The sequence below is a fragment of the Peromyscus californicus genome, unplaced genomic scaffold (assembly GCF_007827085.1).
Source record: "Peromyscus californicus insignis strain IS unplaced genomic scaffold, ASM782708v3 Scaffold_18__1_contigs__length_77618521, whole genome shotgun sequence".
NCBI lineage: Eukaryota > Metazoa > Chordata > Mammalia > Rodentia > Cricetidae > Peromyscus > Peromyscus californicus.
This window is the reverse complement of record NW_026294480.1, coordinates 23,530,475-23,602,563: the sequence shown is the minus strand read 5'-3', so window position 1 is coordinate 23,602,563 and position 72,089 is coordinate 23,530,475.

The window sequence follows — 72,089 nt, the reverse complement described above, 5'->3', positions numbered from 1 at the left end:
GCTTCTCTCAGACCCTAACAAGAATAACAAGGAACTATCTTTACATGTGTTATCTGATGTGACTAAACACTTGGGTTAACTGAAGGTCTGTATTCCAGTTGTTTTAATTCAGACTCTCAAATGAAATAATTCAGAAAAAAATGGAGATTAAGTTAGAAATGAAATTTCTTCTCATGAGTGTTACATTGGGGGAATACTGTCAGTAGATTTGCCCCTTTGATGACTCTGATGGTGATATGTTCAGTGAAATAATCTAGACAAAGAATGATTAATAGTTCATGATCTTGCTTTTTTGTGAAATCTAAACCTAACAAGTGCAATGTACCTTCTGACACCTGCCTAGAGCAGTTTGCTCTGGAAAGACGGAAAGAAGCCACAGGCCATGGTCAGGCACCACTATGGTGAACAAATGTATGGTGGAGTATGGGTGGAAGAGAGAGGCTCATGTCTTATAGAGAAAGATGGATCTGAACAGGTAAAGGCTCTGAGGAATAAGCTAATGTTGGAGGCTTGCTTGCCAACTGGGGACATGGTATCATCTGGTCTTGTGCTGCTGCTAAGGGCCAAAACTGGGTCCATGGCCCTACCACCACCATGATTCTTGTCGATGTCCATGGCCCCATTACTACTGTGAGCGGTAAGGACACCTGATGTCAGGGCAGCCACATGTGACCACACAGGTGCCCTAGGCCATGCCACTGCAGGGACCATCCTGATCAGAATGGCCTGGGCTGCTGCCTGGGGTTATAGAGTCATCCAGGCTTGAACTGTGACCAGGGATCTTGTCTGGATCTGTTGCCCTACCACAGCCAGGATCTGTGCTGATACACATGATTCTTGTAACTGTTGGAGATCCTGTGGCTGCCCAAGGTCTAAACCTCACTGGAGCTGTGTTGGGAAAGGAGGGCCACTTTACAGCCAGGATGATGCCTATCTGAGCGGCCTGAACTCCGACCCATGGCAACATCTTGCTCCACGGTGCTGCCGCTGCCAATGACCTCATCTAGGTCAATGGTCCTACAGCAGCTGGGGTCTGCATGGATGTCCACTTCCCGAATTACTTCAGGGGCCCATGCAAACCATATATTGAACCATGCGTTGAAGTATGAGGGCCCTGCTGAGCTGATCCTGAACCCCCCTAGCTATGGGACAACGGACCCCAGAGACTCTGCATGAGAAAGCTGTCCCTGACCCTAATACAAGAGCTACTCCTTCACACTTAGGGAAAGCTCACCCTACCCTTCACCATGGGCCTAGGAGAGCTGGTTCATCCCCGCCCCGCCTCAGCTGAGAAGAATGGACTGACGAACACAGCTGCTATCCAGGCTCACATGCAGGGTTTGGAGTTGGCACACCCCAACAACTACCCCATCTATTATATGCTAGAGTGAATGAAGGGACTGACTGTGTGGAACCATAACCACAGGATCTCCATGACTCAGGGCAACAGCAGAATGTTGGAGACAAATGTTGGTGGGGGTCCAGTATTAATGATGTACCAAAGCCTTGAACCTGACCAACCAACCACTCATTACAAAATGAACATTTTCAAGGAAAGCTGGTTAGACAAAAGGGTGTACTGCACGATACACAGCAGCTCCCAATGCCACTAAGATGAATGAAGAGGCAATGGTGAGGTAGGAAAGATACAGGGGCAAAGTTTTTCTTTTCTTTTTAACACTTTTTACTATTATTTTTATCTTATTTTTATTCTTTTTTAGCCTTTCTTTGGGGGACACTATGAGAATGAGGGGTGGATATAGAGGGACTGGGAGATGAATGAAATTAGGGTGGATGATATGAAATTCTCAAAGAATTAATAACAATGAATAAAGAAAAGAAAACATTGGGAGAATGGGAAAAACTTCATAAAATGGAGTGTATTTTGCTCACGTATCATGAATCCATAAAATATAAATATTGCCCAAAGATTCTAGTAGAGTTTATCTCAAGGGTTCATGCCATCAACAAAACAATCTCTAGGCGAAAGTAAGTGATGGATATGTTACTTTGATTCCCAAACTAAGTTCAAATGGTGTAAGTATATCAAAATATCACATAGGCGTTAAGAGAACATGATTTTTATTTTTATTGAAGAGTACAACCAGGGTGTTTTTTTTTAAATTTCATGTTTGTAAATATTCTCAAGTGATTGTGACTTGGATATTTGAAGACATTAAGTACTAGCAGGTGCAAAAATAAGAACTGTAGATGATAATCAAACTCTCCAAATCATTTGGAATGTTTGGAGAGTAGCATGCCCAGTGAAAGAACAAGTTTCTAAAACCGTGTTTTGCTGTGGGATGGTCTGTATGTCAAATGTGTTGCTGATTGGTCAATAAATAAATCACTGATTGGCCCGTGGCCAGGCAGGAAGTATAGGCGGGATAAGGAGGAGAATAGAGCTGGGAAGTGGAAGGCTGAGTCAGAGAGACACTGCCAGCCACCATGATGAGAAACAGCATGTAAAGATGCCGGTAAGCCATGAGCCATGTGGCAAGGTATAGATTAATGGAAATGGACTAATTTAAGCTGTAAGAACAGTTAGCAAGAAGCCTGCCATGGCCATACAGTTTGTAACCAATATAAGTCTCTGTGTTTACTTGGTCGGGTTTGAGCAGCTTGGGACTGGCGGGTGAGAGAGATTTGTCCTGACTGTGGGTCAGTCAGGAAAACTCTAGCAACAAATGGTGCCCAACGTGGGGCAAGAGTTTCCACCTAAAGCCTGAGTAAAAAGATTCTAAAACGGAGCTAAAAACAGTTCCTAATTGTCTCTCTCAAATGAGCGGCAGCTGCTGGTTTGAGCTACTGGCGGGTTCCTGGTGTGCGGGTTCCTAGCGTGCGCGCTCGACCTACGGTATGGTGGGAATGAGGCCTCTGCAAGTGGCACATTAAGCTGCTTGGTGGATTTAGCCTTTGCTAGTACAAAACAAAAAAAAAGAGGTTTCTGGGCTACATGCTGCTTGGATAAAAGCATCGACCCACGATGGCTCCCAGAGCTGGCGGTAAGCATACCGTCGCCATGTTGGAAAGCTGAAGTGGGCCGAGCCAGCAGCCACAGCGCCATTTCAGGCTTAGAAGGCTGCAGTTTAAAGCAATAGGCTCAAGCTAATATAAAAAAATAAGCCACGTAAAGATGGCTACCACACAGAAAATCTGGATTATGTTCTCTTTGATATTTGTAACTGAAGAAAAACATTTAATTACCAAAGCTGTTGAGTTATGCCAAAATGTATATTTTAAAGGTACCTTGACTTCAAAATTTGGATGTAAGTATATGTTGCTTTGGAAAGGAGGCTCTGCTTTTGTTTCCACAGAAAGCCAGAGGCTATGGATTTGTTCCAGATTAAGATACATCAGTTTTGACCAGCCAAGACCCCCTAAAAGGTCTCTGATGACACCATGGCCCAGATGATCCAACATCCAGAACCATTTCAAGGCAACTGGCTCAGACGATACACCCTCATGGACTACTCCATAATCCTAAAATATTCTTTGTGTCCCCATAAGATACAGCTCCCCCCTCCAGCAGGAAGTAGTAAGAGAAGCTACGCCCAAATTCTCAAATATACCAAGCTGACTTTCATGATGTGTAAAGGTTAAAACCTTCCTTTTTAAGAAAAGAAAAGGGGAAGTGCTGTGGGATGGTCTGTATGTCAAATGTGTTGCTGATTGGACAATAAATAAATCACTGATTGGCCCGTGGCCAGGCAGGAAGTATAGGCGGGATAAGGAGGAGAATAGAGCTGGGAAGTGGAAGGCTGAGTCAGAGAGACACTGCCAGCCACCATGATGAGAAACAGCATGTAAAGATGCCGGTAAGCCACAAGCCATGTGGCAAGGTATAGATTAATGGAAATGAATTAATTTAAGCTGTAAGAACAGTTAGCAAGAAGCCTGCCATGGTCATACAGTTTGTAACCAATATAAGTCTCTGTGTTTACTTGGTCGGGTTTGAGTGGCTTGGGACTGGCGGGTGAGAGAGATTTGTCCTGACTGTGGGTCAGTCAGGAAAACTCTAACAACAGTATTTGTGAAAAGTAACACTGAAAATTGTATTGACAATGAAACATAATTAAAACAAACTTGATTAAAATTTTTGAACACCAATATTATAAAGGATTGGAATTATTGATACATATCCATCAAGGAAGAAGTGCTTTATGAATATATTACTCATATCCAAATATAAAAACTGAGAAAATAAATCTTTCACCTTGTTGAGTGCTTTCCTCTCCTTTGTAACTACTGTTCTACCACAGACTTCTATGATATTGAGTGAAAATGTGATAGCAGAATATTTAGGTCATTCCTGTTTCTTGTCATAGTCATTCATGATGAATCTTAATTTCACCTTGATTGACTTGAGGAATGCCTAGGAGATTGGTAAAGTGAATCTCTTCATGTGTCTGCGAATGGTCTTCCAGAGAGGATCAATACACTGAATGAAAGCAGCATTTCTACGTGTGAAAGAATTAAAAGTGAAAAAGAAGCCTGTCAACATAAGCATTCTTTCGCTCTCTCTCTCTCTCTCTCTCTCTCTCTCTCTCTCTCTCTCTCTCTCTCTCTCTCTGACATAGATGCTTGGCTCTGCAATGGCTTACATACAAGAGTAAAGTGAAATCTGTTATATGTTAGCTATGAATATTTTTATGTTTTTCCATGAGATTGCTTTTCCTTTGTGACAAAAAATGTCTACCCAAACATGGACAAAAGAAAAAAAAAGGGAGAATGAAATATTATACAGACTTTTTAAATACTGCGATAATAAACAGATTTCTGGGTGACTCTTACGTATAGCAGTTTATTTTGATATATCCTTAAATATTTAGTTAGTCATACATTCAATAGTCCTTTATGTTGTGAGGGTTTCTAATTTTTTTCAGAGTGAATATACTAATTTGTCTCCATCTCAACCATGAGCAAACATTTTCTTTTCTTCAAATTCTTAATTGCATTTTTAGTCTCTCTTTTTGGATAGCAATGTTTCTACTTTTACATCTTTAGATTAGCCTTCTGCTTTGGACTTCTTATATCATGCCTTTTATGGTGATAATGCACAGACAGAATCAGCACCACAGAGAAATTCATTACAGATGTAATTCCTAAAATATGTTTAAGAATGCCTTGAATCAACATAAAAAGGAAAACATGGCTTGCCCCAGACCCCATCCCTGGGCACCAGCCACTCCAGGGAAGACCTGCCCAACTCGGCCCCAGGTTCTGGCCACCGGACAGGTTCCCTGCTAGCCCCACCGGGAAGGATCCCCTTCTCCAAGACCCCTGGCAGACCCTGCAGTCTCCACGCCCTGCCCCCACGCCCATCCGCCTGAGCCCCAAGCCTCTTCCTGAGACTCAGAGGCCGGCCCCCAGCTCCCATCTTGCTCCGGACGTCCCTTTTGGAATACTGGTTCTGGCCACCGTGCAGGTTCCCTGCTAGCCGCACCGGGAAGGATCCCCTTCTCCAAGACCCCTGGCAGACCCTGCAGTCTCCACACCCTGCCCCCACGCCCATCCGCCTGAGCCCCAAGCCTCTTCCTGAGACTTAGAGGCCGGCCCCCAGCTCCAATCTTGCTCCAGACATCCCTTTTGGAACAATCGTGAGTACCCTTCCTTGCCCCAGACCCCATCCCTGGGCACCAGCCACTCCAGGGAAGACCTGCCCAACTCGGCCCCAGGTTCTGGCCACCGGGCAGGTTCCCTGCTAGCCCCACCGGGAAGGATCCCCTTCTCCAAGACCCCTGGCAGACCCTGCAGTCTCCACGCCCTGCCACCACGCCCATCCGCCTGAGCCCCAAGCCTCTTCCTGAGACTTAGAGGCCGGCCCCCAGCTCCCATCTTGCTCCGGACTTCCCTTTTGGAACACTGACTTCCCTTTTGGAACACTGGTCTGTCTGAACCAAGTGTGCGGATAAGGCCAAGAACGAACCACAAGGAGATGGGCAGACGTCAAGGCAGAAACATATACAACAAAATGAATAGCAATACAGCATCACCAGGCCCTAGCCCTCCTCCAACACCTAGACCTGAACATCAGAAATTGGAAGAAGCAGAAGAAAACAGCCTTATGAATGACATCATGAAGAAGCTAGAGGCTTGCGTAGAGGAAAAGACAAAAAAATGTGAAGAACGCTGTAAACAACTAGAGGAAAGGGCAAACAAATTAGAAGAAATCAATAAAGTCCTGGAAGAAAACAATAAAATACTGAGAGAAAATCAAGAAAAATCAATGAAACAAATGAAGGAAACAGTCCAAGACCTGAAAAGGGAAATAGAAAAAATGAAGAAGACACAAACAGAGGGAATGCTGGAAATAGAAAATCTGAGAAAACGATTGGGAACTTCAGATGCAAGTATAATCAACAGAATGCAAGAGATGGAAGAGAGGATCTCTAGCGTTGAAGATACAGTAGAAGAAATACATTCATCAGTCAAAGAAAACACTAAAACCAACAAAGTCATGAACCAAAATGTCCAAGAAATTTGGGACACCATGAAAAGACCAAACCTAAGAATAATAGGGGTCGAAGAAGGAGAAGAATACCAACTCAAGGGCACAGAAAATATATTCAACAAGATCATAGAAGAAAACTTTCCCAACTTAAAGAAGGAAATGCCTATGAAGATACAAGAAGCTTATAGAACACCAAACAGACTAGACCCCCAAAAAAAGTCCCCTCGCCACATAATAGTTAAACAACTAAACGTACAGAATAAAGAAAGAATATTAAGAGCAGCAAAGGAAAAAGGCCAAGTGACATATAAAGGCAAACCCATCAGAATAACACCCGATTTCTCAATGGAGACTTTGAAAGCCAGAAGAACCTGGACAGATGTAATGCAGACACTAAGAGACCATGGATGTCAACCTAGACTAATATACCCAGCAAAACTTTCAATCACCATAGATGGAGTAAACAAGACATTCCATGACAAAGCCAGATTTAAACAATACTTATCCACAAACCCAGCCCTACAGAAAGCACTAGAAGGAAAATTCCAACCTAAGGAAGTCAGATACACCCTCGAAAACACAGGCAACAGATAAAGCCACAGCAGTAAACCCCAACGTATAGAAGTACCCACACATCACCACCAAAAAATAACAGGAATGAACAATCACTGGTCATTAATTTCCCTCAATATCAATGGACTTAATTCACCTATAAAAAGACATAGGCTTACAGAATGGATACGAAAGCAGGACCCATCTTTCTGCTGCATACAAGAAACACATCTCAAATTCAAAGATAGACACTACCTAAAAATAAAAGGCTGGGAAAAGACTTTCCAATCAAACGGTCTTAAGAAACAAGCGGGTGTAGCCATCCTGATATCCAGCAAAATAGACTTCAAACTAAAATCAATCAAAAGAGATCAAGAAGGGCATTACATACTCATCACAGGAAAGATCCACCAAGATGAAGTCTCAATTCTGAATATTTATGCCCCAAACACAAGGGCACCCACATATGTAAAAGAAACATTACTAAAGCTTAAATCACATATAAAACCCCACACGTTAATAGTGGGAGACCTCAACACCCCACTTTCACCACTGGACAGATCTCCCAAATTGAAACTTAACAGAGAAATAAAGGACTTAACTGATGTCATGACTCAAATGGACTTAATCGATATCTACAGAACATTCCATCCTAACAAAAAAGAATATACCTTCTTCTCAGCACCCCATGGAACCTTCTCTAAAATTGACCACATACTTGGCCACAAAACAAATCTAAACAGATACAAAACAATTGGAATAACCTCCTGTGTTCTATCAGACCACCATGGTCTAAAGTTGGATTTCAACAACAACAAAAACTACAGAAAACCTGCAATCTCATGGAAACTGAATAATACCCAACTGAATCACCAATGGGTTAAGGAAGAAATAAAGAAAGAAATTAAAGACTTCCTAGAGATCAATGAAAATGAAGACACCACATATCCAAATTTATGGGACACTATGAAAGCAGTACTAAGAGGGAAATTCATAACACTAAATGCCCACATAAATAAGTTGGAGAAATCTCACACTAGAGACTTAACAGCATACCTGAAAGCTCTAGAACAAGAAGAAGCACAGTCTCCCAGGAAAAATAGACGCCAGGAAATTATCAAAGTGAGAGCTGAAATCAATAAAATAGAAACAAAGAGAACAATACAAAAAATTAATGAAACAAAGAGTTGGTTCTTTGAGAAAATCAACAAGATAGACAAGCCCTTATCCAAACTAACCAAAAGACAGAGAGAGAGCATCCAAATCAACAAAATCAGAAATGAAAAGGGGGACATAACAACAGACATTGAGGAAATCCAGAGAATCATCAGGTCATACTTCAAAAACCTCTATTCGACAAAACTGGAAAACCTAAAAGAAATGGATAACTTTCTGGATAGGTACCACATACCTAAGTTAAATCAAGACCAGATAAACTATTTAAATAGTCCAATAACCCCTAACGAAATAGAAACAGTCATTAAAAGTCTCCCAACCAAAAAAAGCCCAGGACCAGATGGTTTCAGCGCAGAATTCTACCAGATCTTCAAAGAAGAGTTAATACCAATACTCTCTAAATTGTTCCACACAATAGAAACAGAAGGAACATTACCAAACTCCTTCTACGAGGCTACAATTACCCTAATTCCTAAACCAAACAAGGATACAACAAAGAAAGAGAACTACAGACCGATCTCCCTCATGAACATTGATGCAAAAATACTCAATAAAATACTGGCAAACAGACTCCAAGAACACATCAAAACAATTATCCACCATGATCAAGTAGGATTCATTCCAGGGATGCAAGGGTGGTTCAACATACGAAAGTCCGTCAATGTAATACACCATATAAACAAACTCAAAGAAAAAAACCATATGATCATCTCACTGGATGCAGAAAAGGCATTTGACAAAATCCAACACCCCTTCATGATAAAGGTATTGGAGCGATCAGGAATACAGGGAACATACCTAAACATAATAAAGGCAATTTACAGCAAGCCAACAGCCAACATCAAATTAAATGGAGAGAAACTCAAAGCAATTCCACTAAAATCAGGAACGAGGCAAGGCTGTCCACTCTCCCCATACTTATTCAATATAGTACTTGAAGTTCTAACCAGAGCAATAAGACAACATAAGGAGATTAAGGGGATACAAATTGGAAAGGAAGAAGTCAAGCTTTCCCTATTTGCAGATGACATGATAGTATACTTGAGCGACCCCAAAGATTCCACCAAGGAACTGATACAGCTTATAAACACCTTCAGCAACATAGCAGGATACAAGATCAACTCAAAAAAATCAGTAGCCCTCCTATATACAATGGACAAAGAAGCGGAGAAGGAAATCAGAGATACATCACCCTTTACTATAGCCACAAGCGACATAAAATACCTTGGGGTAACACTAACCAAGCAAGTGAAGGACCTATATGACAAGAACTTTAAGTCCCTGAAAAAAGAAATTGAAGAAGATGTCAGAAAATGGAAAGATCTCCCATGCTCATGGATAGGCAGGACTAACATAGTAAAAATGGCAATCTTACCAAAAGCAATCTACAGATTCAATGCAATCCCCATCAAAATACCAACACAATTCTTCACAGACCTGGAAAAAATAATACTCAACTTCATATGGAAAAACAAAAAACCCAGGATAGCCAAAGGAATCCTGTACAATAACACAACTTCTGGAGGCATCACGATCCCTGACTTCAAGCTCTACTATAGAGCTACAGTAATAAAAACAGCTTGGTACTGGCATAAAAACCGACACGTGGACCAATGGAATCGAATTGAAGACCCTGACATTAATCCGCACACCTATGAACATATAATTTTTGACAAAGAAGCCAAAAGCGCACAATGGAAAAAAGAAAGCATCTTCAACAAATGGTGCTGGCAAAACTGGATATCAACATGTAGAAGGCTGCAAATAGATCCATATCTATCACCGTGCACAAAACTTAAGTCCAAGTGGATCAAGGACCTCAACATAAATCCAGCTACTCTGAACCTGCTAGAAGAGAAAGTAGGAAGTAGTCTTGAACGCATTGGCATAGGAGACTACTTCCTAAATAGAACACCAGTAGCACAGACTCTGAGACAAACAATCAATCAATGGGACCTCTTGAAACTGAGAAGCTTTTGTAGAGCAAAGGATACGGTCAACAAGGCAAAGCGACAGCCTACAGAATGGGAAAAGATCTTCACCAACCCCACATCTGACAGAGGACTGATATCCAGAATATATAGGGAATTCAAGAAATTAGACATCAAAATGCCCAACAGTCCAATTAAGAAATGGGCTATAGAACTAAACAGAGAATTCTCAACAGAGGAAACTCAAATGGCTGAAAGACATTTAAGGAACTGCTCAACATCCCTAATCATCAGGGAAATGCAAATCAAAACAACTCTGAGATACCACCTTACGCCTGTCAGAATGGCTAAGATCAAAAACACTGAAGACACCTTATGCTGGAGAGGATGTGGAGCTAGGGGAACTCTCCTCCACTGCTGGTGGGAATGCAAGCTTGTACAACCACTTTGGAAATCAATATGGCGCTTTCTTAGAAAATTGGGAATCAATCTCCCCCAAGATCCAGCTATACCACTCTTGGGCATATACCCAAGAAATGCTCAACCACACCATAAGAGCACTTGTTCAGTTATGTTCATATCAGCATTGTTTGTAATAGCCAGAACATGGAAACAACCCAGATGCCCTTCAACTGAAGAATGGATAAACAAAATGTGGTACATATACACAATGGAATACTACTCAGCAGAGAAAAACAATGGCATCATGAGGTTTGCAGACAAATGGATGGATCTAGAAAAAATCATCCTGAGTGAGGTAACCCAGACTCAGAAAGACAAACATGGTATGTACTCACTCGTAGCAGGATACTAGACATGAAACAAGGATGATTTGTCTGCTACTCACATCACCAGGGAGGCTACCTGGAAAACAGGACCCCAAGAAAGACACAGGGATCACCCAATGACAGAGAAATGGAATGAGATCTACATGAACAGCCTGGACATGAGTGGGGGTAATGAAAGGCGAGGGTTGAGGGAAAGAGAGCTTGGGGGAGCGGGAGATCCCAGCTGGATCAACAACAGAGAGGGAGAACAAGGAATAGGAGACCATGGTAAATGAAGACCACATGAGAATAGGAAGAAGCAAAGTGCTAGAGAGGCCCACAGAAATCCACAAAGATACCCACACAACAGACTGCTGGCAGAGGTCGAGAGACAGCCTGAACTGACCTACTCTGGTGATGGGATGGCCAAACACCCTAATTGTTGTGCTAGAAACCTCATCCAACTACTGAGGGATCTGGATGCAGAGATCCATGACTAGGCCCCGGGTGGATCTCTGGGAGTCCAATTAGCGAGAATGAGGAGGGTTTATATGAGCGAGAATTGTTGAGACCAAGGTTGGAAAAAGCACAGGGACAAATAGCCAAAAGAATGGAAACACATGAACTATGAATCAATGGCTGAGGGGTCCCCACTGGATCAGGCCCTCCGAATGGGTGAGACAGTTGATTGGCTTGATCTGTTTGGGAGGCATCCAGGCAGTGGGACCAGATCTTGTGCTCATTGCATGAGTTGGCTGTTTGAAACCTGGGGCCTATGCAGGATTGTTTGGCTCGGCCTGGGAGGAGGGGACTAGACCTACCTGGACTGAGTCTACCAGGTTGACCTCAGTCTGTGGGGAAGGCTTTGCCCTGGAGGAGATGGGAATGGGGGGGGGGGGTTGGGGGGAAGGTGAGGGGGACGGGAGGGGGGAGAACAAGGGAATCCGTGGCTGATATGTAGAACTGAATTGTATTGCAAAATAAATTAATAAAAAAAAAAAAAAAAGGAAAACATGATAACAGAAAGTACAAGTGGGGACCAACATTCTCTACACAAATCTCCAGATGAACTTTAATCGGTCTAAATTTAGAGAACTCACATCCTTGAGATATATTGGCTTGTTGTTTTAGCTTAAATGTGTTCCTCTAGACTCATGAATTGCAAACTTATATCCCAAACCTGCCATATTGGAAAAGGAAACCAAGGCAATTATGACAGTCAGGAAGTCTCTGAACTTAAGAATGGATTATACCTATGAGTCAATCATTTTTAATGAGGAGTTTGTTCTCCTCTGCCTTCTTCTATGTGTGGAATTGTGCTGTATGAAGAAGCACAGCCCATATTCTGAACATTCATGAAATTCCTTAATGAAATTTAACATTAATTTTATAAATACTGCATACCATAAAAAGGGAGAAATGTTTGTATAACTTGTCAATGAACAAGAGCAGATTCTGGATCATTCTTTCAACTCTCTCTTCCTGTAATTATGATACTGTAACTGTGGAAATGTTTGTTGGTGATAACTGACATTTCTAGCTCAACTATAAGGCAATACTATGTACATGGGAGTTAGCTATGTGTAGTCTTTACATAGCAATACGATCAATCACAAAAAATAAAAAGAAGTCTTAAACCTCCAGTTTCAGTGAAAATAAATGAATGAAAAACTCTAGAATACAAATATATTAAGCCCTAAATTTAATTAAATTGGTAGATTTTATTAACCTATTTTGGTTTCAGTTACTTTATCTATGTCCTTTATAGCTAATTGTGTTGCCTTTTTTTACATTGTTTTAGTTTCCACCTTGATGATCATAAAGTGCATTCATAAACATCATGAATTAATATATTCAAGTGTGTGTTTCACTCTAGACAATCTATGTAAAGCATTTTAATTAAATCCAATACTAAGTTGACTAAAGTTTAAATACACTGGGATGAATACAATAAAAAGATAATGACAGCACTTCTCTATGACCCTATCTGTATTTCTAATGCCATAACTGTAACTGCTCAGAAATACTATTTTCTCATTTGTTTCATGTGGTGATTCATATTCAAAGTACATCAACTATTTTTGAACATTTTCTATTCCAAATTGCCATATTTGCCATCTGTATTCTTTACTTTATATAAATTCATTAATATAACATTCATTCTGTATAAATTATAATCATGAATATTCAAGGGGTGTAAAATAGAGCCATGAATCATTGTGTATATTGGGACAGCTTACAAGACATCAGGCAGTGTTCATTGTTAGGAATAGCGTAAATGGTTGCCATCCTAGATGTGGATACCAAAAGGTAATGACTATCACCTAAAAACAGGAGATGATCTCCAAGTGTGATAAATGGAGGTATTAGTAACTTTGCATAATTCACCTTGATTCAGTTCATTGCCTGTGCCTGTCCAACTCCAGCTCTTATAGCTCCAAATAGGAAAATTGAACATTATTTTCACTCTTGTGATTTGTATCTTCAAATTTCTTAATCTGTTTCCTTTTGCTATTATATGCATAAATTTGAAACTTACAGCAGTACAAAAACTATTGAATATTCATTAATTGATAGATATTTGACATTCTTAACATCACCAATAACTTTTCCTGTGACCTATGATCTCATCCTCATTATTTAAAAAAAAAAATATGTGTTGTATATGTGAACATATATAACCTGGTAAGTTTCTGTGATATGTTGTACATGGGAACAATTTATTCTCAAATTACTTGATTAGGTAAGAAGTGGGTTGTAGTTAAGATCACTTACTGCTTTTATTGAAGACTGTAGGTTGGTGCTCAGCATCTACATTGATTCTTATTTGGGTCTAAGCTAACAACTACCTGTAATTCCTGCTCAGGGTGATCCAATATTCTCTTCTGGCATCCATGGGCATTTGCATCTACATGAGCATGGATATACATAGACACTCACACATACACAAAAGTTAAAAGAAGAGAGATAGCAAAAGAAAATGATTACATATTAAGTTAGAAGAAATGATTTTTAATTTAATCATCCCTGTATTCTTAGTGTAAGACTTAAGGATGTCTCCACTGAAGGGGATGATTTTTGTGGAATTAACTATGTATTAGACTCCAAATAGGCCTGTTACCGACTCTGTATGTTAGAAAAATAAAAGTCACAGTACTGACACATAATTTGTCCCACTTAGGTTGGGCATGTTCAGGAATATGATCCCCTTTCTATTGTGGGAGGATAAGGAACTCAATTCTTTCAATGCTTTATCAACCTGATAATATAGCTCACCAAATTATGATATGGAGCCTGCATAACTTTTGGACATTGTCATTTACAGAGTAAATGTCATTTATGATTATAAACCAAAACAAGTTTATATGTAACTAGCTTTTTAATCAAAGCATGAAAATGTACAGTAGGAAAGAACTGATATTGCCTGTCTGAAAGTAGACATTCTTTTCTTTGCTAGTGACATGAGTGGTACAAGATTTTGCTAAGTTTGTAGTTGTGCACTCCAGGATTCCTTTTGAATTTACTTACTATAATCTCGGGACTTCACTGTTTTGGAATGAAGTTAACAATGAACGCTCTTCAAGAATGGCTTAAGGTTCTCTTCAAGTTAACCTGACCTCATCTCAGCTAATTCCTCTAGGATTCATTTCTCCCTCTAAACTGTACTTAATATCATCATCCAAGGAATCATCTGTCCTTTACCTTAGGGCATTTGCTTCAGAATACTTGTAACTGACATGCTCTCTCTTTTTGATATGTGAATCTCTTAGAAACAGCTCGCAAAGTTTTGTGCCACAAAGCTATCTTTCCAGAGAACTTGGATGTCATTCTTTGACAAGTAACCATCAAGGAAATGGAAAGTGCTACATACTTGTCTGTGTTGGAGAATAAGTACCTAACACTTGTAAGTGACTGCGTTCATGCTGGAAAAGTCTCTGCTGTATCCAAGATACAAAAATGTTTAATTTTCTACTAAGTAAGGCAAATTAGTAAACTGGGGGTCCTTTGTTTTTTTTTTAATGTAAAAATCCCCTGTTCTTTGCTTTTATAGTAAGAAGCCTTGAAATATGGGAGAAATATCACTCCTCTTTTGCAATCTATTGACCTATATAACCATATCCACATACATAAATAACATACTGTATCATTAAATGTATACAATTATTAAGTAAATAAGTAGAACCACAAATTGCCTGCAGCATTTCCTGCAGGAATATACACTGAATTTCTGTCATTTAAGGTACAAGAATATGACTACTTCTAGAAACACATCTTTTTATTTTTTATTTAGATTTTTTTTTTCATTTTACATGTCAATCTGAGATTCCCCCTCTTACCTCCTTCCACCGCCCCCCACCTTCCACCCCAACCCACCCTCCATTCTTCTCCACAAGAAGACAAGGCCTCCTAGAGGGAGGCACAGCCAGTAGAGGCAAGTCCAAGCCCTTCTTCCTGCCTCAAGGCTGTATAAGGTGTCCCATCATAAGTAATGGACTCCAAAAAGCCCCCTCTTGCACCAGGGATGAATTCTGATTCTCCCACAAGCCCCACTCCACCCACAACCAAATCAAGCTACTCAATTGTCTTACCATGCAGAGGGCCTAGTCCAGTCCCATGCAGGCTCCACAGCCATTGATCCAACTTTCATGAGTTCCCACTAGTTTGGTTTGGTCATCTCTGCAGGTTTCCCCATCATGATCCTGATGCACTTGCTCATAGAATCCCTCCTCTTTCTCCAACTGGACTCCTGGAGCTCTGCCTGGTTGGTGTTTGGCTTTGGATTTCTACATCTACCTCCATCAATCACTGGAGAAAAGCTCTGTGATTACAGAGTATTCATCATTCTAATTAATGAGCAAGCCAGTTCAGTTCAGGCATCTTCTCCACTATTACTAGTAGTCTAAGCTGGGATCATGCTTGGGGATTCCTGGCAACTTCCATAGCACCAGGTTTCTGTCTATCTCCATGATAACTCCCTCCATCATGATATCTTTCTCATTGCTGTCCCACTCCATCCCTGTTCCAGCTCAACCATTCCATTCCCTTATGTTCTCATCCCCCATACCCTACCCTCCATTGCCCACCCCTCACCCCCATTTTTGCTCATGGAGATCTCATCTATTTCCCCTTCCCAGGGAGATTCACGCATCACTCTTTGGGACTTCCTTGTTAGCTAGCTTCTCTGGAGTTGTGGATTGTTTTCTGGTAAGTGGATACTAGAAGGAAATATATTTTTTACAATCTCTTTTCATTAAAATTAATCATTGAACTAAAATCAAGTACAATTAGTCCCCTTATAAGAAGAAGAAAACATGGCACTTATTTACAAAGCTTTGCCAAGACTTCAATCTTTAGCCTGCAGAACTGTGGAGAAATTAATATCTGGTACATAAATCCTTAATGTTTCTAATAATTTGCATGGCAGCATTAATTTATATACTATGGAATTTTAATAGAGTGTTCTGTTATTAAACATACTCAAATAATCAACATTTTCTTATTTCCCAAGTGTATAAAATGCTCTCATACTGTTGATCTTGGTAGATGCACTCAGCTTACAGGAGCTAAGCATTAGATGGAAGACAGAGAACAGATCGATGTATTTATAGAGGATGACAGACAGATGAAAAGTTTTATAGGTTTGTTCAACATTTATTCAAGGAAGTGCATGTGTTGAAATTTTGGGGCATTGATGATAACTGGTTTGGGCGCAGTCTTAATCTATAGATGCATGATTGACAATTGAATGGTGTTTGTGGGAAGTGTGACAAATATGATAAAGAAGTGACTGAAGTCTTTCCTTGGAAAAAGGAGAGTTCCTTGGCCTCATCTTATCTCTCCTTCCCTCTCTTTCCTAGATGCTATTATGTAAGCAATTTTCTCTGATGCATGCTCCTGTCACCATAATTTTCACCAGAGAAACATAGAGGCACAAACATTTGGCAGCAAAACCTCTGAGAGTGTATACAAAAATAAGCCTTTCTTCCATTGCTAATTACAGCTCTTTTGTCACAACTCTGAAAACAAGTGTAAGGCAAGATAAGTACATTAGATAGTATATATAGACAGATAAATATGATAATTGGTTGATAAATATGCAAAAATGTATACTTAATAATCATATATTAGAAAATCTATATAATCTAATTTTCAGTTGTCTTAGTATAATGAATTTCACGTCTCACATATAAAGTTTAGAAGCACATTTTGACAATTATTATAATCATGAAAATCAAGATCTACATCATTACATTGCAGATTTCCTAAACAATATAACAAGATTATCCAATGGCAGAGGAGATGATCCACTTAATCAATTATAGTGATTATAGGTGAATCATTAAATGTAGTTTAAGTTCTATAAAATTCCATATAGTTCATAATAAAATTAAGTCCTACATATTGCTTTTTTCTCTACCCAATTGACCACATACATATATGGGTGGGTGTGTGTGTGTGTGTGTGTGTGTGTGTGTGTGTACTTAAAACCAGTGCCCATTTCCATAAGTCTTTATCCTTCACAGTCACAATGATAAAAATACATAAAAGCTTGATTCTCTAATTTTATTATTGAAGGATATTAATAGTTCAATGTAGAAACTTACTGATGATCTACAAAGAAATTTATTTGCTGATGGTGACTGTTCTCTGTGTCAAACTATCAGATAATAAATGTAAAAATTCCTCTCATTTGTATTGTGCCCTTTTATTATGGGATCCATTCTAACTTTATATTACTAAGCATTATATATATATATATATATATATAATATAATGTTATATGAAATTAATATTAAGTAAATAAATGAACCACTACAAGTAGACTGTAGCATTTCCTGCATAGATACATAGTGAATTTCTACCCTTTAAGTTATAAGAATATGACTACTTTTGGAAATATAATTTTTACTTTTTTTCATTAAAATTAACCATTGAACTCAAACCCAGTACAACACATATATTTGTATATATTCATATGCATTTGTATGTATACACACACACACACACACACACACACACACACACACACACACACACACACACACTCCACATGCAGGTGGAGCCTAGGGGGCCACCCACACAGTACTGTGATTGTAGGTGTGTGATGCCATGCCTGGCTTTAGATGTGGGTGCAGGAAATTTAAACGCTGGTAATCATTCTTCTGTAGCAACCACTTTACTGAATAATATAATTTGCCATCTTAGTAAGGGTTCTTGTTTATAAATACTGCAAGTAGCAGCACTTGACAGTGGGTGATGACTCACACTATTGCTATATGTAGAGAGAACCATACTCAAGGTATACAGCTAGAGTCCATGTCCTAAATCTCTCCACAAGCTGGCTTATATGTAGAAGCTACAGATAACTTGTTAGAATTCATTGCCTGTCCCTCTGCCAATGTCCTCCAGACACAATTAGCTTTTTACCCTGGGAGCTATGACCAGCACTTTTTCTACCATTGCTTAAAGAGCTTAAATTTATTAGAATAGCTATTGTGACAAAAAGAATAACCTAGCATTACAGCTAAAGGTCCTTTGACCACAAATTCCTAAATCTAAATCCAGAGTGTGTTATCCTACTCACAAAAGATTTATTCCAGTGCCTGTTCTCCGTGTTTGCTTTTGCTCCGATGGTTATGGATGTAGGCAACATTTCTATAGTATTTTTTAATGTAGACAAAAATTCAGAAAGCACCATAGTTAAGAATATAAGCCTAAAGTCTATGTCACAGTGACAAAGACATCAATTACATCTAAAAATTGTTTAAAATGTGATAAAATAATAAAAGTTCCACAAATGAGTTCTATACTCATAGTATAGTCTATATCTTTTATATCAGGGGGAAATAAAAGCTGTATATACCATTTGCAAATAACATAAACCTTACTATTTGTTTAACATTTTATAATTTAAAAAAAGATGCATAAAAGCCCTCCAAATCAGCAATTCACTTTTTGAATTAAATATATTATTTTATCTTTTTATATTTGATGAAAAGAATGAAAAGGAATAAAGATGCTGTTTGAGGTTTTACTAATAATTCTATTAATGTCTCAAGCAATGTTATTTGGATTGTGAATTGCTTTCTTTGTCATCCTATAAATTACTTTCAATTGTTGAAAAGAGGGTTTAAAAAATAGTAGCTAGGGGCTGTAGAGAATCTTCAGTGGCTAAGAATTCTTGCTGTTTTTACAAAGATCATGAGTTTAATTCCAAGCACTCATGTCAGAAAATTTACAACTAACTGTAACTTCAGCACTAGAATTCTTTACCACGTTCTAAATATTATCTTTATAATTACAGATAAGTGTAGATACCATCCCTTGTCAAAAAGCCTCCTTTTGTAGTAAAAGGAAACCATCCAATAAAACTACAACTTGACACAATGTAGAATCAACAGATAATGGCAAGACCCACCCAAACAGATGCATTCACACTGCAGCTCTTGCGTCAAAATCCAAATAACATAGCAGAAGAGTAGGTAGAAAGATTTAAGAAACAGAATACCAAGAAGTCTACTATTAAACAGTATGTTCTAGAAATGGATGCATAAATATGACCATAAAATTAATAATATCAATGGACATGTTAATGTGGGAGTGGGAAATTTTGTGAAGTCCCCCCTCTGGAGAAAGAACTGTAGGAAACTAATGGCTCCTGGGAAATGAATAATTATTCTGTCCATTGATGGATCCCTGCTATTGGTTGTCCAATGCTGGGTAGTTAGTCTGGAAACCACATAAAAATCACCAACAAAATGGACTAAGCAGAATATGTGTGTATGTGTATATGTGTATATGTGTGTATGTGTGTGCATATGAGTATGTATGTGTTTGTGTGTGTGTGTGTGTGTGTGTGTGTGTGTATGTGTATGATGAGGGATATCTTTCTGTATGCTGCGAATATGCGTTGCTCTGATTGGTTGATAGATAAATCTGCATTGGCCTATGAAAAGGCAGCTTAGAGGCAGGTGGGAAATCCAAGCAGATATATGGAGAGAAAAAAGGAGAGGAGGAGCAGATATCAGCTGCCACCAGAGGAGCAGCAAGATGCCAGCATACCAGTAAGCCATGGCCGTGTGGCAATATACAGAAGAATAGAAATGGGTTGAGTTAAGAGCTAGCTAACAAGAAGCCTGAGCCATAGGCCATACAGCTTGTAAATAATATAAGCCTCTGTGTGCTTACTTAGGTCCAAGCAGCTGCAGGATGTGGGTGGAAGAGATTCATCCTGACTGCCAGGCTGGGCAGGACCGGAGAAACTTTCAGCTACATGTGCATGTATGTGTATGTGTGTATATGTGTATGTATGTGTGTGTGTGTATATATATATATATATATATATATGTGTGTGTGTGTGTGTGTGTGTGTGTGTGTGTGTATGTATGTATGCATGTGTATGTGTATATGTGTGTTCATTCACATAATAATCAAAGAAAAAGAGACTATAACCTTGAGAGTTGGAGAACATAGGAGTTTAAGGGAGTGTAGCTGGAAGGAGCTGGAGGGGAGAAAGCAAGAAAGAGTGATGACGCAAATCGATTTCAATAAAAATCATATTTAAAAAATAAAATTAAAAGGAAAGAATTTAAATGTACCCAGTCAAATGATATTACAAAACATGAAATTACAAATTTAAAAAAGGAGGCTATAATGATTAGAAAATATTACTTTGGAGTAATTACCACACTGAATGGATTTTCATTAAAATATCTTAAATTCTTTATTATATGTAAGTGATATATAAATATATATATATATATATATATATATATATATATATATATATATATATATAACTTTTGTTTTACATGCTCTAAAAATACTTACATTTACTTTTATGTGTGTCTTTTATGTGGACAGCATCTGTATGTTTTATAAAAATAAATCACTTTGTATATAATGTCCTGAATAAATAAGACGATAAAGAAAAGAATTATTGACCCAATGTGTTAAACTGGAATAATTTAAGAACAGTAGATAATATCCATAGTGCACCTTGAAGGAAGGCCTAGGCTGTAAACTTTAACGGCTGCCTGAGTTGGTAACTGGGAGCCAACTGGGATCCAGCACAGCAGCAAAGCTCCAACATGATTGAACTTAAATAGAAATAAATAATGGAAAATACTTTCAGATTCTGAATCTCTTTAGGTAATTTTGATTTCATGATACATTTTCAGAGGTGAAATTTAATCTTTGTCTTACTTTGTGCAAATTATTGCCAATAGCATTCTGTAAAAACCTATAAATTTATTATGTATGTGGTATTCTGCCAGTATGAAGACAAAGTGTTTTAGAATAAATGTTTTAGTAAATAATATGCCTAGAAGAGGGCAAAAATTTCAAGATGAAACTAATGCCATATGGAAAGTGGTTGAACAAAAATGAGACCCTCGGTCCAGGAGCAATTAAAATGTCACGTCACCATTTAGTCATATTTTAAATACTAAAATGTAAAGTAAATTTTGCAAATATTTCTTGAAATTCCAAACCTCAAAATGAATTACATAGAAGCCCATGGTTGTATGCCTATCATATAGACAGCCACTAATACTTACATTTGATATATGCTAATAAATAATATATCAATAAAACAAAACATTGCAGTATTCTCTGGGAATAAAGCATAAGCAATAAAATAGAAATCAAATAAACGTCTTGATGAGTCATGATGAAGTGAGATTACTGATGAAAGCTTCCCCCTTTTCAGTCAGAATATTGGAATGTTTCATTTCTGTATTTAGCCATGGGCCAGACTGGATTCCTTCTGTTGTTCAAACTGAACACTATATTCCTATCATTCACTTATTGCAATAGTAACAAGGAGGAATTCGTAAAGAAATAACTTAGCCACAGTGAGGAAATGAGTCTGTGGCTTAGAGATATTTCAGTACAGCAAGATATTCCCTGCAGCTTTTAGATGAACAGATGTGAACTTTGAAAGATCAGGTTCCATTCTGAATAGAACCTTTTACTAACTAGGTTATATCTTGGGAATCTCATTATTTAATTTTGTGTAGGAGTTTGGAGACTGGCTGCTGAGTGGATATATATACGCTTGCCCAAGAAGCTCATAAAAATGTGACAGCTTTGGTAGTTTATCACAGCGTGTGGGTGAGGGTTACAGTAATGGCAGGATAGCTGAAATGAAATAAAATGATCATCTCCTTCAATTAAATCTGCTAGGTAATGTTCACTTGCTACTGGGGGAATCATTAATTTATAAAGTCAATAAAAAATAAGCTTTAATACTGCATTTTGTTATCTTACCAAAACACAGCATCAGTAAAAATGGCTAAAATTTCTTTGTCTAAGCAGGATGTTTGCAAAGAGTTAACATACATTTTTCACTTCATATTACAAATTACTTTTGAAAGTAATATCCATAGTGCACCTTGAAGGAAGGCCTAGGCTGTAAACTTTAACGGCTGCCTGAGTTGGCAATCATTTCATACAGACAAGACACTGCACTCGAAATTGCCCTATAAATAAGATCCCTTACAGAAAAATTAAAATGGAATTCATATTATTGATGTTCACTAGCAGCTTTAAGAAACACAGGGGAACCAGGAAGTGGTACTTGTTTCAAATCGCTCTCTGAGGCACCTGAAGGACAGTCTCAAAGTCAGTCATGATCAATGGCAGTAACTGGCTTGTCCAGCATTTGGAGTGGACTGTAATGTATTTAAAAGCCTTGAGGAATTTACTTACTGAATAGAAATGATGCTGACATTAGAGACACACAATTCCTTTTTTTTTCCTGGCTATTAATTCATCACTCCTTCAATTTCCTGAAGAATTGAATTTCTTTATCTTTCTCTCTGATGCTCTAACTTCTGCAGCCCCACTCTCATTTGTTAATTTATGAATTCACATTTACCGTCTTCCCTCACATTTCCTTACAGGGTTCTGAACATTGGACTCCAGGAAGGGAGACCAGTATTCTACTGTTACATTCTCCATACGTAAAATTATAAAAGCTTACCCCATAAAACCAAGAAAAAAAATAGGTAATTGAATGGCAAAATCAGAAGGTGGGAGGTGAAAAGGAGAAATAACATCAAGAGTTATATGTGATAAAGTAATAAAAATTAGTAACTAAATAGGAAAGACAAAACAACTGGTAAAGGATGACATCTGGAAGTGTACAAAGAAATTATCATCTCTGAGAAAGAGAACCTGGACACTGGGAAAAGGTGATATTAAATAGGAACAGCAATATATAGAACAAATGTACCATCTGAAACTTACTTTAATTATATCAGAGAATTTGATACTTCCCTCTTCTACAACAAATAGAAAACCAATTTTAACAAAACCCAAATTAAGTGTAATAGTGTGTATACTACAGACCTCAGCATTCAGCCTACCTTTCCCTTTTAGGAACTCTTAATATCCAAAAAAGCTTGCCAATGTGAAGCAAATCTTATGGAGGAAACTCATACCTACCTCAAACACTAGGTACAAAGGCTGATTGATAAATGTTATTGACATGGAGAGGTTGAATGTTGAAGATTGAGAACCAAATCATCTTGGGCTTTCTTAAACTGTTTTTGAATAGCCAAACATGCCCACTTCCATATTTGACCTAACAATTTTGTGCCAAGCAGCTAAGATTCTTGGACTGTATGATAAGAGTCAATAATTTCCACTAATTCAAAAGCTCTAAACGTGAGTCAGTGAGTATCTGAGTTCTATAGCAAGAATTTCTCCCTGTTGCTGTAGCCTGATGATTCCACCAATGGATTTGAAAAACAGAATATTTTATGACTTTTTATGTTCTATTACTCTAAAGAAATCAAGACACTGTCTCTACTTTGGGATATAGTATTTAGGGCAATGAATATCCGTGTTCCTGGGCAAAGGGTATTCATATTTAACTCCAGAAACTATCTCCTTTCCCTTATGAGGGGAGGACCATGATTGGTTGTTGCTGTTTTTGTTCATTGTTTCCTTCTCCTTTGGCATCATGGTAAATATGCAAATTTCAGAAACTATGTGTCCATTACACAATGCAATATTTAAAGAGTAATAAAGATCAGTATTAATTTTATCAGTATTAATGATGTAATTTAAATTCTAGCAGAGTTTAATTTAAGATTCAATTCTTTTTATAAAGACAAAGATTCCAAGAGGCTGAATTTATAACAGAAATATGGTCCAATAGAGGATTAAGTTATCATAAAAATCATGTAATCTGTGATTTGTGGGGTCAATACATTATCTTTTTGGTACTCATATACTTCATCTTCAAAATTGTATTGAAACTACTCTCAGCATATGATGAAATGGATAACAGATTGTAACACATGTAAAGTTATAAGGGACTTATGTTTATCTTCCTAAAAATTCATAAATGGATACAAATTCATTTCAGGGATACTGCCAATCATGTTCATAGACTTTCACACACCTGGCAAGTACTCTACAACTGTGTTACTGCCTCAGCTCTATAAATCAGATTTTGTTTCAGGAGTCATAAAGTTTACCACTGCTGGACTATAAAAGTATGTGAAGTATAAAACAGGAACCACACTTAGTGAACAAGAGAGCTTCATAGCCTAGTTCGAGAGATCTTTTGACATCTACTTAGGCTGACATAGTTATGGAACACATTTTATTTGTCACCCAAGTCCCCTGTTTACAAGTGTGTGTGTGTGTGTGTGTGTGTGTGTGTGTGTGTGTCTGTGTCTGTGTGTTGTGTATTTATGTGTGTTTAATGTGTGGGTATATGCACCAGTCTGAATTCATTAAAAACAATCTCAGAGTCACCGGTAATGTGTTAGTGTTGCATTAAGGAAAGAAAAGAGAGCCCTTCCTCCCTGTACCGTTTCCCTGAGGGAGCACAGATTTGAATTCTCTACTTTGCTGCCCCAGTGTCTTCAATCTTCCCTATCTGTCTGTAAATAATTTTGAATCTGTGGCTGCCTGAAGGCTGTCTTGTGACTCTGTCCCTGTCTCTGTGTTTAACCCCTGTGTCTGTCTTTAAAAAGGTGTTCTACTCTCTTTTACTGACCTGCAAAGAAAACATCACATGGAGGAGAGACAAGGGATACTTCACAGAAAACTTTGGCAGAGTTTTATGAGGTTTAAAGTCACTGACTCCAACTGAACCAAATAACACATGTTACTACAAACACTACTGTTTATCAAACAATATCTGTTTGTCATATTCAGAATTCATGATGAATATTCCTTTTGTGAGTTTGCTTGAAAAAGATGTTTGCTGTCTTCAGAAAATGATTATCATAATACACATGTAAACATGCATACATTACCCCTGGGTCATGGGCATAGAATAGGACAAAATATAACCTTACAGCAAAGGTTGGAAATGTATATTACAGCTAGGGTCCTGGAGAAGTCCCACAAAGACCACCATCCATGTATGCAATCAGTAAGAGTGTTTATATTCCAATCTGCTGGGAACTGCCATCCCACACAAAAGCAAAATGGAAGATCCCAAGAAGGATATGTGGGTTCATTTTAAACACCTAAAGGGAGGTTCTAGAGCACTTACATCATCTCCAATATGATTGTCTCAAGCATGTGACAATCATATTGGTACATTCTAATTGACTAGAGTTAGTCAGAGGCTTCTTAGGGCTACAATTTTACATTTTTGGGCAGGCCTGGACAAGTCCTGGGCTTTGTCTTTGAGCTGCTGTGGAGCCTGGTAGGCCTAGTACTTACTGACTATGGGGGCTTGCTCAATGGCCCAGGCTTGGTTCGTTCTAACTCCATTGTCCCTCTTGTCAGGAGCACCAGGGATTAATTATGCTTTGTTTATGGCTCTTTCAGAAACTGCTTGTTCAGTCTCAGGAAACTGAAGTTGAGGCCTCATCTCTGAGAGAAGACTGAGAAGTCTGTTAGGGCATCTGCTCCATCCTCTCAACTACACGCAAAATGCAAGGCAAGTAAGGTTGTTAGTTATATTGTTGTCTTAAAGGCAGGGTAAGTAAACAAGTTGAGTACACAGTAGGGTAGCAGTCTTAAGTCTTGGGTGACCTCAAGATGTATTATTAATTCTGGCTTTGAGGTTCAGAAAGAGTTTTAGTCTCTTAGATTATAGTAGGCATTTTTTTTATCACAATGTGTTAGGGTCCAAGAGAAACCCCCAAGAAAGACCAACAGTCATGTATGCAGTTTAGCAAGAGGGTTTATTATTTCCAACTGGTTGGGTGGCAAATAGTGAAGGTAGGTCAAATTTAATTCCAGAAACTATCTCCTATCCCTTATGAGGGGAGGAGCATGATTAGTTGTTTTTGTTCATTGTTTCCTTCTCCTTTGGCATCATGGTTTATGATGGGAGGGAGGGCAAAGCTCATTTTAAGCAGAGTTAGGGGAATTCCAAGGAGAAGGGATTAATCTGATGCTGATTGGTAGAGGAAAGATTAGTCTGGGGGCTAATATTTGGGAAGCTGCAGTGGTTAGGGACTGTAACATTAATTGCTAAATGATCTTATTAATAAAAATCTTAGAGCCTGATATTGGGGTGAAAGCTGAAAGATCAGAGGAACAGAACAAGCCAGCCACAAGTTCTTGCCACTAGGAAATCCTCAGCCCAAGAGAGCTACTTCCTGATACTCACACCTTATATACCTTTCTGTGCTCTGCCATCTTACTTCCTCTCTCTGCCCAGCTGCATCACTTCCTCTTTCCACTGAGCTCTATCACTTCCTGTCTGTCTGTATAAACCTCCAGACCTCTATAGTTAACTGGTGCTGGGATTAAAGGCTTGTGCCACCATGCCTGGCTCTGTTCCCAGTGTGGCCTTGAATTCACAGAGATCCAAATGAATCTCTGCCTTCCAAATGCTAGTATTAAAGGTGTGTGCTACTACTGCCTGATCTCTATATTTATTATAGTGGCTGGCTTTGTCCTCTGATCCCCAGGCAAGCTTTATTTGTTAGAGCAAAAAAAAATATCACCACAAGGGATCTTTCAGCTATGGGGTAGGAAAAGCTGTCTTTAGCTAGCAGAAGACTATGGGGCACCTGTTGAGCCAGCAGAAGGCTGTGGGGCACCTGCTGATTGGTTGCTCCTGAGTTGTGGTTGTCCCTGAGAACTGCTTGCTCAGCTCCAGCCAGTTCCAGTAAAGGGAAACTAAAGTCTGGTCCCTGGCAGGGCTATTAGAAACCTGTCATGGCTCTGGTTTGACTCCCAGCCCTCTCAAATGCATTGTTAAAAGTCCCCTCCCCCTCACTCTAACTTCTGAATTGTCAAGACATTCATTTTGAAAATTTTTACCAGATACTATTTATTTAAATCAGGGAAGATGGAAAGGAGTCCTTCCCTCTCCCTTCAAGTCAACTCAGGATCCTAGCAAAGTCAATCTTCTGTCTTTGAATGACATATCTTCCATCTTATTCATTGATTTCTTGTATAGAAGATGTCTGTAATTACTGTTCATCAATTTTCAGATTTGTCTTACTCATCATACTTAGTCACAGGTGTACTGTAGCATGAAGAGTAAATGAATGAATCTTTATTTTTCCATTGTATTTCAGTAACAAATGTTTATTAAAGTTGTATATGAACTTTACATATGTTCAGTATGTAACTAAACATATGACTATTTCATATATATATATACATATGTATATATATATATATATATATGTATATATATATGAAATTAAAGAATATGAATTTGGGAGGAAGTTGTCCAGGGTAGGGAGAGTTAAATATTGAAATTGGGGTAGATATTATCAACACACATAGAAAATATATAGATGGCATATATGTTGATCCTCTACTATTGGAACAGCTTTGAGACTGGATGAGATGTGGTAAATCTTGTTGGCAATAGAGTCCTTATGATTTATTACTACATGCTGTCCTTTCATTTGGCATGGATAGAAGTTTGTTTTATACAACCCAAATGGACTTATGTTGTTGACAGATGCCTTTTACCTGCTCTATCACAAAACAAAATATCATCTTTAGCTGACTTGTACACACCACACATCCCATACTTGCATTAATGTAGATATGTGTGTTACCTTTAAAACTCTGTGTATTTTCAGAAAAAGAAAAGGACCAGACACAGTGGAGACAAGTAGCCCAGGTGATCCAGCCTCTTAGAATGCCTCGGTTGTAGTTTTCTCAAAATTCTGCATCCAGAACAACTTCAAAGCTGCTAGGTGAGATGGTCCAACCTCATGCACTACTCCATACATGAATTCCAATAAGCCCTGTACTTTCACATTACACAAACACTAGACAACAAATGTTACAGCTACTTTTCCCAGGATTTGATCGTTCTCTCAATTTTCTCAGGTTGCCCTAAAGGCATCATCACTCCCAGACACCAGGAAGTAGTTTAGAGAATACAACACCCACATTCCCAAGAGGTGAAATGGATGGGTTTTGGTCATTTAATGGATTATAGATGTTTTTCATCTCTTAGGAGGTTGGTTTCAAGTTGTTATTGGTCATGGTCAGGGAAAAAGCTGAGCAACAGAGATTAGATTCAGGGATCTCTTTCTGGAGGGAAAAAAGGATACAGTGTAGAAATGATGGTGTGAAAGGGTAGATTGTTGAGACTATTTTGAATGAAATAAAAACTACTAGTCTCAAATATTTTACATTGGAATGGATTTTATATATTGATAAAAAATTAAAGGTTTTTCTTGTTATGCTGTATATATGTTTCTACTCTTATTTAAGGCATTATACCTATGCAGCTCATTTATCAAAGTGATGTAAAGTTTTAGTCCTTGAAAGATATTATTATGGACTATTTAGGAAAATTAAGGAATGTGTAACAAAGAAACTTATAGTCATGTTAAGTATATTTTCAAGGTCAATCTAAGACTTATTTTAAATAGACAGAAGGTCTGTAGAAACTTCAGAGACCTACAAAATATGGCATTTTAATGTTTTAATAATATAGGGCTTTTCATGATAGTGAAACATGTCTGCTCCCACCAGCACCAATTTACTCCAAAAGAGGATGATGATGAGCATTGAAAAAACCTCCAAATAGAGTGTGCTTCCATTGTGGCAAAATTAGTCACTGGGCACAGAAACTGCCCTTGCATCAACTGCTGACAGTATCCTGTCCAAATTGGACAAACAGGATGCAAAAGAAGGCAACTGCTGAACTTTGCCAAACAAGGTGGGATAGTCCTGCAAAATCGTTGCTTCACAGAAAAGTCTGTTAGATATTTTAGGCCCTTGGGCCAAAGATGGATGCCACAAATTTGCAGAGGAAACTTAGGGTGACTGTACAGATAGCCAGATGTCTCTATCATTTCTTTGTTTTGGAAATTGCTAGCTCTGCATTTCCTGTTTACTCAGGGAATGCTATATCCTCCTCAGGTCCTTGGTGGGATTGAAGAATTGATAGTTGTAATTACAGTTTTCTTTAGTCATGATAGGAAGCAATTTAGGTTTTATTTTGGTTAGGAACAGGTCTAACCTAAGGCTGAGCTTTTATAATTAATAATATATCTCTGTGTCATTATTTGTAGGCTGGAATTCCAAGTGAAAAGGTACTACTACAGTTGTAAAATGGCCATGTGGACACTGGGAATCAAACTCTGGTCTTTTGAAAAAACAGTCAATACATATAACTACTCAGCTATCACTCCAGTCTCCAGATGTTAGTTTTTAGGCTTTAGGTATATGTGCATCATTTATTAGTCCTACAGAGGTTAGGTAACTAGACTAGACAAAGTCATAGAGAAGGTAGTTATCTTTCAGGGAAAGAGGGGTAGAATATAGTGTTATAAAGGAATAAAGGGGGAAATCAAATGCAATGATTAAATGGGGTAGTGCATGGAAAGGCATGGTAGAAGAATGAATATGAAAGTAACTAATGCTGATGACCATTTGCAAAATCCATGTGGTGATATTCTACTGTGAAATCTTCCTAAAATATTCACATATAAAAAGAGTTAAGAGAGTTTCCCTACAATGGAGGACAATATCCCAAATAAAATGTACTCCCAAATAAAATCTTCAGTACAAGAAATGGGTAACTTTATTTGGAATCATTGGATAGTATGAATCCATAGATCTCTGAATATTACAGTCTTTTGCCAATGTTCTTTTTTTTACTCCATGGAGAAATCTAGCTGCTACTCAACTTGAAGTTTTATCCCTACTGGCTATCTTTCATAATGTGGGAAGGTTCTGTGACTACTACAAGAGGAAAAAAGTAAACATTAATCTCACTTAGCTCTGAACTCTGAGAGCTGAAATAATGACAAGACTGTCAAGATTTACCTACTGGTACAATACAAATGCTTTGGGAGAGTACTGCTTAGTTTTTGTTTTTTGTTTTCTTTTTTTTCTTTTTTGTCAACTTGATACTAGCTAGGGTTATCTGGGTAGAGGAAATGTCAGGTGATGAATTGATTCCATCATATTGTCCTGTAGGCAAGTCAGTGGGCCAATTTCTTGATTTCTGATTGATATGGGAGTATCCAGCCCTCTGTGGACAGTTACATTCCTGTACAGAATACATAAAATTAACTGAGCAAAGTGGAGTGAGAAAGTCATTAAGCAAAATTATCTTTGATCTCTGCTTCAGTTAGTCCTCCAGGTGTCAAAATTCTCGTCTTGCTTCCCTTAGTGATATAGTATGATGGGGAAATGTAAGCCAAATAAAGTCTTTCCTCCTCAAATTAGTTTTGTTTTGTATTTGTTATCAGAGTAATAAACAGTAAAGTAGGACAGGGGGCAACCATTCACTTTCTGATGAGATTTAAAATCCACTTCTCCAGATGGAACCTATATGTTACACTATCAACAAGGCTAACTACATGTGGATTGATAGATCATCGGTCCCAGAGAAAAAACTGCTACCATTAGATGCAAAATGAATCCAGAATTAAAATGACTCCGACAGACTTACTGTTTTACCCATACAATTCGTGTATCTCTCAACTCTCATCTTGCCACAGATGGACTTAATGCGGAACACTATAACTGGTCAATATGGAGAGAATAACATTGGAGTGCTCATCTCTAACTAGGCTGTCTATGATGCATGCACCCACTCAAAGCTGAGGAATCTTTGTAGAAGAGGGAGCAGAAAGATTGTGAGAGACAATTGCTGGAGGACTTTTAGGAAACATTCTTTTCAGGGATAAACAGCGAAGTAGCATATATGAACTCACATCAGTTGTGAAAAGATGTACAAGACTTCATAAGCTCAAACCAGACAAAATCTCAGCATGGGTGAAGGGAGGTAGGCACAAACTCCCACATCTAGATGAGAAACATTAGTTAGCTTCTGGGATATCAGGAATCCATTCTCTTTAAGGATGTGATATCCTAACAGACCTCACACCCTGAAGCAGTTGAGCAATACAAACTGAATTTGATGGGCTTAAAGATGTTAGAAGAAAATGAAGTTTTGTAGGGAAGTGAGGTAGTGCTATCTGTCTTTCTGTATGCTGTGAATATATGTTGTCCTCATTGGTTAATAAATAAGTTGCTTTGGCCTATGGCAAGGCAGCTTAGAAGCAGGCAGGAAATCCAAAGAGAGAGATGGGAAAGAGAAAGGTGGAGTGGGAGAAATGCCAGACTGCCATCCTAGGAGCAGCATGTAATGGGATGCAAATAAAGCCATGGAACACGTGGTGATACATAGATTAATAGTTATAGATTGAATTAAATTATAAGAGCTAGTTAGCAAGAGGCCTGCCATAGGCCATACAGTTGAAAATTAGTATTAAGCCTCTGAATAATTATTTTATAAGTGGCTGAAGGGTTGTAGGGCCAGGCGGGACATGGGAAAACTTATGGCTACAAGGTAGGGAAGGGTTAAGGATGATTTAGGGGAGGTGGATGAATATGATCATGTTTCAGTTAATAAAATTCTCCAGGAATCAACAATCATTGTTTCTGAAAACAGTTGACAATAGAGGAAAATACCCTATATTAACCCAAAGTCTGCATATACATATGCATGCACACCCTCACACATAAACAAACACACACACACTAAAAACACAAAGTGTTCTTTAACAAATATAGCATCTATTTCACTAGAAATGTAAATATTCTCAGTTCATACTACAATATATGTAGTTATACTATATGTATTCATATCTGTGTTTCCTTTTTCCTCTAGAAGTAACATTATTTTTAAAAGCAAATTTGTTTAACCATTGATAATTTTAATTTTTGTAAGAAAAAATACTTTACAAAATATTTTTGAGAAGAGCTAATAGCAATAGATGGCAAGTTTCACTAGGACATAAAAGATAAGAAGAAATGGAGTTTAACATTATTGTCTTTGCCAAGGCAGTTTTTGGCTTCATTATTTTCCAGATAAATAGGTAAGGGATCCCAGATAATTTTGTAAATTAAAATATAATTACATTATCTTCTACCTCATTCTCCTCCAGTCAACCCATCCCATATTCACCTCACCCCCTGAAGTTCTTCATATATATTTCATTAATTATTATTGTTATATAAACACAAATGCATAGATATATAAATACAACTTGCTGAATCAGTTTATGCATGATTCAGGGATGGATAATTGGTATTGGATAAGCAATTAGGGGGCTCATGACCCTAGAAGATTATTTTTCTCTCTCTCAGTAGTTGCTAGTTGCCTGTAGTTTTCATCCAGGGATGGAGCCCCATGAGATTTCTTCCCTCCACTTGAGAGTGTCTGTTGATGTTATCATCCTTCAGATCTTGTTTAGGTGCCTGCTAATCACCAGCAGGATGATACCAGAAAGTGTGACTTTCAGAGGTGATTTAATCACAAGGCTCAAGTCTTAATTTAGGGTACCAAGGTGTTTATGAAAAAAAATGTATTTTTTCTTCTTCCATTCAAGGAAGAAGTAAGAAGTTGACATTTATTGGTCACAAAAGAGTTCCTCATGAGATTCCAGATGTGTGCCTTAATTTGTTTGTTCCTTGGTCTGTTTATATCTGAGAAATCGGTTTACTTTGTATATAATTTATAACATGATAATTTATAGTGTTTTGTTATGTGTTACATTTTTAGATATTAATGTAATATATCAACATATTAGTATGTAAAATATACATTATGTATAATTATTGAAACAGATGAGACATGAATTTACAGGAATTCATGTTAGCTTCATTCTCAGATATTTTTTCCTCTTCTAAAGTAGACACTGGAAAATATGAATCTAAGGTCTACACCTAACTCGATTTTCCACTTTTAAAAATAGGCTTCATACCTAGGAATAGGAGAATATCGATCAAATCCTATCCACATTTAAACACAAAAATATTTATGCTTTTGAAATATATACTCTTGCTAGGATTCCAATACTGTGTATTTCAAAGGTGATGCTTATTTTCCAAGTCATCAATTTTTGATGAAATTGGATTCATTTTTCCTCCCTATAGGATTTTCATCCTGCATTCTCCATTCTTATTGTTAGTTAATCAAATCTGATTTTCTTTAGAGATAGTCATCAAACTTGAATTTGCCATGGGTTTTGCATTGCTACTAAATTTATATGATTTTTCTCAGTTTCCTAAAGCCAGAATAAACCTTGCAAGTGTCAGCTGTATAGGAGACACCGAACAAGTTTGTTTACCTTCAAAACTTAATCTAGATCTTGATACTGAGTGTCACAGAAAGTAATTAAAACAAGATAAATGACATTTCTAAAGTACACACCCACACAAAATATACTGATGTGTCCTCATTTGTTGTAATTATTGATTCTCTAGCAATCATAATGTAGTAAATTAATGGACCTTTGCTGGTATATGTAATTGTCTCATTGTTAAATAATTTTGTGTTGCAGGGATGGAAGATCATTCCAAAATATTGTGTAGTACTTGAGGTCTATCAAAATAAATAAATAAATGAAACACTAATGAATTTATTATGATTATAGTTAAGACTATTTACTATTTCCATCATGTACCTAATCTCAAATTTATGAAGTACAGATCATGAGTATCATATAGCTAATGGCACAAAAGTTTCCTCAATATAAAGTTAAGTCATGCTAATGTCTCATCAGTGGAATTAGAATTCATGTTTTCCAATTTGTTTGATTAAAAGTTATCCTTCTGTTTGCCCAAAGCTTGAACCTACTGGATACCTAAGATTTAACAGGTGGTTATTTGATGGAAGCTGATCATTCTATTGAATTATTTCTGCCTTTACTTCATCCAAGGCTTTTCTAAAGCATCAATAACTTTTAATTGTAATTTAAAGTTCTTTAAAGGAGCATCTAAGGAAAAGGAGACTTTGATGTTAGGATTCTGAAGAATTATGTAAACATGTTGACTTCATTCAATTCACCTGAGCATCTCATATGACAGACCCACAATACAGGGAGGGTATGGTGAAGTAGATATTTATCCCCTTAGACTAAAGTGGATGCAGCTGAAATGTCACATGCTAAGAACACAATCCCAGAGAGGTAGTACTAGTTAGAGTACTTTGAGCATCCACCATACTATTGTCATGCCAGACAAAATGCATTGTAAATACATTTCATACTAAGAAATTGATTTTATACTTAAATAAATAGCTCTAAAGTAGAACATATTTTCAACATTATTAAATATAGGACAGTGATTTATATTGATCATCTTTAGATTTTAGAAATTAAAGAAAGAAATTTGGGTTCTGTATAGTTAACCAATGTTAATTAGATATAAGGTATTTATTTAAAACCTTTTATTTAATATTTTTGATAATGAATAATGTTCTTATAATTATTTGAAATTAACATGAAAAAATAAATGTAGTATACATTTGCAAAATAAATGATAAATATGATAATTCTGTTGAGTAGAATTTGTCTATTTAAATTGCTAAAATGAAACATTTGTAGAGTCAAAGATTGTACTTGCACAATTAGTATTAATATTTTAGTATATAAAATACTATAGATTGTTGTAGAATATTATTTTAAGATGTGTTACATTTGTTTTTGCTGTGGAACACTTGTTTAAAAATGCAAAGATGTGTTGCATTCCTTTGTGCTGCATTTGTTTAACTGTGTGAAGCTGTGTTACTGTGCCTGTCTAAAACACCTAAAGGGTCTAATAAAGAACTGAAAGGCCAAGAGCAAGGCAGGAGAAAGGATAGGTAGAGCTGTCAGATAGAGAGGATAAATAGAAGGAGAAAAAGAGAAGAAGGAGCAGGAGAACAAGGAGAGGTGGATGCTAGGGGCCAACCACACAGTCACACAGCCAGCCACAGAGTAAGAGCCCAAGTAAGATTACAGAAGTGAGAAAAGGAAAAAGGCTGGGCGCAAAAGGTAGATGGAATAATTGAAGTTAAGGAAAACTGGCAAGGAATAGGCTAAGCTAAGGCTGGTAATTTATAGGTAATAATAAGACTCCATGTTTAATTATTTGGGAGCTGTGTGGCAGGCCCCCAAAAGAGCTAACGAGCAAAAGAGTTCAAAGCAAAACAAAATACCAACAATAGAAGGTGCTCTGATCTTAGGAAAGTCATCCATTCTTGGGTTGCTGGTATATGATTTTTTTTCTGTAAATATGATCAAGCCTCGACAGGGCAAGACAGTGCAGAGGTTCTTCCATCTTGTATTCTGCCTGAGGTCCTTTTAGGTTTAACTAGAATTTGATCTCCTTGTTGGAGCAACCTGTGGAAAATTACCTAACTCTATTCTAGGAAACGGAGTTCAAGATGCCCCAGCTCGCTTATTTTAGCTTCTGCTAAACTTCCTGCTTGTGCAAACCTCCTCCTCCAGCTAAATGATTATCTTAGCTTCCGTAAAATGCTTGCGATAATAACCTCCCCCTACAACTTCCCAGTGAGATACCAGGATGTTGTTTTTCTCTTTAAAATCCCTTACTCTAAAGACTCAGTGCTATGCGTGGGTCCAACTTTTATCTGACTGATCGTCTCTGATGAGCTCCCTGTAACAAAGCAATGTCAAATTTGGTCTTTATTACACATAAATTTAGAGTAAACTAAGTTTATGGAAGTATAAATACATCCAAATGGCTTGTGGGAAGAGTCTATCTCTTATTTTTTATTACATTTTGTCTTTGAATCTGATACTTTACTTCACCAATTCCCAATTACATAGTTCAGCAATAATAGTAAGATTTTAATTTCAAAACATGACATCCTCTCCTGTTAAGCCGCAACCTCAACCTTATTTCATGCAGATTGTCCCTCCAGGAACATGAAATGGGACAAGCACCTTCAGAAAAGACTTGAATATTGTTAAAAATATAAATATTCAGTTGCACAGCTCCTTCCCACTCTGTTTCTCTGTTACTTTTATGAATTAACAATAACTCAGCAAAACTCCATGCCAAATATACTTTGATTTCCTTCCAAGAAAGAAAAGGAAAAATGAATGCATTCCATCATACCTATATAGCTACACAAAGAATGATTACTACAGATTGAAGTGTGTTTGTGTGCTTGTGTTTTCTAAGCTGTTCAGCATTTCCACAAACTCTAAATAACACACACTAAGAAAACAAAGCTCTGAGGACAACATGGCACAGAAAGGCTTAATGCCCTCTCAACAGACTCTTAAAAACACAGGTGTGTGAGCTGTGATTTAGGCTCAAGCTATATGAGGAACAGCAAATAATCTCAGAGGGAGATTTAGAGCATTCATTTCTCCAAGTCGTAGTGATTCAATTACCATTAGAGTCACGTGGAAAGGGACTTTCATTTACCTCTAGACAGTGTAATTTAAAATGTTTATCACATTTATAATATTTCAGACACTTTGTTTTCTTTAAAGACTCTCATATGACAACATTTTGGATAATATAAAAGTTTTAAAACATAAAAGTACTGTGCAACATAGTAAAGTTGAAAAAGGAAGCAACACAGAAATGCTTCCTTTATTCATTTGACTCTTTAATACATCCTCATTTCTTTCCAATTTCATTTACTCAAGTTAAACAAAAGATTTCCACTGAACTAAGTGTAAAGTTTAAAAAAAAGTTTACTTGTCTTCCTCTTCCCAAAACAAATCCTTTAGTTGGACATAAGATATAATTTCATAGAATGAAGTAAGTAAGAATGGTTTAGAAAGGAACTATATCATGGACAACTTTTTATTCTGTGTGTGTGTGTGTGTGTGTGTGTGTGTATGTGTGTGTGTGTCTACATGCACGCATGTACACACCATGTTGAAAGAATAAAGAGAAGAAGAGAGACGAATATTTCATTCTACTCAGAAACCCATATCAGTTATACCTTTTATTCCCTCTGTATGTGGTGAGTTTTCTTCATCTCACACTTCTTTTGAAATTATTTAATTTTATATTTTTCTACTGTATGCATACTCTATTTCTTGTTGAGTATTTGTGTTATAGTCACATATGAACATATCAGCACACTTATGTGCTTACACACAAGAGCACAAAGCACACAGTTCTAGTTGATTCTTTTCCTTTGACTTCTAAAATACCATATCCAGTTCATAAGATCCTGTACCAAATACTCCCATATATAAAATATTTAGTACTTACATCTGATAATATCAGGTCTATATTTACTTAAAACTAATTACTAATTTGTTTGAATCCTATTTTTCAATTACATTTTATCATTATTTAATAATTTAAAATTTATTTTTATTTGTATGTGATCTCCCACTACAAAATAAACACATGAGAACTAAGTTGGAATAGTCATATTATCATCTAAATGTTTCTCACTACATTTGTGAATAAAAAAATAAAAACATTGTAATGAGTTCTTACTTAAAACCCTTTATAGTGTATACTGGTTTATCAGGTAAGTGAGAAAAAAGGATGGCATCTCCTACCAATATTATACATTACCAATGAGAGAAACCCTTCTCCCATCACCAAGAGATGTCAATTTGATTGATTTCATAACTGAATTCATACCTCTCCTTCATATAAAAATCCCTCTTGCCTTTTAGGAACATGCTTTCTTTCCTCTCATTTCAAATCTACAAAGAAAAAAAAAGCTTTAGCCCACAAACCCAAAGTGTTCCTCAACCTCCTCTCCCTTTTTCTTGCCTGTGCTGTCCTGCAATGTCCACAGACTTCCTTGCATTCCTCCTTATCCTGTACTGAATTTGGAGAAGAGCTGTCCACTATACTGGGTAAATTAATGAAAATAAAAACTAAATTATAAGACACACACACATTTCTTTGGTGTGATTGTCCATAGAGTATGACACCAGGGTCATTCTGGTTCTATATTCTCTGGTTCTGCTCTCCTTATCATTGTACTCTTCATCTGAATGAAAATGGGATCCAATACAGGGGAATTTGATGGGAGAAAGTTGTAAAAAGCATGTACTTTACTTCTACAAACACCATCAGTCATTTTAAATCACATGGTCACGCTAAATCACAAAGGAGACTAAAAATTATACTCTAAACATCAGGATAGAAAAAATAAAATGAACAAATGATTTACTAACACTTGCCAAACAAATCTGTGATGGGTGGTCTGTCTCTGTGTATGATCAATTGAAAAGTGTATGCCATCTACCTTAAATTGAGTGGGCAAGTGTGACTCGTTGGACAAGAACGTGGAAACAACTTCCCAGTCATAACCAGGACAATACCTCCAGTTTATTTCACTAGCAAATAAACCTGGTAATATGCCTCAGCATATTTCTTAACTATTGTGAAATTAAGCCTGTGTCATGACTTCAATATGAACTTTAAAAATGTCAGTGGCTGATAAGACTACGAATGTGCCTCCTGCTTTGTTTATTCTCACCTTTAAAGCTATTTTATGCCCTTTGTTATTTCATTTGCAGCCTAAATGTACTAAAGATGCCACTGTCATAGATGAGACTGTGCATATCTGCACACTTTACTGTCTAAGATTTCTTTTACTCATTTCTCTCTAGTCTCTGTTTATAGTGTATATATATCTCACTCCAGGAGTCTCTGGTTTTTCTTTTGAGATTCTGGGTTAGATGAACTCTGTGGTTTCGGAAATTGCCTAGTGCAGATATTTCCTTCAGACTATATGGTGTTCACGAATAACTTCTTAGACCACTATAAAAATCACCAAAGATGATAAAGACAAACAAATTTATTCTCTTATAGATCTGGAAGAATAAATTCAATAGAAACATTCTGGCCGCTTCCTGAAGTCTCTGAAGGTTCTAGGCAAAAAGATCTTTCCCAGGATTCTAATCTACACTCTTGAGATTCCCTAGCCTTTATTTGAATTCTTCAGTCTCTGCTATTTTACAGCCACAGCAGATGCAGATGTTGAACTCAGCAAAATTTACTATGAATCACCCAATGAAAAATGCTTAATAATAGAATCTAATCATCACAATTGAACTTTAATTAAATTGCAAAGACTCTGTACATGGTTTCACAACTGTTCTCATCATAACTGTTGACTAGCAAACTCTCCTTGTATTCTATATTCTAATTTGATTGCATTTATCAAATACAGATCCATAGAAAATGATAACCAAACTTACACTATGACCCTTATCTTTTATTAATTATTTTAATTTCTTTTGTGAAATTATTTGAACTATAATTGAATTGAGAACACATGTTAACTGAGAAAATGACTATGCTGTTTTCCAACACTCTGTGACAAGCTAATAATATCAGTCTGTAATACACAGCACTATCATTTGACAAATCCATGTTTGTGATATCAGGAAATGTGAGCATATCAACAGAATTTGACACTCCTTGTGTAAACATATTTTAAGTCTCACATTTGTTCTTTAACCAATGGAATACAAAATAATGAAATTAACGATCACACAGTTTGAATGCCTGTAAAATTATTCCATAGTGGATTTTTCCCCTTTTGTTTCTTGTTTCTTTGGTTTTACCGAGGCTGGGTTTTACTAGGTAGGTTTTACTGTTCTGCAACTCACTATGTGACCAGGCTTCACAAGAACTCATAGATAACCAATTGCCTCTGCCTCCCAAGAGTTGGTATTAAAGATGTGAGTCACTATGCCCAGGTTCAGTTTTTTTTTTTTTTACATTTTATTATTTATTTTATTTTATGTTTTTTTTTTATTTTGCAATACAGTTCAGTTCTATATATCAGCCACAAATTCCCTTGTTCTCCCCACTCCAGCCCCCCTCACCTTCCCCTCAGCCCACCCCTGATTCCCATCTCCTCCAGGGCAAAGCCTCCCAGGCCGACTGAGATCAACCTGGTAGACTCAGTCTAGGCAGGTCCAGTCCCCTCCTCCCAGGCCGAGCCAAGGGACCCTGCATAGGCCCCAGGTTTCAAACAGCCAACTCATGCAATGAGCACAGGACCCGGTCCCACTGCCTGGGTGCCTCCCAAACAGATCAAGCCAATCAACTGTCTCACCCATTCAGAGGGCCTGATCCAGTTGGTGACCCCTCACCCATTGGTTCATAGTTCATGTATTTCCATTTGTTTGGCTATTTGTCCCTGTGCTTTATCCAACCTTGGTCTCAACAATTCTCACTCATAAAAACCCTCCTCGTTCTCACTAATTGGACTCCCAGAGCTCCACCCGGGGCCTAGCCATGGATCTCTGCATCAAGGTTCAGTTTTGTTTTTGTTTTTTTCTGTCATTGACTATTGCTGCCTGGGGCACCAGTCTCCAAGCAGCTCGGGGCTCAAAGGAAAATCCACAGCATTAACATGTACTAAGAATTTTCTATCTCGGGGGTTAGGGACAAAGACACTCATACATCCTCTTGATGATTTCCTTCAAACCTTTCTTTTATTTTTCTTTTGCATTTTCTAGTTTTTATTTTCCTGGTGATTTCCTTTTCTCATTCTTTATGTTTCCCTTTTAACTCTAATTCTTGATGTTTTCCTTCTAGCCCATTTTAACTCTCTCTAACTCTATATCTATTCTTTCCTTTATAGTTTATATATCCCAGCAGAATCTTTCAGACAATATAAAACTTACTATGTGGTTACATTCTGTTTTTCAAGTGAATGATTACAATGAATATAAAACAATCAGTAAAAAAAATCATGTTTTCCACTTCCCTTAAATGATTAAAAATTTTATGTATTATAGGTGAAAAACAAATTATCCTACGAACCCATATAATTCATACTCAAGCAACTTGTTATAGGTTCACCTTGTGGGCAAACAAGGTATTCATCTCAGTCAGGTCTTTTACTGGCAAGCTGCTTTTTGCAGTTACAAAGAAAGGGCTGATTACTTTATTACTTATCTTGAAAGATAATCTTATAAGGAATCTTAAAGGAATCACAAACCTAAACTTTTATATATGAAAAAGAATCAATTATCTCTACTTTAAATCTTTAGGGTACATACCTACTCATCAATATTTTGTTTTATATCAAGAGACTGAGGGCAAAAATGGGTATAAGAAATTAATCATCACCTTTGGTCATCAACTAATCCTAGCAAGAAAGGTCTGTCAACTAGTAATAGTTGGGCTGCTTTGTTCTTGTTCTCTGACCTTAAAGAGTTTCACATTCAACTATGTGCCTCTCTAAAACTTTAGATTATCTTCTTGGGTTTTTCACCTCAAAGCTATTTGACAAAAAACGTCTTAGTCTAATTTTAAGTTACTTTCAAAGCTTTGTTTCAGCTGTGATGCACTCCTAAGCCTGTGAACACATCCCCCAACATTAAAGTTAAAAGAATTTAAGCTAGCCTGGGTAACTGGTACTCAGTTGTTTTTCTTAATCACTAACTTCAGCCACAGTCTGTGGCTCCTCAATAGAACACTCAGGTGTTCTAGCTTTGTGACCCTTCCTTGTGTTTATTTTTATTCATGAAATCTCTGTATAAACTAGCATTATTATCAATTAGACCGTACAACCTAGGAAGAAATCATCCTCATGACAATCTACAGATAAAAAAATGCCCAGTAGACCTGGATGATTCCATGAGAGACATGACAGGCAGTAGGAATCTGCCTACACTCATTCACACCTTGTCAGATAGCAGAAAAAGATATCCACAGCAAACATGCAAAGGTACTTTAGAAGCAAAATACATTCTGGGGTCTGGGGTCTCACAGCCTTGCCTAACCAATATTGATCCATCCCACAGCTTCCTCCTAGTGGGGTGACATCTTGAACTTTAATTGCTATTTGCTGCTCCTTAGACATGGCCACCCTCAGAAAGAGACAAGCATTTTGCCCAGAGAACATACTCAAGGTCAGAATACTAGTATTAGCTCTAAATTCTTTATTTTTTTTTCCTTTTCTTGTCCCTAGACATACTGTTTTTCCACATTTCTTCCATCACTGGGTGCTTGATAGCCACACTCCACGTCATTAATAGTGGGAAGATAAAACCCTAACAAAGCCCTTCTGCCTTAGCTAGGACCATATCATTTCCCTTCCCTAGGAAACACGGATCTAGGTACACAGACATAGACAGGTTGTGCTTTGGACCCTGATTTTAATACCTTTAAATTATATTCAGTGTAACAAATAAGTCCTTAAATACCATAGACTTAAACTTCTGTAATGTGTTGAAGTGATTTTTATAAATCAGGGTTACAAATCCCATCATTTGGCAAAATCAATGCAATTTGTAAAATGTCAATAATCATGCTATTTAGGCAACATTTTGTTTTGTTTTGTTTTTTGTTTTTTTGATTTTGTTTTTCGAGACAGGGTTTCTCTGTGTAGCCTTGTGCCTTTCCTGGAACTCACTTGGTAGCCCAGGCTGCCCTCAAACTCACAGAGATCCGCCTGGCTCTGCCTCCCGAGTGCTGGAATTAAAGGCGTGCGCCACCACTGCCCGGCCGTAGGCAACCTTTTTTAATTGAAAATTTCAAGTATAGCATTACGAGAGTGACACCGGGGAAAGTCGGCATTTAAGGTTAACAAGGACAATAGGGGACTCTTTTGAGGAAAGCTAAGTAAACATTGCAATATTTTCCATGTAACCTAAACTGTCAGAGGATAAAGCGGGGCGGGGGTGGGGGGGGGGGAGGGACAGACTTGCTGTTTTTCATTAAACAGAATAAAAATATTAGCTTTTGCAAAATAGCAAAATAAAAGATTCCAAAGTGTTCTACAAACAATCAAAGACTCATATCTGCTATAAAATGAAGTTGTACACAGCACATGGCTGGCATGCTCCAATGTTTTTTATAGAAGTAAACATGAGCTGGGTGATGGTGGCACACGCCTTCAATCCTAGCCCTGGGGAGGCAAAGCCAGACGGATTTCTATGACTTCGAGGCCAGCCTGGTCTACATAGTGAGATCCAGGATAGGCACCAAAAATACACAAAAAAACCCTGTCTTGATAAACAAACAAACAAAATAGAAGTAAACATGAAAAGTGAGAAACAGTGCTCTGATTGAGACAGATTAGAAGCACCTTGGGGACAAGTGCAGGCACCATACATCATCCTCTTAGACAAAAAGCCAACGGTGGAAAGACTCTTCCAAAAATCCTGCAACTTATGTAAGACTAGTCAAGCATCTCCACAGGAAGAATAAATTGAGATGCAGATAATGTATACCAATGGAGCACGATGCATACCAACGGAGCACGATGCACACCAATGGAGAGTGCAGGCCGCAGTAAATTTTAGTCATAGTCAGTTAATATGAGGGAAGCTGAAGTTATACAGGAAAAATAAATGAGAATTACTTCGAATACTTTGAAATAAAAAATATTGGCTCTGGTAATGACAACCATGGCCTTAGTCCAAATTTGAACAGACAATTACTGAGCCTTTAGATGCCCCAAAGAAATGTTTTTTGTTTAAAGTCATGGAGACTTCTGTATCAACTGTAATTCTGGCAAGATCTCCAGTAATCAATGCAATGATTCCTCCATGCATAAGGACAGTTTCTTTAAAAAAAAAAATTTCTGCTTTACTTATTTTGAGTTATTTCCATGGTTGGCATAAGTAAATTCATTATAATTAGATATCTTTTACATTTCTGTTGTCTGTCCAGTGAATAAAGTTTTCCATCCTGAGGCCTCGCCTAGCGTCTGTCAGCACATTTCTGTGGATTCATTCAGATCCAGTATTATAATTATTGACCAGAGGAAACTCAGTTTACAATGAAGAGCATCTGCAAAGATGCAAGTGAAGTGTTTAAAAAAAGGAGCCTTAAATAAATTGTTGATGTTTAGGAAAATATAAGAAATGAAAACCAAAATCAAAAGTAAAATGCAACCCCATAAATCAATGAATTTAATGAGTTTCAAGTGAATGAGATAGAAAAACAATCAATATCAAAGTTGAAGAAAAATCATAATCTATTATAGCAAAATTGAATTTTCATGAGAACTAGAGAGTAACTACAAATTATAAATATAATTTACTTATGAGAAACAAAATTGTGATGACCAAAACTGAACAGAAATTTGTGGATGGGCTAAGTACTCATCTTAGAGAGATTAACAATTGTTAATTAATTTAGTTAGTTAGAGGACCCGTTTTTGTCTAAGCTTGCATAGTTCTTACAATTGGACATAAGTATTTATTTTTAAATGTCAAGCAGTAAAGTATACATGGCTTATTTTACAGAATGGAAATTAATGTCATCAAATCCCTGCTGCCCATGTAAAATTTACAGTTCACGGATTTCCTGAAATGTTGCTTAAACATGTATGACCTGCAAAACTGACGTTTGAAAACAAGAATTTATGCATTGGCAGGTTAAAGGCCATACTAGTTAAATGGAATACTTAGCTCAGGTTCAGGATGGGTCACTTATCATAATTATAGTGTCAATAATTTTAAATATTTCCTTATTTGAAAAGCAACATTGTCATAAATAGAAACTAATATCATAAATTCATGAATATTAAACATTTAATGTTACCATTTCAGAATGTGAAAACAGCTGATATTGTAATTTCTAATATATACATATACAATCCTAGTTTATCATAATAATTCTAGGAGTTAAGGATGAGAGCGCGGTTCCAACCTTTTCCTTGGAGAGGCTGAAATTAAATTAAGGGGATTTTTATAGAGATATAAATGAAAAAAGTTCTTTGATATTGATTAAATTTTTAGTTCTGCTCTTGTTTCTCAAATTAACAGAGACCATGAAACTTAGCAGGTGTTTAGAAGAACAGTTGTTTTGTAGCAACTCTGTCAACTATGGCTTTGCCCAGTTGACTCCTAAATATGGTTCTTGAAATCTAATTTGATCTAATCCTCTGTGTTGAACTACAGCATTTATCACAGCAGTGGTTTTCGCTGAAGCAGCTGTGAGATAAACTGATGTTTCTTTGCATATTGTTCAGGGAGAAGGGGATAACTCACCATACTTAAGCCCAATTCTGGCTAAAGATTTTTTCTCATTATGAAACTTAAAAAATGTAGGTATAGTTCTCCAGATTTCTTACCTTGGTTTGCATGTTTTTAAAATCTCATCCCAGCCTCAGGGTTCCTAATGGGATATCCTGGGTCCTGTGTAGCAATGCCTCAACAGATGTAACTACTATCAGTCTCATCTTGTATCCTTACTCCTTTACAGATAGCATTATCCCCCCCAATGAAAATGTGCATGAAATTCTCCAACTCACAATATCTTTCTGGAACACATAAGTTATTGAAAGTTTAAAGATAAAAGATAACTGAATAAATATTGATAGCAAAGGGAAGTAGCCATTCAAATTAGATTTTTGTGAACTAGACAGAGCTCTTACCCACATCCTAGTAGCATAACAGTTTCAAGAACACAATTATCAAAATGTACAAGCCAGTACAGCAGAGTAGGGACCTTTGAGCCATCTCTCTTAATATTAGATATAAGGGGGTCTGTAGAACAGGGCAGGTACAAGTGAGGCATGAAGGCACTTGAGGTAAACATCTCTGATTATTTACATCTGTACTGTGAGCTTTACTTAGCCACTAATGTATTTTGTATTCTCAAGACATGTGTCCAGTAAATCCATAGAATCTAGTTATGTTATCAATACAAAGTCCCAGATAACCAGGCAAAAACTTTAAAGAGTGTGATAAATAAAAATTCTCTGAAAGAAAAACATGATCTACAGAAATCATTTAACATTTTGTCAGAAATTCACCATTTAAGAATTTATTTAAATAATTTTGTTTACATATCAAGAAGTCAGTTTGGGAAACTCTGAAATACATACACACACACACACACACACACACACACACACACACACACACACACACACACATACGTACAGCTGTGCTTTTCCCTGGGGAAGACTATTTCTTCCACTCTCAGTATTTCTTAGTTTCCTTGAGTATTTTTATTGGTGTTATCTTTGTTCAGATTATGTTTAGGCAGTCATGTTGGTGTGACTTCATGGATATAGCTTCTCTGATGTGTCAGGAGACACAACTCACAACAAATATCCTGTTTCTGTGACTCTTACAACCTTTCTGTCCCTCTCTTTCATAATGATCCCCAAACCTTAGGTACAGGGGTTGTGTTGTAGATGCTTCAGTTGGAACTATGGTCCTTTACTCTACTTCTTAAGTTGGGTTTTTCTGGACTGATCTTCGTTTGGCAAAAGACAAATATATTCCAGAAAAACACAACTTAACATACAGAGTGTTAACAAGTTAACATGCTTAACATGCTCATCTTTTGATGAGCAGAGAGGTCTAAGCTTATCTGTGGGTAGAAGGACAAATATTTAGCATGTAGTTAGGTTTTAGTCTGGTTTAATAAAGTAGCAGTGGTGGGTTCTCCTCCAAGATTATGATTTCACTAGTCCTGGGTATATGATTATGTTTCCTGTACCAGGAATGCTTTCCTTCTCATTGAGTGCCTAAGCCACATTAGAAAGCTGTCGGTTACCTACAAGGTCTACTTGCTGTTACTGTACTCTTAGGGTTAGCTATGCATGTTGGTTGTTTTTTTTTTTTTTTTTTTCCTTCTTAGGAGTCATAGCTTGGTGCAAAGCAGAATCAATGGACATACTAGAGTATAAAGGGAAGAGGACAGGAGGAGAATCATACCGCTCCCCTGTGGATTCAGAACTTCCCTATCATTCTTTTGGAATGGGGGTAGACGCTCTAATCATATTAAACAGAAAGATTTATCTTGTATTCACCTTCATCTTTTTCATGTAGGGCACACAGCTGTCTTCAAAAACTGTGACAAGTTTGACTTGTTGAGTTTCCATTTCATTTCTAGTTCTGCCCAATGTGTTTTGTTCTAAAGTGATATTATCTTCACATGCTGTTGTTTTACAGCATCTAAAATGAAATTACAGTTCCGAGGAAACACAGTCATGGCTCTAAGAGGTATAGCAAATGATTATCAAACTACAAAAGGCACTTACTTTAAGCAGGCAATGGGAATGTTGGAACACACTGTGAGCACTCCTGTTTGTTCTGCATAGATGCAGAATCTGCTCTCATCCAGATTTCTGAATGCTAGAGAGTAAGATACTCTAAAGCTATGGTGAGCTGCTGCTGTAGGGTGTGACTTTAACAGGCTTGTTACTTAGAAAAACCTGCAAGACTTTCTAGAGAGCTTGTTTAAGGCTTCTTCATCTAAATTCTTGTGTGAAGACAGATTTCTAGTGAATGTGACTGCTTCGTGCTGTCTTCATCCAAATATCTCATGAAAATTATTTAATGCCCTTAAAACACTGGCATGGAATTTCTGCTTTAGTGAAGGCAGCTTGCTACATGTTCTAGTACTCTAGCAAGAAATTAGAACACACACACACACACACATTATTGTTTTCCCATTTCACTCACTTAACGGAACAGAGTATGTTTCTGAGCAAAGCAAAATATGTATTAATAAATGATACTGTTATTAAATTTAATTCTAAACCTTTATGCCCTTCACTGGTGATAAAAGAAAAAGTAAAAGAATTCAAGGCACTTCTGTCATAAAAATAACAGTTTAGTGCCACTGAGGGAGGAAGTCTGGATTCATACAGTGATATTTATATTCTTTAATGCTGTTGGCTTTGGTAGAGAGAAAGGCCCTTCTAGAGGTCCACATTTATTCTAGTTGCTCAGCATTCAAATGAATCATTGCATTCACTTTCCTGACCCTGAGAATAGCAGAGTCCTCTAGTCTTATTTATAAATGCTAAAGTGTAATAATCTTTTACCTGTTTTCTATGGAGGTTAATTAGATGCCCTCACTGCAGCTGTATTTGAGAAGTTTGGACTAGCTAATCATACTTAGAAAGCTTCTTCACTCATCAACTGTCTTTCTTACTGTGTCACAATCTAACATTATGAAAGTTAAATTTCTCTGAATCAGTTAGATAAGATTGAGTCAAACACATTCTCTTAAAAGACTTCTTTTTGTCATTGAAAGTATCTTAAGTTGAAGCTTTGCTAAAGTTTACATATATGTAAACAACCTTTATTTATTTATTTATTTATTTATTTATTTATTTATTTATTTATTTATTATTGTCATTATTTTTGTTATTTCAAGGCAGGTTTTTCTCTGTGTAGGCCTGGCTCTCCTGGAACTCACTCTGTAGTCCAGGCTGGCCTCAAACACACACAGGTCCACCTGCCTCTGCCTCCCTAGTGCTGGGATTAAAGGTGTGTACCACCACTGCCAGACAACCTTTATGTCTTGAACCAACATAACATTTCCAGATTTTGGCTTTAACTTTTGACGTTACTGTTATGAACACAATTCTAAGATATGTCAATACATATAATCAATATCTGTGACATTTGTTCATGCTTTAGACTTGAGAAAATATTTCAATATCAACTACTGCTTACTCTTTTCCAAATAATGAAAATCCTATCTTGTATGTAAACATTGCATGCATCTATCTCTTAACATTTTACTTGTGGTACTTGTACCAGAAGAAAATGTCGGTGGGAAAAGAAAGCCTCAAAATACTTGGAAGGAGAATTTTATAAATTTGTATAGGTGAATTTCTCTTTCTATAAGGGTGTTTCTTAGAAGAAAAGGCAAGTAAAACATTAGTTTCCTTCCTAATATGTTATAGTTTAGATGGAAAAGACTTAGATAAAGAAAACTAGAGTAAACTCGAGAGATGGCTCAGCAGTTAAGAATTCATGCTGTTTTTCCAGTGGACATAAGTTGAGTTCCCAACACCCATGTCAGGTTGCTCACAGTCAACTGTAACTACAGATTCATGTGATTTTGCACACTTCTTCAGCCTCCATGGGCACTGGCACAATGTGGCTTGTATTCAAACAGACACAGAAACGGGAACATGAAAAAAAATCTATTTTTTCCTAAAAGTCCACTTAGTATATTCTAAAACATAATATCATTATGCTTGTCATATCTATATATTGCATATATTGTATATATTTTATTATATATTGTGGTGGTTTGAGAGAAAATGGCTTCCAAAGGAAATAACACTATTAGAAGGTATGGCTTTGTTGGAGTCAGCATGGCCTTTGTGGATGAAGTGTGTTACTGTAGGGGTGAGCATATTGGTCTCCTATACTCAAGATACAGCCCAATGTGTTTGACCACTTCCTGTATGTTTGACCACTTCCTGTACCCTGCAAGATTTAGGACTCTTAGCTACTTCTTCAGCACCATGTCTGCCTGCATGCCAACATGTTCCACCATAATAATAATGGATCGAACCTCTGAACTGTAAGCGAACAACCACAATTAAATGTTTTCTTTTACAAGAGTTGTTGTGGTCATGGTGTCTCTGCACAGCATTAGAAACCCTAACTAAGATATGTTACATATATTTTACATGTATTATATACATTAAACACACACACACACACACACACACACACACACACACACACACACACACACACATATATATATATAAGCTAAAGCAACATCTTGCCAATGCTCTGGTATGGGAATTTTTATATAATACCATGAAAGAACATAAGATTTGCATGCTAATGAATTTGGTCCAAATTAAGAAGGTATAAAAGATCATAATTTTCTACATCATGTACTATTAATTATGATGTGATGCTTAGAAGTAAAATTTCTACCTTTAACTGTGATTTAATTATGCTTATAAAACTTAATATATTAACAATAAAAAATTCTAAATGAATCTATGGTTTATTTGAATCGTAACATCAAAATAACATATGGGATCTTTATTTAGTATTTAAGTCCTTTGTAAAGTTTTACAGATTATTATATTTTCAATGCCACAACTGGAGAAATTTCACAATTTCCAAACATACATCTATAGAGAGTCTTTAATGTGTCAGATCTATGTATTTGCAATGGAGTCATGTTGAATGTACTGCATCGTATAATACTTCTATACTTTTGTCTTGGTCAGGGAGATGTCTTAGCTCCACCTGAGACAAAGTATAAAAGGACAAATTACAATCACAGTTCCCTCTTCTATGATGAGGTGTATCAATGATCATTAACAATTCCAAAAGAACATGTTTGAGCATTGTGCAACTCCTAGATCCTTATTAATTAGAATAAGGTGAGTAAAATCTAAATTTATAGGTATTGAATAAAGATGATATTTTGACTTGATCTCAAAGAAATGTCAAGATTTAATTTTCTATCTATACTTGAGGAAATCAATATAATTAATATATTTTGTGGAAAACACATAAGGAAATTCCATTCTTTATATATTTACTGAAGGAAAATTAGATTTTAAAATAGAATCATGTTGGTTACTTTTTCATAATGAACTGTGATAAGTTTATACTTACCAGGGAGTTATATAACCAAGTATATTTTTTGTCCCATAATTGAATTATGGTTCACAATAGATGATCCATAATTAAAGCAGTTGAGATGGATGAATTTTTGTTCTTGTTTATATTTTCGAGACAGGGTTTCTCTGTATCATTTTGGTGTCTGTCCTGTATCTCACTCTGTAGACCAGGCTGGCCTCAAACTTACAGAGATCTATCTTGCTCTGCCTCCTGAGTGCTGGGATTAAAGGCGTGAGCCAACACCACCTGGCAGAATGGATTTTTCAGACACATCCATCGCAATAGAGAAGAAAGCAAATAGGGAACAAACTCACCCTCACCAAACTACAGGTGGGAAACTCACGTGTGGTGGAGTGAGCTGGGGAAGAGGGAAGTCAGAAAGTAGGGTCCTAGGATGGATTCCTAAGTTGTGTAAATGGTGCTTTATTTATTGGCAAAATGAACATCCCTCTTTTTACCCGATGAAGCCCTGGAGAAAGAATAAACTTGCAGCCACTTGAAGTTGTGTGCCTGTTCCCTCAGGAGTGGAGGTGGTAGAGTTTCTCCAGGAATGTGTGCGTTTTGAGAGGACACTTCACAAATCCTGTAAGCAGAGTTTGAAGAAGGTGGGTTTATATCTCAAAGAATAAAAGTTTTACATGTGAACTTTCTGGAGGAAGTTTCTAAACAGGATGTGAGGGCTCTACTTTTCATCTCCAGGTTTTGTCAAAATAAAAAATGAATCCCTAAGTAAGTAGGGGTGTGTTAATGGGCCTCAGCCCTTAGAACATAATCTTCCAATATGAACTTTGCTGTCAAAAGTCACACTAAAGTTTAATCAACCTCTTAGTGCATGGATTTGATTAGACTCAATTTCTGAAATACTATGACTAATACATGTTTAAATTTTTTGTTATTGTTAGATCCTAATGGACATTAGCTCAGAAAGGATGTGTTACTCAAAAGTTTTGAATATCTAATTGCTTTGCCACATATACATCTTGATTATATTGATACATTCAGACTCAAAGAATTTAAAGTGATATTCAATAGTAAATTTTTGGTATCAATTTTATTAGTTAATGCCTGAAAACATGTCTGAGAGCTTATTAAAACTGTGACTAAAAGAAAATAAAACAACTATGCCTTGCAACTGAAAACTTCTGCAAGGTAGATGAACTGATTAGATCTTCAGTGATTGAGAGATTGGAAAGCGGCAGGTCCACAGCCAAACTCCAACTTCTTTTGTGTTACGGTTTGGCCCCTAACTATCCAATTTGTCCACATATATGTAGAACCTACTATCTCATGATGAACAGATAAAAACATTTAGGAATGTATTCACTTGCCAGACCAATGGCTTCCCACAAACACAAAGCAAAGATTGTCATCAAATAGTAGTTGAGGCCAACAGATGAGATGTTGATGCTTTATGTCACCTATCTCTCTGATGCTTCCACCTGTGGACTTGAAAAACAACTTGATTTATAACTTTCAGTTCAGTTACTATACAAATTCATGAAACTTCTTCTGAATTATAGCACAGAATTTGGAGTATCTTTAATATGTGTTTGCTGGCCATGGGCACTCAAATTTGGTTCCAGAATGAACTGTAATTTGTGTCCTTTGAAGCGAGACTTGCATTTTTGCATAGACAAACATTCCAACAGTGAAACTCTCATAAAATTGCAAACCATGCACAAGATGATAAAATTAACTTAATAGACCCAACACACAAAGATAATTCTTGATTTATTCACATTAGAAAAGTAGATGAGCTGGGTGGTGGCTCACGCCTTTAATCTCAGCACTTGGGAGGCAGAGTCAAGCAGATCTCTGTGAGGTCAGTGCCAGACTGGTCTACAAAGTGAGAGCCAGGACAGGCACCAAAAAGATACAGAGAAAAAGTAGATGATATATAATAATATTTAAAATACCTGTGTGTGTGTGTGTGTGTGTGTGTGTGTGTGTGTGTGTGTGTGTGTGTGTGTTGAGTGTGTGTCTATGAAGGAGTTTAGGAGACCCTGGTGTCGTGTGTGTGTGTAGGTCAGAGAACAAATTTCAGGATTTTTAATTCATTCCCTCCACTCACTAACAATGAGAACCATGATGAAAGTGTGTTGTGCTAAAATAAAATTATACTTGGTTTATTTTACATTAGGAGGAATAAATACCGTCAATGTGAACAGGATTATGTTCTGCAGAAACTGTCTTATCATGCCCTTTACTTTCAGTATTTCTGTATTTTTCAATACCTAAAGCATAACAGCTATGTCACTCTAATTACTACTAATGTGACAAATAAAAATTGGATCCTTTAGACTTATGAATTCTCCTTTCCTATATCTCAGATAAGATTCATTCCACTCCCGAATTCTCACACACATTGTGCCTAACAATGTTGAATATCCAACTGTATGTCATGAAGTTTTTTTTTTTTTTCATTCTGAACAGTACACAGATAAAGCTAAAGAAAAAATATTTATTGTAAAGTATTCTTCAAAAGAGAGCTAGACACGGAAGAAACTTCATGGAGTTATGAAGTATAAGGTGAACACTGGTTATAATTCCTGAAAAACGGTAAAGACCGTTTTATGTCATCCTCACCACCTGAATACTTTACTTTCGAAATGCAGTGGGAAGAAAATAAAGCTATTCGTGTCAGTAATTTTCTCCAGTTTGGTAAGAAAAGATGGTATGATTTATTGAATTGGATTTGTGGAAATGTTTACAATGAAGATTTTGCCTCAGGACAAGGACTCACATTTGGGGACATATGAAATTTATAAAATATTTACCTGGTATTTTGCTCAAGGGAAAAATAAATAATATACTGCCTTTGTTGACTAGTTAGGTCTTATAAATTAGGTCACACACAAGAAGATACTGCTTCTGGATTGTTTTTCTATTTTGATCCCAGCTATTATGTTTGTGGCAGAAATAATAACTAGAAGAATAAACTCTTCATCCATCTTTGTCCACATCATTTATTAAGGGTGTTTTTCCCCTTAGGAAGCTTGTGGATTAGTATAGGATGTTTTCCATTCACAGGTTGGAGTACATTTGATTGGATTTAAGGTTTTCACCTAAGTGTTTTGAGCAAAAACAGAGTAATCAAGAAACAAATGTATAAGCATGCACTAGTTCACAAGGGAATGATTTCTGAGAGCATATCTAGTAGCTGATATCACAGTTGCCTAATCTAAGCACCATGTAGTGTCCAGAGTAGAGTTAATCATTTAGTTAGACTGTTTGATGCCACTAAGACACATGACAGGTAGCAAATATGTGAGGCTGTTGCCATTACAACATGATATCACCTATTACAGTTGCTTTTTAGCAGGAGACTAAAAAAATAAAGTATCTAAAAAGTATAAAATGAAAACATAATCACCATGTATACAAATTATCAACTGTTTTAAATAGGAATATGTATAAACACACACTCACACACAGATAAACATTTTATACAAGTACACATACATACTGGGGTGTGAATTAAGTTTGTGTACAACAATTTGAATCCAAACATGAAATTAATGTGCTATAGAATCACATTAAGGTTGATAGAAGGACACTAAATCCTAGGACATTTTCAGCTCATTTATGTTCTCATGGGACCACTGTTATAGACATCATCTGTCATTAGTGTTGTGTTGGAACACCATTAAGCAGATTCTCTATTAGATTTGTGGTTGCTAATTCCAATTTTTTAAATACCAATATGATTATAGTAAAGAGATATTAAGTTCTATATGTCTTTTATGCATGTTTAATAAGCATTTTAAACAAAATGCTATACAATAAATAACTTTCACGCAAGCATTTGACACTTTTGCTTTGTTTTAAATTAGACACTTTTAAAGAAAGGCATTCACTATTTAGTTAAGGTTTGTACAGGTGCTGGGATTACAGATACAGACCATCTTGCCTGCTTAATTGTGTTTTGCTTTCTACTTTTTCTGAAATTCTATTGCAATGACTTCCTTTTATTGCCAATTATCAAAAAGCTAAAACTTAAAAGTATGAGTCCCCTGGATGCTGCTTGGGTGAGGTAGGGGGGAACTGTCGGATAAAGACTGAAGAGCAGCAATATGGATCCAAACACACTAAATGTATGCATGAATATTAAATAAAGGATTTAATTTTAAAAAACTAAATTCTGGATGATGAGGTGGTTCGGTGGTTAAGAACTCTTATTGCTCTTCAGTGGTCCAGGGTTCTATTCCTAGTACCAGGATGGTGACATTCAGTCATCTATGTCTACTGTTCTAGGGGACCTCTTCCTCTCTTCTGATCTCTGTGGGCACTAAACACACAAGCAGTACACATACATACATACATACATGCATACATACATACATACATACAGGAATATCAGTCATACACATAAAATAAAATAAATGATGCTCTTAAAATCACACTTAAATTACAAAATTATTAATCAAGTATTTTTTCCTGTTAGCTTTCCCTCCCAATGCAGGTACTCTACATCTCTTTTGTAATAAAGTTCATTGTATGTAAGTGGGTTGAAAACTATATACTGGAGCAAGAATAGCTCCCCAGAGCCTGAATTGCCCAAGAAAACTGACTCCCCATCTCCCAGTAGCCATCAATCACAAACACCTTGCTGTAGCTAGAGTTTTCCTGCCTGGTCCACAGTCAGGACAAATCTCTCTCACCTGCCAGTCCCACAGCCGCTCAGACCTGACCAAGTAAACATAGAGACTTATATTGGTTACAAACTGTATGGCCATGGCAGGCTTCTTGCTAACTGTTCTTACAGCTTAAATTAATCCATTTCTATAAATCTATACCTTGCCATGTGGTTCGTGGCTTACCGGCATCTTCACACGCTGTTTCTCATCCTGGCGGCTGGCAGTGTCTCTCTATCTCAGCCTTCCACTTCCCAGCTTTATTCTCCTCCTTGTCCCGCCTACACTTCCTGCCTAGCCACTGGCCAATCAGTGTTTTATTTATTGACTAATCAGCAACACATTTGTGTAGCTAAAGTTTTCCTGCCTGGCCCAGAGTCAGGACAAATCTCTCACCTGCCTGTCAGACCCAACCAAGTAAACACAGAGACTTATATTGGTTACAAACTGTATGGCCGTGGCAGGCTTCTTGCTAACTGTTCTTACAGCTTAAATTAATCCATTTCCATTAATCAATACCTTGCCACATGGCTCGTGGCTTACCGGCATCTTCACATGCTGTTTCTCATCGTGGCGGCTGGCAGTGTCTCTCTCACCCAGCTTCCTGTTCTCTCAATTCTCCTCTCTGTTAGTCCCGCCTATACTTCTTGCCTGGGCACTGACCAATCAGTGATTTATTCATTGACCAATCAGTAACACATTTGCCATACAGAACATCCCACAGCACCTTGCCAGATAGGAAATGGCCTACATGATCTTCTCTCCCATAAATCCTGAGATTTTGACTGGCTTGATCTTATGCAAGTCTTATGCATTTAGCACCAGCTGTTGTGATTTCTTGTGTGCACATGAGCTCTCATGTCCAGCAAATACTATTCCACTACAGACATCTACTCCCTCTGTCTTTTTACAATACCCCCACCTCAGTCAATTAATATGATTTAGTCAATTCATTACATGCTTATTGAGAATCTTAGCTTCCAGCTCTACATTCACCATCACAGCCTGTTGTCCTTGAGTTGCACACTGTGTTCACTTCCTGACTGTGCACACAGTCTTGGTGATCTCCCTCTAATGGGCTGTTCTTCAAATGCTTTTCTACTGGAGAAGAGCGCATGTCCCAGCAGCTACTACTTATGTTCACCTCTTGTTAGCACCATGATTCAGTTGGAAACCAGCTCATCTTCTGCTTTAAAAAACGAAAAATCAAAACAAACAAACAAACAATCATCTAAACTTAGGTTTTTCTTTTCTTCCAATCTTCATACAATGTAAAAAGATTCTATTATTTTTAATTCCAAATTTAGTCTTCAAATACAGTTGTGCCATGGTAGTTATGAAACACAAACTTATCAGGAAATCGGAGTATTTTATTCATTCAGCTGTCATCAGGCAGTAAGGTTGATTGCATACCTTAGCTACTATAAAACCTGTACAATAACCATGACATGCAGGTCATGTCTTATACTGATTTTATTACCATTGGAGGTTTACCTAACAAGAGCATAAGTGAATGTTATGGAAGTTCTAATTATAGGTATCTGAAAAACTGCCATTGTGTTTGTGGTGGCTATAAGCATTTACTTTAACACAAATATAGCAGAGGTCTTCTTTTTATTCACATCTCCAATAGCACATGGCATGTGTTTTATGGTAATTAGTCATTTCATCTAGGGAAATAAGGTCGTTCAAATTATTTTGGTTTGCACATAACTGAAATTCATCATCATCGGTATGTCCCATGTTTATTGGGCAATTCTACGTTTTTTGTCTTTTGATGAGTGTTTTGCTCTATCAGTTACCCTTTATTAGAATTGTTGTGTTTGGTGTTTCTTCTATGGAATTATTTTACCCTCCTGTTATTAACTCACTATGAACCCAATGCAAACACTTACCCACGCTTGAGGATACTTCCTCTGTCTATGATTGTTTCACCTATTATGCAAAAGCTTTTAAATTTAATGTAAAAAAAATTTGCCATGTTTTATAGTTTATTGTTTTCTGAGAATTCAGTATTTTAAGAAGTGTGTGAGTAACATTTTAAATTAATTTGTCTGCTTTCCTTTAGAGAATTAAAAATTCAGGGCTTACACTAGGTTTTGGGTCGATTCTGCATGTATTTCAGAGTAAGAGACAAAAAAATGGGTCACAATACTCTAAATGTAACCATTAAATAATACATTATATAAACATCTCTAAGAAAGCTAAACATTTGATATTAATTTTCCTACTTAGCTTACATTTTAATTTATAATATATAACACAACTACCACACTTCAACTGTTAAATAAACTAACAGCTTTAGAAAGACATAAAAATCATCCAAGTATATGGCTGCTTTCTGTGATCCTAGCACTTAGGGGAATCAGGTAGGAAGATTTACCTGAGGTCAGATTGGACTTTGGATGCATGATGAGTATATTTATAGCAAGAACATTCCTCACTATTAAAAAAAAGACAGCTAATCAAAACACAGGATTGTGAAGCCCAGTCACAATAAGTGCATATGCAAAACAACTAAAAATTCTAAGGTTCAGGGAACATTTTGGAAGATGGGGCAAAAAGATTGGGAGATCAAGGAGTTTGTTGTGGGACTGTTTATTCTAGCAGCATGAGAATATTCACCAACATGCCTAATGAAACATGAGCTGTATAATAGACATGCCACAGAGGCTGAGGGAAATATTACAACTTCTCAACCATAAAAAGAGAACTACAACCAACACATGCTGAGGGAGTGAGAAACAGTCGTACTCAGGGAAGAGCACACCGATTGGTTACACAATACCAAATGATCAGCTCTGACATCATAAATGCAAGTAACATTACACAGATTAAACAGGTTACATTTAGGAATAAATTTATGTTTATAGAGACATATAAACATCTACACATGTTATGTGCATGGGTTCAGAAGGAGGAAAGGGAAGGTGTAACTTCAAACATAAAAGTATTTTTACAAAGAACATGTTTCAGTGAAGTTTCACACAGTCAAAAATGAAGTAAAATTTTATTTGAATTTTCAAAATGACAGCTAAAAATCCTCAGACAACATTAAATTATAATCCTAATAATGTTAGCATTTATCTTTCCTTGGAACATACACAAACCTTACTTCCTTGAAATATTTATTGAAAGCTTTTAGTTTCATTTGAAAGCATTTTGGGTGCCAAAAGAATGAATTATTTAAAATGTGCGAAGCATAAATGTAAGCACGAAACTTGGCCATCGGGGTAAAGAAATCATGATAGCTAAATAAATTGCAAACACATCTTTGATTTGATTCCTTCCTTGTACATCACCATGCCTATTTGTACATGTGCTGTGGTCGTGTAGAAATTTTTCACAGTTGTCACCGATGGCAGCTGTCACAAGTCTTACATCATTTGCGAGTTTTCATTCTGACAGCTGTCAAACCTCACCAACTAGCCTTCCTTTCTCTGCCCAGTGTCTGGAAAATAATAATAAATCTCTGTATGCAATAGAAACAATTTAGGCAAGCAACCTGTGGCAAGTGGAAGAGATTTTCAATTAATCTCTTCCAAGTTCAGACCTGCAAAATATCTGCAAAGCTGCAATTCTCTTCTTGATATCTCAAGTAAATTTTGTAACTGCTTGAGAAATACTGCCAGTCTTCCACAAAAGGCTCATTAGTGTATTATAAATGTTATTATCCCCATAATGATGGTATGACATCACAATTTAATATATTAAATAAATTATTTTGAGAATTCTTGTTTTTGTGCACTGACAGTTCTTATTGGTTTGAGATTTTATTCTTAAGGTAAGAATTAACCATATTTAATTCATAAAACAATGTTACTAATGAAGGTTGAATTCATGTATAATTCTCAGTATAGAAATTACCATAATATTTGAGAAAATGTTTGCTGGCTACTTGAGAATTATTGTCAAATACTGTGAAAAAGTAACAAGTGTGTAAGATCTGAAATATCTTTTGTTATTTTATTTTGCCATATTGCTTAATTTAAATGTAAATGATAGTATGAAATAACATCCATTATGAAAATGTATACAGATTTATAATTGTCAAGTACTTAATAAAATCTTACAAGTTATCAAAAAAGTTTAAAGTACCCTTCAAAGTTACATGTGTGTTTAATGAGAGAATTCTGTTTCCTGTGATTTCTTTTTATAGAGGAACTCATTTCTTCCCTGTTTCTAGGAGGCCTACCCCCCAGATTACTTTTATGGAGCAGATGAAAATCATGGCAATTTTTTTTTTTACCAATTATGTAACTATGAGTAAGTCTAATAGCCTCCTATGCACAGTTCCAAATTCATGGTGTCACAGATAGCCCTCATTAAACATATTGGGTCTTAGAACAAAGCATAAACATATAAATACAGAAAATAGCTTTTAGAAAGGAAATTGTTGATAGAAATGGGAGGGATATAAAGGAGGACAGAAAGTAAGAATAAACAGAAATCACGATACATCATATCTTCAATGCAATGCAAATGAACAAATTTAATGAAATTAGGGCATTTTCTTTAACTAACTATGAATAAGGAAGATTGAAAGTCAAATATTATTATTTCTATTCTCAAAGTTATATCACATATTTCCCTTTTTTTTCCTGAAATGATACCACTATATAGAGTTTTATTCAGGAAGGTGGATTATAATAGCAAGTAAATATCAAGAGGCAAAGATCATTGGAAACCATTTACAGGAAGCCTATCTTTCACGAAGTGATCCCTTGTCATTGCATACATGTATGGAGACCTCTGATTGCAATCTGGGTTCAAGAAATCCAATGCAATCTGGGATATGAATCAACCTCTTAGCTGTTCTCATTCTGCTTGGGACCACTTTTTAGTTATTTCACTAGTTTGTAAATATTCAACCAGAGACCTGATAGCCAGCAGAGGAGGCAGAAATTAATGCTGAATTTTCTAAGTTGGGGATTAAGGGCTATGCCTGTAGGAATGTCATGAAAAAAATCTCCTAAAATTTCTCCCAGCAAAGATCATCCTATGTGACTCTAGCATTCATAAAGAATTTCAGTGAGTAGCCCAAACATAAAGAGGCAACAGGATGAATCAGAAGTGATTATAGACATGTCTTCAGTCAGAAATGTGTGCCACAAAAATGGGGTAACTGGGAAGGCTGAAAGATGACTGGTGGTTCACACATGGTGGTCATGTCCACAGCAACGTGTCATTGTAATGTCTCTCCAAGGGAAGGTCAACATTGCCCCTGGCATTTGGTGAATTCCAGTTGATAAAGTGAATGCTTTCTTCTCAGTTCTTGTCAGTTGAGAGGATGGGAATCAGTTTGAAGCATGAGAGTTTCTAAAGGTTTGCTATGTTCATTTTGACCACTGTTGTCTCCATTCTTCCCTGTAACAATGTAAGCTACACCGACCTGTATATTTTGACATTCTGGTTATATACATGTCTGTTATACTAGTGACCAGTTAAAATATTTTTATTGGACCAATTGGCTACGAAAGTATATATGTCAATGAGTCCACTTGAAAGTAAGGGCATATCTTGACCCATTTGCTCCAGAGTTTCAATGATTCTACAAATATCTCTAACAAGTTTAAGGACTTGCATAGAATATTCTTCAAGCTGTAGTAGAAAAGTACTGAAGCAAATCTCAAGTGTTCTAGAATATATATTTATTAATTATTAATATATTAGTTATAATATATTATTAATATACAATCAAATATATTTATATAGAGAACATTTGTGTGTATACAAATATATATATATATAATATTCTAATAAAGCTCATCTATTAAAGATACTAAAATTATATAACATGACAATTTCAAGACTACTAATTAGGAGACCCCAATTTTTTTTATTTCTATAAGTCTAATAATATTGGAATTATCCATCAAAATCTACTCAAATATACAGGACAAAAGAGTGTTGCTCAAATCCTCTATGATTTAAAAAATTAACAGATGAAGGTAGACCTAGTTGAAGTTTTAGGAACAGTATTTATCACTCCTCTGAAAGTTAATATCTCATACGTTACACACTTCTCAACATAATCAATCTATCATTGGGCATGAAAAACACAGAAAAGTTCTCTTGAAAGGTGAGGGCCTTTTTTTTTTAACTTTTATTGATTCTTTGTAGATTTCCCATCATGCATTCTGATCTCACTTATCTTCCTGTCCCCTGGCATTTGCCTTTACCCTTGCAACCTCCCTCAAAACAAAACCAAATTTAAAAGAAAAACCCCAAACCAAACAAGACAAAGAAACAAAACAAAAACAAGTGAAAATCCCATTTGCTCCTGAGTTCTGATGCTGCTACAAATATTTCTAACAAGCTTAAGGAATTGCATAAATATTCTTCAAGCTGCAATAGGGAAGTTTTGAAGCAGAGCTCAAGGGTTCTAGAACAAGGACATGATTTCTGTGGTGGAAAACATCATTCTAATCTACAAAAAGTGGCTTCTTTCTGGTGTACTCTAGTTGCAGTAAAAGAGATCATGGCATAGCAAATTTCTGTCATGGTTTTTTAGTAGGAAAAAAGGAGACAAGACTGAAAGTGGGTTTAATAACTACTGTTTCCATGTTAAATTTGGTGCCCTTGTGATTGTAAGCAAGAAGACACATAGGCATACTGGCATCCCATACATGGCAGAGTCGTTGGCTATTTCAATGTCACTTCTACACAAATGCCTCTGAGACAACTTGAGTCTATGAACTTATAGGTATTTGGTCTTAATTAACAGAAGGGAAAATTATATGTTGATAGAATTTAGAGACATATTTCAGCAGGCCTGGCTGAAATATAAACAACAAAGCATTTAATTGTGGGCAGTGATTGTTAAAGGTTGATATTCTCGATAAGACTGATAGGAAAGAATAAACAATTGTGGGGGTTTTGTTTCTTAGTCACTATTTTAATCAAACCAAGAGGAATAAAGGCTGAACTTGAGTATTTTATATGATGTTCCCCGTGAAATTATCTAGTTATTTGCCAAGTCCTACTATCTAGGATTTGGTCAGCTGCCTTTCTAAAAATTAAGACATGTTCTAGTTAGAGTTATTTTTCCTTTCTTGTAATGGTTCTATTACTCCTATGTCTATAAAAATATCAGTTTATAATCTTTCAATCTTTCATCACATAGATCAGAAGCCTAATGAAATTATTTTATTCCAAATTAAGTTCAACTGAAGTTATTGCAGGGCTCCTCCTCTTTCTCCCAACTCAAGAGAAGAGTCCAGTTAATCACTCCCTTAGGCTATTGAATGACTCCTCTTGTTCTGATGGTCTAAATATAGGTCTTTGTTTTCTTGGTGCCATGAAATGAGGATTGTTCCTAATATTTAGAGGCCACATAAACTTTTAACTTCTACTTTTATGCATTTAGAAATAAGAAGAGCTAGCCTCTAGACAATCCTAAACTCTGAATCTCTACTTTTTCATCTCATGTCTGGCTTAGAAAAAAATAAGAGATTTTCAGAAATCAAATAATTCAGGAAAACAGTTTAATTTGAGTTTCTTTATTTTGGGTATTATTTCAAAGTTCCCTTTACCATGTAAGTAAAGGCCTTACGATTTCTGGTGATTACATAATAGGCATTTTGGCAAGAAAGTGATAATTCTGTTTTCATGCATCCTTTTCAGTGTTTCATAACTATTACATGGAAATAATCTGTGCTAAATTGACAGCTCTCAAGATTACAAAAAAATACCATTAGAATCAGGGTTTCATTTCTTAGCTTTTCATCATCCTAAGGATGCATGAGTAGTTTATCTGACAGGACAAGAATGAATTCCTGAAGACAGTTTGGGATCAAACTTAAAGAACGTATCTTGAGTTTTTACAATGCTTCCTTCAGAATCTGGCTAAGTCTACCAATAATCCTTAATTGTTGGAGCCCAGCTTCGGATGAGCGCAGGGTCTGAAGCTGGGTAGATGCTAGAGCAGCAATGAGAGAAGTCGAACATGGGACACTTCTTAGTTTCCTTTTACTAACGATGGAAAGAGAGGCAGCACATCTTTGTGTGGCTTGTCCTACTCTGACGGGGGCCATCCCTGGTGGGACAGGGCCAGGAGAGGATGTAAGGAGAGGGAAGGAAGTGAGCCAGGCCACGGTGGTCGGGAGAATCTTGTAGCCTGACTGACTAGCAGCCAGAATGCTTCTTTAGTTATACAGAATTTAGTAATCAGGGATTCATTCATGATGTTCCAAAACATAGATCATAGAACATTACTGGTTTTGGACATGTGTTTCACTTCCTTTTGCTCATCTCTTAGTCATCATTAATAAACTATGATAGAACAGAGTTATCATTTCCAATCATTTTCACTCAGGTTTTGACATCATTAATAAACAGTTATCATATTTACTCATTAACACCATAACCTAATTTTTAAGAATCTAGAGGCATATGACAGTCCCTTCCGGGGCTGGTAGTTTTGGTTGCTTCAAGGACAATAGACAAAAACAAAATCTTCAAGCCACCCTGGGCACTTTGCCATGTAGTGGTCAAAGTTTCCAGGAAAAATACTCAGGCCAAAGCTGTGGCAGTTATTATTCAAATTCTGGCATAATACAATGCTTACATATTGTATCTTCATAGAATTTATCTATATGCCTAATCCTGGCATTTTGTTGTTCCTAGGTCATATGATACCAAAATGGCTCTACATGCTCTAACTTTTTTAAGAAAGGGAGGTCCTGACATCTCATTCTTTTATCATCTTTCCACTCCATACTTTGCTCATCAATATGTCTCTGTGTAGGGCAGAGTTATATGCCATGTAATTGTCTTGGTGTACAGTGGGAAGAGGCTTGTAATCTGAACTGTGGCCAACTCCTCCATCCCACCAAATCTTATTGACCTTTCTAAGTTTACTTTGTTTTGAATATTTTGTTTCTGTGTAAGTACAGGGACAGATGTTTCAAGAATGCTCAGAACTTCATGAAGAAACCTCTGGCTTCTTTATGAGTCACAACCTCCAAAGTGTAAGGAAGAAGGAGGGAATAATAAGGGAAAGCTTAGAAGCAGCATTCCTGGGAGAAGACATAAATGATTCATAAGAAATTTTCCATCAACCCAATGTCCTCAAATTGTACAAATATTAAAAGTGCCCCAAGTATGCAACAGGTGGAGATGAAAACCAATGGTGGCTTGGCAGCCATCATGTGACTCAGCTTTGCTGGGTCTTTGTCAAGCAGCTTTCCTGTCTTTATGACTTCTGCCATTCCTGTCAGATATGGCTATGCCGCTTAGTGGTGTATCCCCCAATGCTTCAGTGTCTGAACCCAGATACTGAATCTAGAGATTCATTTTTATATTTTTATTTTCTCTTTAAGCTTCCTTAGCTTCTGCCATATTCAAAGAATTTTTAATATTGCCTCATATTCCTACATGGATCCCTATACCATAAGGAATTAATATTAGTACCGATTTTTAATAATAAAATGTAATGTTCTTTGTCACAAATAATAACTTTGTCCATTTTTCAATTCTGAGTTTTGACAAGTTTATTCTTCTGCATAGAAGTACTATGGAAATTACTAGAAGGCTAGTCATGGGATATAAAAAAATAAGAACTGTATTACATGACACCACAGGTTAGCGAAGACTTGTGCTCTGAATTTGACAACAAAGAACATTAAGTTCTAAATAAGCTGGAAATGTGCAGATTCTAGCAGGCTTCTAGATGACTTCTGGATAATCAGAGTGACACACTCAGGATTTTTTTATGATTAGAGATTCTGATCAATGAGAATAAAATTGATTGAAGCACCAGAAAACTTGCTGTATGTCTTTCTATCCTCAGCTAAGTTCTCTTCAAATGATTATTTAGTAATGCTTTGCTGTTGGAAGACAGTCCAAGAAAAGAGTCCTGTGAGGTTATTTCTATTTGTTTGTGAGAAAACTCCAAGAAACCAAGACCAAAGGCTTGTGACCATAGTTTCTTTAAAAGACAAAATTGTTTTTGGATTATGCTTTCATGCCCTTCCAATGTATAGTGAATAGGAGTGAGTTTACTTCAGATTGTTCATTACAACTAGATATTACTATTTTTGTTATGCCTCTCTGGAAAAACATGGTTATGTCACCTGTGATGTGCCCACCACATGCATGTGGCTTGTCTGTCATTGTGGCTTGCATTTGTTATTATACACTTTACTCCTGTGACTCCCTATCCCTCAGAATATAAATTGTCTGATGCTCTGAATAAACTTAGCTATTGTACAAGACTTTATTCTGACTCATTTATTGGCTCCATTTTTCCCAGGTCCTACAGTCTCAAGAGCAATGACAAACTAGATTACCTGACATTCTGATAGATGTCATGTTTTTATAGGTATTAAACATGATATTTTTTACAGTTGATTAAATATTAATGTTATAGCTGACTCACATTGACAGGATATATTTAAGAATTTGCTTGAAAACCTAAATTCTGATGCTCCTTCTTTCTTTCTTTCTTTCTTTTTTCTTTCTTTCTTTCTTTCTTTCTTTCTTTCTTTCTTTTAACAATCTATTATCCCTTTATTTTTGCATGCATTGAAAGAAAACTATAATTTAAATCTGTAGTTCAAATTTAACTGATTAGATGCAATTTATTGAGTCTATGGGCAAAAATATTTAAATATATATTAAAATAGATTAAAAAATCTTTGTAGTCATCTCTCTGATTCATAAGCCAGAAGCAGATATTCTCGTAAAACAAAACAACAAAAAAAGCAGGCTTGACCAGGTTGCTGGAAGAGAGGAGAATGGGCTGCACTCTGAAAGCATCTCTCAGTAGCCACTAATCTGGAGAAATGGGGTCAAACAACAAATAGCATGGAGAAATGAACTTCTAAGGAAACTGTTGTGGTAGTCGATATCACTTATGTTCACCCTAACACAATTATAACTGATCCAGATATGTTGAGATTATTAACAATTGGTGTTTCATTTTGTTTCCATGGGAACATTGTTTTATTTTCAAATTTCTAATAATAGGAAACATACATTCACTGAGGGGGCACCAGTCTTATAGCTATTTTATATCCTGATCCAGGAAAACTAAATAATAATAATAATAATTAGAAGAAGAAGAAGAAGAAGAAGAAGAAGAAGAAGAAGAAGAAGAAGAAGAAGAAACCAATGACTTCTACATTCAAAGTGGAAAATTCCATCTATTTTTGATATTCCAAAGGCTATCAATAATTTCTTAAAAATATTAGTGCTCTAACCTTTAAATTTCTGACAAAAAATTGTTTACATCTATTAGCAGTTGATACACATTATTTCATCTACTTCAATGATTACATTTTTAATCTTTCTCATGATGGTATAAAATCTGAACAAAGGAAATGTCAAAAGTGATTTTAAAATACTAAAATATTTTTGTAGTTTTTTTTAATCTTTGATAGTTATGTACATGTATGTAATACAGTTTAATTACTCTCTTCCCTCATCCTTTTTTATTTCCCTTCTATCACTCTTATTCCTTATCTTTGCTAGCTAGTCCCCGAGATTCATGAGTTTTGGGCTGTTTGTGACCAATTTAATTTAGCCAGGTTCATCTGTCTGACCAATTAATTGGAAATAACCTTGGTTATTTGTAGTTTGGTAGAATCACCAGTAGATACCCAAAGGAAGGCAATGACTCTCCTCTCCTGAATCTATCAGCAGAAAACAGTTCATCAACTAGTGATAGGACACTGAGTGCCCCTTCTACTCATTCCTGACTTTTAATTGGCACATACTTCTGTAGACCGAGTGCTGGCATCTATAGCTCCTGAAAATCCATTGCTTGCAAAGGCTGACTCTTGATCAAAAGGTGACAATTCACAACCACTCACTATATCCTGTGGTTCCTACACTGTTTGGTTCTGTATTCTGCAATGTTCCCTGAGTCAAGAAGGTACAGTAAAAATATATAAATATCTTGTTTAGGGATTAGCACTCACCTGTCACTTTTCCTCACCCTGGTTAAAAATGAATCATTAAAAAAGCAAAACTTTCATTAAAAAATCTTGTCAAAAATGTTAAATACCAAGATATTATAAAAAAATCATGTCTTCAAGTCATTTTACTATTATATAAACAACATATCTTAAGCAGGGTGAGTTTATTAGTATGCTATTATTACAGGTAAAGGAAGATACATTTTTATGATAATTTCCCTAAAATGTAAAACATTGACTATTACTTTTATTACATCAATTATACTTAAACGTTCCTTGTGTAGATAACATGCAATAATGTACAAGTTACTCTAATGATCTTTACTAGGAAGCTGAAAAAAGTATTCACTTAAAGCTTTGACATTGAGAGGTAACATTCTGTAATTAGATTTCACCATATTAAGAGAACAGGATGTGGCTGAGCTCCACTCTAAAAAGCTCCTGAGTGTGACGGGTAATCTATGGGGACTAGATGATGCAAAGTGAGTCATTGTTTTTTAAGTTGCAAAAATTTTATGTATCTTTGGCTTTATGAGCCAGAAATACAACTTATTTTATGAAACAGGCAATTGTTATTCTCAGGGAAACAAACAATCAAATCAGTAGTTCAAGTGATTTTGTTGTGTATGCACTCATAGTGGGTTGGCTATGCTGTTTTATATGTGCATTACATAGTACAGTGCATTCATTTCACTAACATAATAATGTCATTTAATAATTCCAGATAATTGAAACAGTTTAGTGTCACCATAAAATCTGAAGTTCCCACATATATTTAATTTGTGTTCCCACAAGCTTGGTGATTATGTGGCTAGAATTTGATGAAAAATGCTGCCCACACATTATAAATTTTTTCCTAGAATAGTGTAGGATTTTAGAATTTTTATTGTTATTTTATCTATGTGCCCCACTTTTCATTTTAATATCCTTCAATTTTGCCTAATCTTTCATGGTCTATATTGCCTGTCTTACTTTACTTTTTTATTTTGTGTTTTAAAGAACCATCTACACTTTGTCTATTGAGCAATAAATCTTGACTACAAAAGAACTTATTTTGAACACATAATTAAATTTTTATTGAACTTCTGCAGAATCCCTGTAATTTTTTTTTTGTTGTTACTGTTTTTGAATATGAAATAGAAAAAAATGCCCTTCATCTAAGGAACTTTATTTAACCAGGGAGATGGTATACAGTGTTGATAATAAAAATAATTCTTCCACATGACAAAACATTACAAGTACAGTTCTTATTAAGAAGATCATTCATTCAGAATAACATTTCTTATTACAGTGCTTCCCTGTGACTGTGTAATTGGTAGAAAGGTTATGAAAAACAAAAAGTGATAAGAAATGTAGTTGAAACAAACTACAACTGTAAGACACAGATTAATCTTTTAAGAGGCAAGCATTTGGAATAGAATGTCAGGCATTACAGGATTGTAGCCAGAGAGATTGGCTTACTGTAAGAATTTCATTATATGAAAACATGAAGAAAGTGAGCAAAAGAAAACCATAAAAAGAAAAAAAGGTCAAAGAGAGTAGAGGGTATTTTATACTGAAGAATCTTCATATGGTGTCTCAGAATTTTTTTTCATTTTTCTTTATTAAGATATTTTCTACTCACTCTACATACTACCCAAAGATCCCACCTCCTCCCTCCTCCCACCCCCAGCCCTCCTTCCCAAGCCACCCCACATCCCCACATCTCCCAAATCAAGTTCTCCCATGGGGAGTAAGCAGAGCCCAAGTACACTGAGCCTAAGCAGGTCCAAGCCCCTTTACACTGCACCAAGGCTGCACAAGGCTTCATAATACAGGCACCGGATTCCCAGAAGTCTGCCAATGCACCAGGGATGGATCCTGATCCCCTTGCCTGGGTGCCCCCCAAACAGTTCTAGCCAACCAACCGTCTTCCGTATCCAGAGGGCCTAGTCCAGTCCCGTGGATGCTCCAGAGCCACTAGTCTACAGTTCATGGGCTTCCACTAGTGTGGCCGATCATCTCTGCACGTCTTCTCTCTTTGGTTACTTGAATCCGAAGTGTAACACACAATGTAGCATTTGAACACTTGGTCTCCTTTTGGCTGTACTCTTTGGAGATATTCAGATTGTGGGGTCTGCCGGAGGAAGTACATCACTAAGAGCAGCTGCTTAGATTAACAAAAAAAGACTTCTACTTCCTGTTCACCACCACTGCTTCCTGTTTATGCTTTAGATGTGAGGCCTTAGCATCTTGTTCCTGTTGTAACACCTGCTTCTCTGCCATGGTGGGCTCTTGTCTGTGTGGAACTGTAAATCCAAATACAATTTCTTTTCTAAGTTCCCTGTGACATAGTTCATATCAAAGCAACATAAAAATGAATCACACACACACACACACATACGAAAGCAAGAGCGAGAGCGAGAGTGAGCGAGCGGAGTGAAAGCACAACACAGAAAGTGTCATGGCATCGGAAAACAACACTTGCACTATGGAAATGATGTAAATACAACCTGGGATTTGGGGAGAATAAGAGATGGAGATGTGGAGGGGGAGGGGATGATGGTAAGAAAGGACAGAGAGGGAGAGGGAGAGAGAGTCCTGAAGTGAGAGAGATCCTTCAAGCATCAGATCTCAATGTCAATTGGAATTTATACAAGTATTCTGAATGAGCTATACAGCTACATGGACTCAACTTGACAGGTCTGGTGCTTTGGAGGAAAGAATTATAGCCCAGCATTGCTGAATCTTTTAACAATTGAAAAACTAGTGTATCATATCCACGATTTGAAAATAAATTTTAGTTCATGGTAAATCATTTATGAATCAACTTTGTATAAGTCCATTGAGAACTCTCAGGTATCTATAATTTTCATTTAGATAGATAAATTTTTAATGGGCACTTTAATTTTGATACTATGTTACACATAGAGATATGTATATATATACATATATATGTATGTATTTGCTATTATTACAGTAGAGATGATGAATAAAAGCAAATGTGTTTCTATTATGTCTTTATAAGCAATTTTATTTATTGGAGTGTGTATGAAAGCTGGAGTGAGTTTGCATTAACTCTTTAATGTAACTCTTCTCCTACTAAGCAGAGACTATCTTGTTATTATTTCATGTAATTCAGATTTTATGAGATCCTGAAAAGATTACAGACATAATTTGTTGGTGCTATTATAATTTTAGCTAATTTCCATGAGCTTATTGCATATTAGGTTTTGAAAATGTCTCCTTGGTTGTTTTCATCGTCTGCTCCTGAACATGCCCTGATGAAGTAGCACTGAAGGGAGAGTAGCCAGGGAAAGATTTCCCCTAGTTGGAAATCTGTTCTGATTTCAGATACCAACACAACAGAAAGTCAGTGAACTGTAAAGCAGGTTGCACTGTAGTAAACATTTGTAGTGATGATAAATCCAGGGAGTTTAATGTCTAAAATTAGGAAGGGGAGAGAAGAGAGCTACAGGTAGTGACCATAGAAGGTATCATTTAATTTAATTTAATTAAAGGTATCATTTTAATAAAATTCAAAGACAGAAAGATAATATATAAATATCACTCTAAATTTTCATCATATTTTATTTGTTTATTGCTCTTTTAGAAACAGATTTAAATAAATTATTCCTTTGCTAGATCACATACAACAAATGTGAAGAATTGAAGAAAATCGAAATTTTGAATTAATTCACTTTTAATTAAAATATAATTATGCCCCCCATCTCCTCCCTCCAACTATTCCTATGTCTTCCTCACAACTGACTCTTGGGTGACCAGGCTCAATTTATGCATCTACAACACAACTGCAATACATAAGGCTCAGAGAAGATCAGGGAAGAGAGGCTAGAAAGAGTGTAAAGGCCAAAGGAGCATGAATTCCATAGCACGATTTTGACTTCTTGTTATGACAAAGAAGTTACACCCATAAAAGACCCACAGTATGGATGTTTGAACAACACCTAGACAATGACATCAGTAACTGACATGTCAGTGTGTTTGGGACAAATATGTCAGGTCTCAACCACTAGATGAAGAGCTACTTGCAAATAAAATTATTGAAGAGAGAGAATTGACTTTCCCCAAGGATAAGCACACCCACAATAAGTTATGCAATGCAAAGTGTTCTAATCAAAACATACACATAAAAGGAACACTAAATTGACAGTAAATGGAAGATTGAATTCACATATAGGCATATATGTGATGTGTATGCACAAATTAGTAAATAAGAATAAGATTTTAATAGGAAGGTTTCAATATCAGGAATGCAAATTTGGAATAGTTTCTTGTTAATCAATCTTCACTGACTTGATAATAACATTAGCCAGGTGAGAATTCATCTCTACTTTGTGGAATCTAGATGTTCACAGATACATAAAAGTAAAACATGTGTGTACATATATAATGAGTCTTTCTCTCTCCCACCAGCTACCTCCCAAATAATGACACAGATACTTATTAATTATGAAAGCTCAACCTTAGTGTAGGCTTGTCTCACTAGTTTATATAACTTAAATTACCCCTTAAATTTTAAGCTATATTCTGCCACATGGCACTATCTCTCTTCAATTTTGCACCTCTAATTTCTCTTTGTGTCCAGCTAGAGGCTCTGCCTTTCTTCCTCCTAGAGTCTTCTCTGTCCCTGAAAGTGCCATCTGACCTCTTCCTGGCAAGCTGTTGTGCATTCAGCTTTTCATTATACCGATCACAGCAAATGCATCTTCATACAGTGCACATATATCACATAACATTTCCCCCTTTTTGTCTAAAAAAAAAGGAAAGGTTTAACTCTAACATAGTTCCTATACAATAAAAACAATTATCAGGTAAGAATTACATTCACAATGTTCAGTCTAATTATATTTTGCAATTTTGGAGAAAGTACTGTGTTATTATTCTATCTTAGTGAGTCCAAAGTGTTGCACCTAATTCACTTTCTATCCTAATTTGTATTACCAACACAAAATTATATTTTTAACATCAAAATATTTCTTAAACAATTTAAGCTTTTATGTTTTTCAGTCTTATACATTTTATATCTCTTATGTAATTTTCTTTTCTGAATTTGATAACAAAGAAAACTGTAACTATAACTATTGTCTTCAACACCATCAAGACCACAGATGTATATAT